Raw genomic sequence first — 72,089 nt, forward strand, 5'->3', positions numbered from 1 at the left:
AACAACACATGTGTGGCATGAATGTTATTTTACGTGAAATATATTATGATTTAAAAGGTTTTACGAACGAAGCATGTTTTCAAGTATTATGAAACGATGAATTATATTGGGATGGTTTTGACGATTATATAATGAACGATGTATTTTCAGAATGTATATACCTGAAACGATTTTGGCACGAGGTCACATGTATGTTATCGGCACGAGGCCGTATTTATATTTTGGCGCGAGGTCATACTTATATTATCAGCGGAGGCCGTATTTATTAGGTTATCGGCGCGAGGCTGTATTTTCTATGTTATCGGCGCAAGACCGTATATACTATGATTTTGGCACGAGGCCATATGTATGATTTCAGCACGAGGCTGTATCTATGTTTTTGGAATGAGGCCGTGATGATGTTATGTATGTTTATGTATTATATGTTATTACAGTTAGGATGTTAGTTTAGTTCAGTTCAGGGCTCGGTACCGTAGCTATATGTGTAGAACAGATATCTACTTCAGATTAGTGCTAACCATCCCATGAGGGGATGGGAGATGGATAGTCGATGTGGCTTTCAGTAGAGTGTGGACGTTCACCTGGCAATCCGGACCAAGGTGTGGCGAGCCCATCATACTTACAGACATATTTGATTCGGCAGTGGTCGGCCAGCCATTATCGGGTCCCGCCTTTGGGCTGCATAACCCGTCATGGGGGGTAATACATGATATTAGCCAGCTATTCATCCTGAGCATATTTTCAGTACTACAGTTACAAAAGATGTTTTTATGTATGTTATTATAGTTATAACAGATGCTTATGTATGTTATGATTTATTAACGAATATGAAAATACATGATTGTCCAGTATGATATTCTGATTATTTCTAGAGTTATGAAATGTATTGTATATGTATAAGCACCTTAAATGTTCATGTTGTCATACAGATGTATTTAGTTTATTTTTCCTTACTAAGAAGTGTCTCACCCCCAACATTAATATATTTTTCAGGAAACCTGGAGAAACCAGCGGGTCAAGGCCGCCCTTGAGTGAGTGGAGCTTCCCTACTAGAAGGGTAAGCGTTGAGCTAGGATTAGGAGATTTTTGTTGCATAGTCCTAGTATCATTTTGACTTTTTGGATATTGTATATATAAACAGTATATTGATGTTAATAGAAAGCTTTGGTATTATTTTTTATGATTGAATATTGAGATTTATGTTTACTGCTGCTAGGTTTTTATGCTGTGTTTGATAGATGTCCCCGCTACCCACGGGTTCGGGTTGATCATTTCATTTATTATGTGATATTTTATATTAAGAAATTGAGGAACATTACATTTGGTATCAGAGCCTAGGATACTAGGTTCTGCAGACTCTAGAGTGTAGTAGTAATAATACCAGAGTATAGGATAAGGGAATTTGAGGTCTGGTTTTGTAGTCTAGATGCAGGACTTCCGTGGTGGTTTGTATGATTTTCCTGGGGTGACGACTTCAGGAAATTCATTGTAAACTATCGTCGAGTTGGGTATCTAGATTGCAGGATTGAACCTTGAATTAAGATTAGGAGAGATGAATCAATTACGAGAAAATAGCATGTGAGTTGAGTGATATGTTTAGAGAAGAAGGTCTTGAGTTAAGTTATCTGTTTTTCAGGATGGACCCTGGTGGTAATAGTGCCCACGCCAGTGGGAGTGAGGGTGCTGGACCCTCAGGCACTGCGGGTAGTGATTCAGATGTCGTTCTACGCAGCGTAGCACAGCAAGTTATGGCAGAAATTGCCAGGAGTTCGACGGAATAGGGTGGTCCATCGGCAGGCCACGGTAGTTCTATAGAGAAGTTCATTAAGATGAGTCCTCCAGCTTTCTTAGGTGGGACGGATCCTGCAGTCGCTGAAAACTGGGTGCAGGAGATGGAGAAAATATTTGCAATGCTGCAGTGTTCTGAGGAGCAGAATGTGTTGTTTGCCACCTATAGACTGACTGGGGAGGTCAAAAGATGGTGGTCGGTCGAGAGACTTTTAGAGCAGCAGAGGACCATACCTGTGGAGATAACGTGGGAACGGTTCAAGGAGATTTTCTTTGACAGATATTTTCCAGCCTCTTATAGGGAGGCTAAGATTGTAGAGTTCCTGAATCTGAAGCAGGGATAGCTGCCAGTACAGCAATACGCGGCGAGGTTCATCGAGCTATATCGCTTCACCCCGTACATCATTCCAAATGAGGCGAAGAAAATAAGGCAGTTTGAAAGAGGTTTGAAAAGGGAAACATACAGGCAGGTATCAATTTTGAAGTTGCAGGATTTTGCTGAGCTAGTGGATAGAGCCACTATAGCCGAGATTGGTGATCGGTTGGAGGCTGAGGAGTAGAGGCAGAAGAAGAGGTCCACACCTTCTGGTTCCTAGCAAGGGGTTGGACGTGGTACGTGGAAGAGAGGTGGCTATTATAGAGATCGGAGACAAGAGACCGGGCATCGCAGTTTTCAGGGTGCACAGCCATCTCCAGCTTGCCCATCTTGTGGGAAGAGACACCTGGGGGAGTGTCGTTCTGGGCAAGGTGTCTGCTATAGGTGTGAGGAGCCAGGGCATATGATGAGGGAGTGTCCGACACAGGCTGTTATGGCTCCTACTTCTAGACATGCACGAGGAGGTTACCAGGCACCACGGGTAGGCTAGTAGATGAATACGACCCCAGCCAGAATTTTTGCTTTGACACCGGGCGATGCTGAGGCGGCCAACGACGTGGTGACAGGTACTGTTAGTATGTTTTCATTTAAAGTTATTGCACTTTTTGATTCTAGTGCCACATATTCTTTTGTGTCCTTGGAGTGCGTAAAATTATGTGGAGCAGAAATGCAATCATTAGATGTAGAGCTATTAGTAGCTACACCGACTGGGTCAGTGGTGAGATGTAGCAGAGTACTCTGTGGTTGCCCAATTGATGTTCAGAGGAAGATTTTATCTGCTGATTTGGTGGTGCTGGATATACACGGGTTTGATAATATTTTTGGCATGGATTGGCTAGCGGCTAATTCTGCTATTATAGATTGCCGTGCTAGAGAAATGATATTTAGACCTCGAGGGAAACCAGAATTTAGATTTACAGGGTCACGAATGCAATCCTTACCTCAGATGGTCTCCGCTGTTCAGGCGAGGAGACTGCTTCAGAATGACTGTCTGGGATTTGTGGCTTTTGTAAAGGAAATGTCAAAAATGAATTGAAGCTTATCAATATGCCTGTAGTAAGAGAATTTACAAACGTGTTTCCAGATGAATTATCAGGTTTGCTGCCTGATCGTGAAGTAGATTTTTCCATTGATCTACTTCCAAGTATGGCACCGATCTCTAAAGCATCGTACTGAATGGCACCGGCAGAGTTGGCGAAATTGAAAGACCAGTTGCAGGATTTGCTTGATAAGGGTTTCATACGACCTAGTGGATCTCCATGTGGAGCTCTAGTGCTGTTTGTGAAGAAGAAAGACGGGTCTATGAGGATGTGCATAGATTACAGAGAGATTAACAAGGTGACCATCAAGAATAAGTATCCTCTACCCCGTATAGATGACCTGTTTGATCAGCTCCAGGGTACACGGGTGTATTCGAAGATCGATCTCAAATCAGGTTACCATCAGGTGAAAGTGAGAGTAGAAGATGTATCGAAGACAGCTTTCAGGACCAGGTATGGGCATTACGAGTTTCTTGTTATGCCATTTGGTCTGACGAATGCTCCTGCGGTATTTATGGACTTGATGAATAGAGTCTTCCACCAATACCTAGACCAGTTCGTGGTTGTTTTTATTGATGATGTACTGATCTATTCGAGGAGCTATGAGGAGCAAGAGATGCATTTGAGGCAGGTTTTACAGGTGCTTGGGGAGAAGAAATTATATGCCAAGTTCAGCAAATGTGACCTCTAGCTCGAGAAAGTTATGTTTTTGGGGCCTGTCATTTCAGGAGCCGGAATTTCTGTAGATCCCAATAAGATTAAGGCGGTGGTGAACTGGGCTAGACCAAGGAATGTCCAGGAGATCAAGAGTTTCTTGGGGTTAGCCAGTTATTATCGTCGTTTTCGTCGAGGGGTTCTCAGCTTTATCAGGGCCTCTGACACGACTGACGAAGAAGAATGCCAGATTTGAGTGGGATGATAGCTGTGAATAGAGTTTTCAGGAGTTGAAGGGGAGATTAGTCATAGCACCAGTGTTGATCATCTCGTCTGGGGGTGAGGGTTATACCATATACAGTGATGCGTCCTTAAAGGGACTTGGCTGCGTGTTGATGCAGCATGGTAGGGTAGTGGCATATGCATCCAGATAGTTGAAAGAGTACAAAAAGAACTACCCTACGCACAATCTTAAGTTGGCTGCAGTGGTACACGCACTGAAAATTTGGAGGCATTATCTATACGGCGAGCAGTGTGAGATTTTCTCTGACCACAAAAGTTTGAAATATTTCTTCACCCAGAAGGAACTGAATATGAGACAAAGAAGGTGGTTAGAGTTGATTAAAGATTTTGATTGTACCATCAGCTATCACCCAAGGAAAGCAAATGTCATAGTTGATGCATTGAGCAGGAAAACCGCGAGTCCAGTGTTAGCAGTTATGGAGATCCAACATTCGATTATGATGGATCTGGAGAGACTCGGCATAGAGTTGATGAAGAGTAATACCCCAGTATGTATCGCCAGTTTAGTGGTACAGCCTACTCTGCAGGAAAGAATTAAAGCCTCCCAGAAAAAGGATCCAGAATTAGTAGAGGTGATGGACAGAGTGCAAAGTGGTCAGGGGGAGGATTTCAGTATAGCAGATGCTGACATTAGGAGGACCATTTTGGAGGAGGCTCACAGATCCTTGTATACGGTTCATCCCGGCAGCACAAAGATGTACAGGGATCTGCGAGAATTTTACTAGTGGAGTGGTATGAAGAGGGAGATTGCCGAGTATGTAGCCCAGTGCTTGATGTGCCAGCAGGTAAAGGCTGAGCACCAGAGGCCAGCAAGTCAGTTGCAGCCGTTATTTATTCCAGAGTGGAAGTGGGATCATATTTCTATGGACTTTGTTTCAGGGCTGCCGTCAACATCGCATGGCTAGAATGTGATCTGGGTGATAGTGGATCGATTGACCAAGTCTGCCCATTTTCTCCCTATCAAGATCAGCTATTCCCTCAACTGATTGGCAGAGATTTATATTCAGGAGATAGTTCGTTCTCATGGGGTGCCTGTATCCATTGTTTCAGACCGAGACCCACGATTCACGTCACGATTTTGCAGAAGCTTGCAGGAGGCTCTGGGGTCTCAGTTATCATTTAGTACGACATTTCATCCTCAATCAGACGGTCAGACAGAGAGGACAATACAGATACTAGAAGATATGTTCCGTGCATGTGTACTAGACTTTGGGGGGTAGCTGGACTCAGTTTATGCCGCTGGTAGAGTTTGCATATAATAACAATTACCAGTCCAGTATTGGCATGTCACCATTTGAGGCACTGTACGGTAGGAGATGTCGATCTCCTTTATTTTGGGATGAAGTGGGTGAGCGGCGAGTTGTGGGACCAGAGTTGGTACAACAGGCATATGATAAGGTTTGGCTTATCAGGGAAAGAATTAGCGCAGTTAAGAGCCGACAAAAGAGTTATGCCGACAATCGCCGCAGGAATTTGGAGTTTGACGTGGGTGATCACGTATTTCTGAAGATAGCTCCATTGAAAGGAGTTATGAAATTTGGCAGGAAGGGCAAACTTAGCCCTAGGTTCATCGGTCCGTTTGAAATTTTAGAGAAAGTGGGGCCGGTGGCTTACAGGCTAACTTTGCCACCTACACTATCCAGGATACATGACGTATTCCATGTTGCTATGTTGAGGAAATACGTTCCAGATCCTTCTCATATCATCAGTTATGATGAGTTGGAGTTTAGTGAATCACTAGTGTATGAGGAGGTACCAGTACAGATTCTGGATAGGAAAGTACAGGAGCTACGTAACAAGAAGATTCCTCAGGTAAAAGTTTTGTGGAGGAATCATGCGGTAGAAGAAGCTTCTTGGGAGTCCGAGGAGCAGATGAAAGAGAAATATCCACAATTATTTCAAGTTTAAATGTAATTAGAAATGTGAGTAAATATGTAATATTTCCTAACAGGTACATGTATGGTTTTAGTAGTGTAGAATTTTAGTTTTGGGAGAAGTTTTCTTTTGGTATATGTAATCTCCCAAGACTTGAGTTGTAACCACAGTATTCCTCCGCCATAAGTGAGGGTAAGTAATAAAATAAGTAGACCATTTTGCCTAAGGGATGATAAACTATGTGAATAGTAAATTTCGAGGACAAAATTTTTATAAGGAGGGGAGGATGTAACGACCCTAATTTTTAAATGAAATTTATATAATAAAGAGAGAGGGAAATAGAAACAAAAACAATTGGTTATTACGAATGGAATGTATGATTGGGAAGATACTGTTATAATAATTAAAATGTATATGTATGTATGAGATAATACAAAAGCACGACTTTAGAATATGAAGTATGATTTGTAACAACACATGTATGGCATGAATGTTATTTTACGTGAAATGTATTATGATTTTAAAGGTTTTACGAACGAAGCATGTTTTCAGGTATTATGAAACGATGAATTATATTGTGATGGTTTTGATGATTATATAATGAATGATGTATTTTCAGAATGTATATACCTGAAACGATTTTGGCGCGAGGCCACATGTATGTTATTGGCACGAGGCCGTATTTATATTTTGGCGCGAGGTCATACTTATATTATCGGCGCAAGGCCGTATTTATTAGGTTATCAGCGTGAGGCCGTATTTACTATGATTTTGGCATGAGGCCATATGTATGATTTCGGCATGAGGCCGTATCTATGTTTTTGGCACGAGGCCGTGATGATGTTATGTATGTTCATGTATTATATGTTATTACAGTCAGGATGTTAGTTTAGTTCCGTTCAGGGCTCGGTACCATAACTATATGTGTAGATCAAATATCTACTTCAGATTAGTGCTAACCATCCCATGAGGGGATGGGAGATGGATAGTCGATGTGACTTTCAGTAGAGTGTGGACGTCCACCTAGCAGTCCAGACTAGGGTGTGGCGGGCCCATCGTACTTAAAGACATATTTGATTCGGTAGTGGTCAGCCAGCCATTGTCGGTTCCCGCCTTCGGGCTGTATAACCCGTCATGGGGGGTAATACATGACATTAGCTAGCTATTCATCCTAGGCATATTTTCAGTACTACAGTTACAACAGATGTTTTTATGTATGTTATTACAGTTATAACAGATGCTTATGTATGTTATGATTTATTAACGAATATGAAAATACATGATTATCAAGTATGATATTCTGATTATTTCTAAAGTTATGAAATGTATTGTATATGTGTAAGCTCCTTAACTGTTCATGTTGTCACACAACTGTATTTAGTTTATTTTCCCTTACTGAGAAGTGTCTCACCCCCAACATTAATATATTTTTCAGGAAACCCGGAGAAACCGACGGGTCAAGGCCGCCGTTGAGTGAGTGGAGCTTTCCTACTAGAAGGGTAAGCATTGAGTTAGGACTAGGAGATTTTTGTTGCATAGTCCTAGTGTCATTTTGACTTTTTGAAGATTGTATATATGAACAGTATATTGATGTTAATAGAAAGCTTTGGTATTATGTTTTATGATTGGATGTTGAGATTTATGTTTACTGCTGCTAGGTTTTTCCGCTGTGTTTGATAGATGTCCCCGCTACCCTCGGGTTCGGGTTGACCATTTTATTGATTATGTGATATTTTATATTAAGAAATTGAGGGACGTTACAAGCAAGGATAGGCTTGGCTCTTTTTGGCTCGTAAGCAACTCGATTAGGCTCAGTAATAAGTTCGATTTCAATTTGAAGCCCACTAGTTTTTGGTTACTACTCATCTACTTAAATTCTTACTTTAGCCATTTCTTAATTTTTCAAATCAACAATAATATGTTTACATTATATTACTAAATTTTAAGTACTGTCTTATCTATAATTTCCTTTCTATATTTAAATTTTTGCACTACTAATTTACAATTCTTATTAATATTAATAATTATTTATTTATTAAATTTATAATTACAAGTGAAGTAACAATAAGGGAGGGGAAAGGGGTGATATTTTATAGGCTCCCTTAAGAAATTTCAGTGTGGGACAAAATGCTCGAGGCATGTTGCAACTAGCAACAACTAGCACTCTTCATCCCATACTTGTCCCACACTGGAAATCTTTCAACATTGAGCCTCTCCTTTTCCTATAAATCCAAGATTCTCCATGTCGCAATGTTCTTGGCGAAGCGCATGGATGGTGAAAAATAATAATATTATGAGTTTGATAGAGTCACTACTAGCCTATTATTTACCTAAGTGTGATTAGTTGGAACATTACTACTCATTTGATTGGTCACTAGACTAATCCTAAACTAAGGAACCAGTAGTCTCAGTCTATTTTTACCAGAGTTGGGATTGAGAGTTTAGTTATGCGAGAGAAAGGTATCAGCACCCCCTTATGCACCCGTTCTACGAACAGTATCTAATTAATTATGAATTATCCCTTAATTGAATTTAATAGTCTTTAATTAACTCCTTTTAATAAAATGAACAAAAGAATAAAAGAATTTAAAAGGGAAATGCAAATTAAAGTGTGATTTAGGAATGTCTAATAATTCCTCCAAAGAGAGGATCTTGTTAGATAAACTCCCTTCATAGTTTATACAAGTGAGGTTTGAAATACTTTTTTACCTTTTTTTAAAATCATTCGGACGCACCCAGACAAAAATCGGGAAAAGTGTTCAACTTTGAGCAAAAGAGTCTTTAAAAATATCTCCAAATTTTTCCAAAATTTATAAAACTTTTCTAAGATTTATCCAAGTATTTCAAAAAAAAAAATTCATGATTTTTGAAAACATGTCCTCATTTATTTTGGCTCAAAACAATTCAAAAATAGTTTTCTTATTTTTTCTGAATTTCAAAATATTTTTCTAGATTTCTCTTGATTTCTCTCTAATTTTTCCCCATTTTTAAAATTGAAAATCAAATTAAAATTAAATATTAAATAATAAATAATAAAAAAATCATTAAGAAAAATTGGACAGATTGAACTGATCTGGATCGGGTTTGGCTCGATTGGGCTTGGTGGGCCATGTGTACACCCACAGTGGGGACATACATGTGGCGCCCTTTATTTTTCTATTTTTTTTAAAAAAAATTATTGTAGCAGGGTGACGTTAACATGACGTCAATGATTTTAATCCTCATTTAGTGCTGTCTTTTGAATGTGAAATGTTTGTGTTAAATATGTGGAAAAAGAAATTTTCTTTTGAGCGTATTATTTCTATCAAGTTCTATTATGATAATTCGATCTCTAAGATTAAAGTTACAAAAACTTTATAATTACCTTGAACTAACAAACCTTAATAGCTTTAAAAGTATCGTACATATATAAAAAGATAAGAAAAAAAAATAAAATAGCACACTGCATCAAACATATTTAAAATTTATATTTAAATTTTATATAAATTTAGATAAAATAAAATATTAAATTATATTAAATTTCTTCCTTATTTACATAAATATAATTTTTAGTACTCACAAATGAGATTGAAAAGTACCCTCTGAATCACGTAGAGATAATAAAATATCTTGCCCCATTGTCCGTCTGTGTCTTGATTATTTCAAGGTAGTTTTCACGTGCCCCAGCCAAATGCACTCGTGGCTATAAAATATCATGCATTATTATTTTGTTTGGCATGTGCCAGGATAAGTTCTGAGTGTTTGCCTGTAGTCCCCCCTCAAATGAATGCATGCCTCGTCCAACTCATCTATTCATAAATTAATCCATGCATTGCTTTCTTTCCTTTTTTGTTGGTAGCTGCGTGTATATGTCAATATACTTTTCTTGTTGCCCCCACTCACATGCAAAATCTAACAATAATGTATGTATATATATATATATATATATATATATATATATATATATGTATCTATGTTTATTGGGGGAAAGTATAGGTGTCGTTTCCGAAAAGAAAGTATACGTAATCTATCCATCGAAGAATGTCGTCGGATAAAACCCCAGTTTACTATGAATTCGAGCTGGAGATCCCCGACGAGTTCCCCGACGGCGACTGGGAAGCTTACCGTAATTTAATTAATCACATACGCGAGGTACTGGCGGTGAGGAGGGTGCACTCTATTCCCATGCTTGCTAACGAAGAAGACAGGCCCTCTACATGGATCGACATCAAATTGCGAACATCAGATGATTATGCTGTCTGGTTCAGGACACGAGCCGACAACCTCTACCTCGTCGGCTACCGCCTCCACGACCAGCAGCAGTGGTTCGAGTTTTCCGACGAAAACGAAAAGCCTCAGGACCTAATCGGCGGATCCAAAAGCCTAGGCCACAGCGGCAGCTACGACGCCTTGATGGGCCGCCGCGCCGGTAACTGGGAGTGGGAACATGTGAATGTGGGTCTGTTTTCCCTCCGCCAGGCTGTAGAAAGTCTCCAATACGCAAACCGCCAGCAGAGGGCGCGGTCGCTGCAACTCGTGATTATGATGATCAATGAAGCGATTAGACTCAACGATATACGGGACTTCTTCACTGTGCATACCGAGGAGAACGTATTCCCTAGTGAGTTTATTAATCAGATGCGCGGCTGGGGAAATGTCTCTGCTCGGGTGAGAAACCTCGAGGAGAATGCCGATCCCAACATGGAATTAATCATTCCGGAAAATAGTATGGGTTTACGAACGATTCTGCAGGCAATTGCTCTGCTTGGCATCATAAAGGATTGCCATGTTCGTCACCTCCGTGGAAATCGTATGCTTCTCAGTTCTATAGCATACAGGAGTACTACTCCGCAAGGACAACAACTGGTGGAGCTGTTCTCCGTCACCCTCAACGGTACCAGCGGTGAGATCTACCTATACGGCACCATCACCGTCACCGATGGGTTGCTTTCCCAGTACATTTACAATCGGAACAGGAACAATCCTGAAGCCATTTATGCTAATGACACTCTTTTGTTGAGCGGTCCGCCTCGATCCATCTCAGCCCTAGACAGCTTCACTATCGATGTGGATCTATTAGCTTCCAACGAAGAAATCAGCTACGGGCAAGGCTCGTGGAATGTTTACTTGACGGCCACAAATGAGTACGACAAGCCCTTATCGACGGATATTGAAGGCAGGAATGGTTCGGTGAGATTGAGCTATATAGTTTTCAGTAATGCTGTGCAAGCCACTGTAGAAGTCACGCTAGTAAATGCGGATGGAAAAAATACTGCTGATGTTTTTGGAATAATTACAGCTCGTAGTGATAAAGTTTCCAATGAAAGTATGCTCTTTTGGAAGACGTCGAACGAGAACAATTTACAAGTAAGCCTTAATCGGCCCGTTTCCTTATTGAGATCTGCAGTAGCTGTGCCGCTAGACTCCTCGCTCAGAATTAGGGCTCAATTATTTGATCGTGATAGAGAGTCTAATTCTAATAAAGAGATTGCTCATGATACTGTAGCGTTTCCTCCTTATCTCTCAGGTACACATACTAGAAATATTTCTGGGAGGCATGGGCAAGTCCAAGTAAAAGTTACCTGGAAAAATATTTAATTTAGTGCTTAAATCTTGTGTGTAGGGCTTTAGTAAGCCCGTTAAATATATATATATTTTTTGGAATACGTACCAGGTATCTACCCGTCCGTTTTACGTTCCACGTGACTAATCCTGCCCCTTGAAGTTGATCCCACAACTCCAAAGGGAGGGTAAATTCAGGAGTTCAGGGACGGAAATGAGTTCGGGAGGGTTTGAACACCTGATCTCATGAAAGGCACTCCCGTAACTCGCACTACCACCTGAACCACACCCTGGGGTTACCCGTTAAATATATTTGATAGTATTGAAGGTGGTTATTTTAGATATCTATGTTTTTGGTATCTTCTCTGTATCACTTAGCAATAAGCCTACATTGTAGGACTTGGTGGAAATAAAAATATATTAATTAATTAAACTTGATGTATATTTATTCTCTTCTGCTCCAGTATTTGAAAAAATTTTTAAATTGAGAGTTGTATCTATAGGACTCATGTAAATATATAAATAGATTATAATAAATGTGCTATATTATGGATTTGTGTACTAGGTTAGTTTTAAGTGAAGATTCTGAATAGTACCAACTGGAATAAAAATTATCACAGTGTTTGTTTACTCACTTCTTTCCACCTAGTTTGTATCCTCTATTTCCAACGAAGTAGTATTAAAGTTATTGTATTTCAAGTTCATATCATCAATGTCTCCTTCTAACCAAAGATAATTTTGTCCAGGTTAACTTTAAGCCCTAAATTTGAGTTTGTTTGTGTATATTTTTTTATAAATACCTTTTGAGCTTTAACTTGCAAGAGGGCGTGCTCTCTTTCTCATTCTTGTGATTTTTCAAAGTACGAGTGGTTAATAAGAAATACCCCGATTCATATTATTTATTGGCCTAAAAAATCTTACATGTTCATTTATTTAAGGCCAATTAGTAACTAAGAGACCATGAAATTTTAAACAAAAAATCATAGGATTATGTTTGGGTTTGAATCATTTGACTGTGTGAAATTATAATTTAAGTTCAAAGCAAAAATTAATTTGTCTGTTTGATTTTTTTTTTTTTAAATTCCACCTTATCCTTGAGCTCACGATCATTTAAAAAAATTCAAATTCAAATTTTGAACCTAAAATTCGCAAACCCACGAATTTAATTCAATATTCATGTCCCTTATCTACTTGAGGTAATCGATTTCGAAAATTTTGAATATTTTTTTTAGTTTGGAACCGATTATCTTAATTGACAACTTGAAATTATTGGCCAAAATTAGTTTTAATTGACCTTATTTATTACAAAAATAATAATTAGAACCCGAATCAGATGCCGACACGAGGCAAGGTCCGAAATAAAACTCAGATTTGAACCCGAGTCCGAACCCCTAATAATCCCCATGCCCAATTCCATATCCATGCGCTAGCCCAAGCCCATGTTCATCTTGATTTCTTTCACCAGAAAAAAACTAAAAAGTAAACCAGCCTCAATTTTTGGATTACAAGAAAATCTGCAAAAGTCTCCTTTTCAAATTGATCTTCCAATTAAACAAGGGCAGCCACACTGTCAATTAATGCGCCTCACTTGCCAACCAATCCTTAGCCGAATCTTTTCCGACAAGGCATCACCACCGCCAATCTACTTAATCAGATATCCGGCGATGGCACCTCATCTCCCTCGCAGAGGAGGAGGAGGAGGCCGGGAGAGAACGGGTCCAAAAGCAGAGACCTCAAAGGAGCATCCACACACTTCCACAAGGAGACTCGTAGTTTTTGTTTCTCCTCTTCAAAAATTTTTGGGTGAAATCTATAACACTTTGAAGTTTTTTAAAAATAGCATTTCATCCTTATGTTTTTAAAAATTAACAAAAATTTAAATTTTGTGACAAGATACATTTTTTACTGGTTGATCGTTAGTCGATTATTAAATGATATAGAAAAAATAAAAGAAAAGACTGAGTTGTTTTTTATCCATTGTTCGTTTATCTTCTTCCTCCTCCTTCCTGTCTTTCCGTACGATTTCGTCTTCTTGTCCCTCACCTCTATTTTCTTCTTACTCATTTATTCACTTGTAAAATTAAGGGGGGAAAATGTCAAATGAATGGAGAAAGAAAAAAAAACACTTCTATCTATATACGAAACTAAAATTTTTTTTTTAGATATTACAAAGTTAATAAATATCGTGAAATTAAACTTATGAGTCATACGATAAATCATTGAAAAAAGGTAATTGATAAAGATTAAGGTTAGAAGCGAAATGTTCGCAAAATATCAACTTGGTTTCTTTGCCCTGAAAGATCTACCACAAACGTTATTATCTTTTAAGGAAGATATGGAACAATTTAGGAAAAAAAAAGCGGGGACTTGCATTATAATGTTTATTGACCTTGAGCAAGCATATGATAGGATACCTAAGAAAGTTCTATGGTGGGGTTGAGGGAAAAAAAAAAAAAGTTATTGTAGTAGGTTATTTATACCGATGTCAGTAAGGATATGATAATGACGTAATGACTCGTGTACGGCTTATGGAGGCAGAGAAACGGAAGGAAGAAAGGAAAACTAGAGAATCTTCCATTTACTATAGGTGTACATCCACAATATTGCTTGAGTCCTTATCTTTTTGTTTTTAGTGATGAACCAATTGAATAAGAGTATTCAAAAAAGGATCCTAGTAATGTTGTTTGCAGATGAATGTATTAATTGACGGAAACTTAGGGACGGAAACAAAATAGAGGCTTGATGAATTGATTATGGAAAGAAGTTGTGGATCTAGAGGCTTTATGAAACAGAAATAAAACAAAATATCTGAAATGTAAATGTGTAGTAATGATAGGAGGAATATTGGGACCAAGTTAGTTAACTTGATGATTTGAAGAAAATAATAACACTCGTAGGATGTCGATTTTACCTTGGATCTATTAGGCAAGCTTGAAAAAGAGAAATGAAAATTGATTTTTGCTAAGGTCACTAGAGTTTAAAACAGTTGTTGAATAAAAAATGAGGGAAGTGCTTCAAGTGTGATCTATGATCATTGATTACCGTTAAAATTAAAATGAAAGTTTATGATACTATAAGACCAAGTAAAGCTGCTATATGGGATTCGGGAATGTTAGGCAAAAAACAAACATACAATACAAAAGTAGTGAAAAATTGTTGCAGATGAGAATGCTTAGAATGGTATTTGAGTGGTTACTAACATTTAAAAGATAAATTAAAGGAATGAACATATTCGTAGTAAGTTAGGTATAGTTCCTATAGAAGATAAGATATGGGATAGACGACTCAGATGGGATAGACGACTAGATGGTATAGACATTTACAATGTACGCCACATAGTGCAAGTGAGAGGATAGAAAGGACAGAAGTGAGTAGTTTTACGGGTGGGGGTCCCCCCTTGCTTTTTTTTTCTTGGCCTCTTTCCATTTTCCTTCCTTTTGTTTCTTTTTGGTTGTTTCCTTTTTTTTTTTTTTTTTTTTTTTTTTTTGGTGCGTTCCATTTTTTTTGCGAAATAAAAGGGTTCTTGGGCATTTTTTATTAGTGGTTTCAGATTACTCTCTTTTCCTATTGTCTATTTTAAAAATAAATTGGTTTGAGGGAGTATTTTGCTCGTGGCAGCTAAAGGATTTAATATTTTTCTGTAACCTTTCCCTTTTCCATCTTTTTTTTATCAAAAGAAATTGTCCTTTCCCCCCCCCCCCTCTGATCGCATTAAATTGACGAACAAAAAATGATTTCATTATAACCGACCACACCATAGTGGGGACCTAAGACTTGGTTTTTGTGTGTTTTTTGTTGTGTTGTGTTAGATAGTTAAAATTATAACATTAAATTACTAAATAAAGTCAAAAAACTTATTCAGTTAAAACTACAATAAAGTTTTCGGAAATTGAACTGAAATAAATTAGACAACTAGTGAGGCAATGTGCTATCGAGGTACAATGAGAAGTCTCATTCATATAAAAAAAAAAAAATGAAGGTTGAGTATTCAAAACCTTCATTTAATTGACATCATTTGGTTTTTCACTCTGGTTTTTGTTTATGTTTGATTGTTTGGTTTTGATTCCATATAGGCTTGCTGAGATGGTTTATTTGGATTATGTACTTGTATTTATTAACTTGGATTGTCTAAGGTTGGTTTTATAGTTTATATATGTAAAATACCTTGTTGTCCTAATTGTAACCACAATTTGAGGTCCACCATAAGTAATAGCTATCCAATTAAAAATTGGGGTTATGTTTTAAAAAAAAAACAACCCGTTGCTTGGTTGGGTAACCTGTGCGCGTAAAAGAGGGGGACAAAAGAGGCGGTGGGAGGGAATAAGAGTAAAAATAAAATCATTCACCTGTCAACCAAAACTGTGATACCAGAGATCGTATATAACGACTGCAGTGGGGGTCGGGAAAGGGCGTCAATCTAAGAATAACAGGACAATGATACCACCCTAATCAGCGGAATCCGGGAACCGTTCTTTTCACCTCGCGTCAATTATACACCATCCCCAAAGACAAATACCAAAGTTCAATACCATCCATATAACCAGTCACCATAAACATGCAAAAAAAGTCGCACAAAAGTAGCCAGGGGATTACACAAAAACATCCCCACCAAAACACTTACCCTGACTAACAGCCCGCCGGTACCAGATCCCCTCTATCTCGATTACTCTCTCTACTCGACGTGTCCCTGTATTACCTGATTTTAATGTTTAAATTTCTCGGGAAGACACCTCTTGAATAAGACGGAATAAATAAATTATTAACAGTGGATTGAACCAATATATGAGTTTAATTATACCAGTACAACACTTTCCATTTTAACTAATCCCTATCATCATGGCTGTTTCCTGGAATAAAAAATATATTACAAATATGGACTAATATATCACCTAAGTCACTACAAACAGAACGTCACTAAGCTCAGTAAGGGAAAAACTACAAGTTAACCTGTCAGGTTGGCCAGCATGCATCTTTTAGAGTACAGTTGCTAGAAAATAACCAGGTCACTAAGTAGATAACATCATTCATTCGAAACCATTCTTACTTACAATCACACGCACAATAGCCCCCAAGGAAGGAATAGGGAAGATTACCTGCCCATTACAAGTAGCTTCCCTCTGCTCTATCCATTACTGCTACCAGGGGGGGAACTCACCTTTCTCAGTAAGCCCGCGAGAGTATATTATTAATTAAACCGTATTCAAATAATAAATTAACAGAATGCATAAGACCTCCTTGTGACAAACGTCGTCATTTACCCTCCCCCCTCCCATGCGCATAGGGTTGTGTCAGCGGAATGAAGGCTCGACTAATGCGTCCTCCGTGGGGGATACCCCGACAGTAATTCATCTCTACTCTCCGCTAACCTACTCCGCGAGAGAGTACAACGCGCTCCAAACTGTTGTCTGATTGCCCTCACCCAAGGGTGCTTTCCTACGTAGGCCAAATAGAAAGGCCATCCTACCACCTCTCAGCAACAGTGTCCGGGTGCACAACGGCCACATTACAAATCTCTAACAACAATACCGGGCTCACAATACATGGTCCCCAGGTTCCGACAGCACACTAATATACAAGAAATAAATAATATATATATATAGATTATTATATATATATATAATATATATATGCACTGTGTGTTTTTATATATGCAGTGAGCGTGCGTAGTTTTCAGTCTGTGTGTTGTTCAATGGTGGGGCAAGGGAACGAATAGAGGTAGACGCTAGCCGTGATGTGGCTGTGTGTTGACCTAGCTGGTGGTGTGAAAGACAAGAGCTTGGGCTGCAAGGCACTAGCTGGCTGTGGCTGGAGCCGGTTGTTACGGAGCTACATGCTGCCGGTATCTAGGGGTACTGGCAAGGGCTGTCAAGATGACGGCGGCGGCGGAGTTCCCCAACGGATCCTCTGCAGCAGTAGTGTACGACCACGCCTTTTTCACATATATATGTTTTTTAAATAAATTATCATCACATTATGCATCCAGCTCAATTCAGGTTACAATCACCTGGACGCCGTGGCACCAGGTTATAACAACACCATACATAAGAAGCCTACTCAAACAGAAGTATAAAACATATACATCTTCATCATAAGGTATAACACATACCAGAGTCACTACAATTACTATCTCACAGTGTATACATCTCAAATGAAAATCTAGGGACCTCCCCACAAACCTACTGTCCCTACCAAAACTTACCCTTCTAAAGATGGTAACACTGATCTATATCATCTTGGCTTTTCCTGCTCTCCTATCAGGGGCTCCTGAAAAATGATAAGATTAGGGTGAAGACACCTCTCAGTACGGGAAATAAACCTAATACCAGTGTGTGGTCACATGATAATTATGTGGTCGACATATACCATACATAACATATTCCATTCTGTTTATCAAATCTGGGAAAACTACATATATAATCAACACATAGCAGAATATACTACTTTTCATAAACATTCTCATCTCATACAATAATAATAACATAAAATAATCCTGGTAACGTTACTGGCTGTTGTCTGTATTACCCACACATGACTGGGTTGTGTGGCCTAAAGGAGGACCTGCCTGGTTGGCCGCCCACTACCACGTCAACTATAAGTCTGTAGGTCCGATGGGTCCTACCCAGACTGGTCCGTACACTTAGGGCGAAACAGCACACGTCTTAAAATAACCACATCGACCTCCAATCTCACATCCACTCCTTACAGCGCTTAACACAAATATCATGATCACGAGGACCATGGACACATAGCAACGGTTCCCTGCAAGTGCTAGCCTAGACCAAGCCAACCAGGTTCTATCTCATATACATATACTAAAATCGTGTAACATGGAATATCTCATATCAAAATTATCAAATCATCTATCCTTTTCACTATACTATTTCATGAAGAGCATTGCCTATACGCCGGAATTCACACATTTTATCATAGCTCGGCCTGTATGACCCGGCATCACATCGCACAGCCCGTACGCTGGCAAATCACAAAACTCGGCCCGTACGCCAGCACATCACGTAGCACAGCCCTACTCTGGCAAAATCTCATCCATATAGCATAGCCCGTACGCCGGCAAACATATCCATATATCAGGCACAAAATTTTACTCCGAAAAATCACATATATTATATATATATACTCGGCCCGTACGCCGTTTTCATCATCGAAATCGCATATCGTCCCCATTCCATAAAAATAAGTATTTCACAACACTTTTATACTCAGGCCCACTAAACAAATTTTTCTACATATTCACATCTCATCATTTAACGTATTTTCCAATATAAATCTATATAAATCTATTATTTTTTCACTGAACCCGATGCTACTAGATATACATGCATTTTCTCAAAACAAAACAGCTTGTTTAATCCCTTTGCTATTCTGAAAAGCCCCTAAAAAATTTTTCCTACCCAAATGTTTCTCAACTCAATACCCTGAAATGAAAACTCGCAAATTAAAGTTAGTATTTTCGTACGTACAACCTTTTCTTAACTCCCACTAAGTCATATTCGACTAAAAAAATCTTTACCTCAACTTAGGGTGATCCCAACGTTCCCATCACACCCTGAAACTAAAAATTTCTAGTTTAAATTTAATATTTTAACCGCATATATCATTTCTTCAACTGTCAAAAATCCAAATATTTAAATATAAAGTCTTACCTTGGATTGGATGAACTCAACTTCGTTTCCCTGACGATTCCTCCCGGCAGATTATAGAGAGCCTCGGCCATGAGCGTCGTGGTGGCTCGATTTGTCGATCCGCGTAAACAGCTCGGAATCGACCAAGAGAGAGATATAGATAGAGATAGAGAGAGAGAGAGAGAGAGAGAGAGCACTTCCAAAATCTAAAGCAGCTTCTGAAGACGCTAGTTATATTTTATATATCGTAATCAGTAATTAAAGTAAAGCTTTCTTCACACTTTCTATATATATATAGATATATATATACCTTTAACCTATATATTATGCATATCATAATAACTTATATATAGACACACACACACACACACACCCACACACACACACACACACACACATATATATATATATATACATGCTTCAATATTTATATATATATATATATATTTTTTCCTTATCATACTATTCATTTTACTTGTTAATTTAATTAATTAATTTTATTTTATTATTTTATTATGTATTTTTTTAAATTTTATTTTTTCCCGGTTACTACAAGTAGACTGCTGTGAGAGAATGGTAGAGTGAACGGAGCAGGGGGAAGAAGACTTCCCCGGCAGCGTGAGTGTGATGGAGCTGCGGCGGGTCGCCGAAGCTGCTGGGTTCGGTTTGGCAGTTGTGTTCTCGGAGCAGGTGAGTGCGGTGAGGTTCGTGGTTGGCTGCCGGAGATGGGAGAACCGTGAGGACTGTGGGATGCGAAGTTGGTAATGCTGTGGGAGGTGAGTGTGTTTAGGACCCTGTGAGAATCCAGATCAAAGTGACACCAAGAAATTTACGTGGTTCGGTCCAATAATGACCTACGTTCATGGAGCACACAGCAACTATTCATAACCTCGCCGGATATGTTACAATTCTCTCTCTCTCACTCCTCTCTCTCTCTCTCCCCTTCTTTCCTCTCAGCTCTCTCTGCACTCTCTGTGCTCTCTCTGCACTGTGCTGTGCTGTGCCTGCACTACTGTGCTATTGTAATTCATTTTCCACAGCTCTTCTTTATATAGGCTTAGAAGTTTAAATGATAATCAATACAATCAATACAAATTGGAAGTTTAAAATCAAGAGATAAATGGAGAATAAATTCCACACATTTTCCTGACTCAACTCAACGCGTCTCCAGCTGTGTTTCTGGCTCCATCTCTAACAGAGTGAGAGTGAGGGTGGCTAGTGCGGGCTTCTGTGAAGTGAAGGTGGTTGTGGGGTGATGCAAAGATGGAGAGGGACCAGGGAGGAGAAATGTGTGAGAGAATGGAAGGATGAACGGAGAGAGATGGAGAAGGGGCATGGAGCTTGCCAGCATCGGGTCTTCCAGCCGCTGGGGAGGCGTGGGTGAACGAGAGATGAAGAGGGAGATGGCTTGTGACTGTGGGGAGGAGCAGGCCGGAGTTGGGTGGCTGTGTGTGCTGGGATTAGAGAGAGGATGCAGGGTGTAAAAACTAATACTCTCTCTATTTTTATTGAATGAATCAAGAAGTAAACAAAATACTACAATCATGCTTGACTGAATAAATACCAGCTATTTTTATATACAAGAGTTGGTAAAATAAAATAGAAAGCAAAAACAAATTTCCACTCTTTTGGAGGGAAAAATAGTTACAAGTTTATTTTAGAGCTACTCATGGTTACAAGAACTATATCACAGCCTCATCTCCTCAAGCCACGTGTTAGCAAAAACTTCATCACTGATATTCTATTCTTGGATTATATTCTTGCCTTTCAGTGCACTAATATCTCCAGCATTAGTTTTTAACTTGTCAAATTTAACACCCCCCCACCTCAAGAGCAAAGCTCTTACTGCTGGATCATCCATGATATACTCTAGATATGCAATTTGATGAGTAAAAATATTAATCAATCCCAACTTCTTAACCATTCCAACATAGTTGTCTACACCAAGTGCTTTAGTAAAAATATCTACTAATTGATTCTTGGATGCAACATAAAAGGTCTTAATTGTACTATCTAAAACTCTGTTTCTAACAATGTGACAATCTGCTTTTATGTGCTTTGATCTCTCATGAAACACTGGATTTGCAGCAATGTGCAATGTTGCTTGGTTATCACAGTAAAGCAAAACTGATTTCTCATGCTTCACTTGCAAATTTTTTAATAAAAATAAAATCCAAGTTACTTCACAAGTAGTGCTTACCATGGATCTATATTCAGCTTCAGATGAAGATCTTGACACCATTGATTGTTTCTTTGATCTCCATGGTATCAAGACATTTCCAAGAAAAACAGAATATCCAATAAGTGATCTTCTTGTATCTGGACATCCTGCCCAATCAGCATCACAATATGCTTTTAATTATAAATCTGAATCACTAAGGAAAAAAATCCCTTGTCCAGGTGTTCCTTTAATTTATTGCAAGATTCTTGTTGCAGCTTGCATATGAGGAACTCTTGGCTTGGCTAAAAATTGACTTAGCTTGTTCATGGCATATGTGATATCAGGTCTGTTGAGTGTGAAATACATCAATTTACCTATAAGCCTTCTATACTTGCTTGAATCTGATAGAAGTTCACCGCTGTCCTTTGATAGCTTCAATTGTTGTTCCATTGGAGATTTTCCAGGCTTACAACCCATCATGCCCTTTTCCTTTAAAATTTCTAAAGCAAACTTTCTTTGGTTTAAGCTTACTCGGCCTTCTTGCTTCTAGCAATTTCAAGTCCTAAGAAGAACTTGAGTGAGCCAAGATCCTTAATTCCAAATTTAGCATCCAAAATAGATTTCAAATTTGCTACACAAGTGGGATCATTTCCTGTGATGACCATATCATCCACATAGACCAATAAAGCTGTAAACAAAGAACCTTTAGCATGAATAAAGAGAGAATTATCAGCGGTAGACTGCACAAAACCAAGTTGCTGAATAGTGTTTGATAGTTTCGTATACCATTGCCTTGAAGCTTGTCTCAAACCATAAAGAGATTTAAGTAGCTTACAAACAACAAGAGGAGCTAAATGTGAGGAAGAAGAAGCAACTGAAGTCCCCCCCTTGCTGTGAAAACCAGGAGGCAATGACATGTACACTTCTTCATCTAAATCCCCATGTAAAAATGCATTATTAATGTCTAATTGGTGAATAGGCCAACATCTAGCAGCTGCCAAAGCAAGAAGAACTCGAACAATGACTGTCTTAGCAATAGGAGAGAATGTCTCAAGAAAATCAATGCCTTCCCTTTGTGTGTACCCCTTAGCCACAAGTCTTGCCTTATATCTATCTACTGTTCCATCAGCATTCAATTTAATTTTATACACCCACTTACACCCAATAGGAGTTTTACCAGGAGGTAAAGTGGTCAACTCCCAAGTATGATTATGTTCAAGAGCTTGAATTTTTGTCCCTTGCAACTCTCTAAAGAGGATCTTTAACAGCTTGAAAGAATGATTGTGGCTCTTGAGGTGATGTGCTGACTGTCAACAAATATGACTGATAACAAGGCTCCAGGAGTGAATAAATGAGCCCATCAGCCACATCATAAGGTGTATCAGAAGGATGAGAAATAGCATGAGTAGTAGCACAAGCATAATCCTATAAGTAAATTGGTTTAGTGGATTACCGAGATGATCTTCTAAGAGGTGCTGATGGTAATTCATGAGCTGATGGAGAAGCAGATTCAAATGTGACTGAAGTAGGACCTGTAGGAATAGTAGGATCAGAAATTGTAGGAAATGAATCTGAGTGGAGAAGAGAAACCTGAACTGGAATAGGATCATGAACAAAATCTGAACAAGCAATAAACTCATCTTGTATATTAAGAGGAGTGATAAAAAATCCATTACCCGAGTTGGAAGATGCAAGAGCATCAACTTCAGGAATTGAAGTAAATGGGTCTGAAATTGGGGCTTTACCATCAACAAAAGGAAATATGTGTTCATGAAAAACCACATTTCTAGATATGAAAACTGCATTTGTACATAAGTCTAAAACCTTGTAACCTTTTATGCCAAAAGAATAACCTAGAAAGACACACCTCCTTGCTCTTGCTGCAAATTTGGATCTATTATGTGCAAGAGTAGATACATAACAAAGACAGCCAAAAATTCTTAAATGATCATAGGAAGGAAGACTGCCATAAAGAATCTCATAAGGGGTTTTGTGAGAAAGAGGTGTACTAGGAATTCTATTAATCAAATATACAACAGTTAACACACAATGTCCCCAAAGATGTAAAGGTAAATGGGAATGAAACAAGAGTGACCTTGCTACATTTAAAATATGTTAATGTTTCCTTTCTATAATTGCATTTTTCCGAGGGGTTTCAACACAGTTTAAATGATGTAAACTTCCCTTTTTAGAAAAAAAAAATCACTCATGATGAATTCAGTTCCATGATCAGTTCTAATGATTTTTACTTTCCTAGAAAATTGAGTTTCAACTATAGTACAAAATTGTTCTAATATGGACTGAGTTTGTGATTTGTGTTTCAACAAATAAACCCATGTACATCTAGAGCAACATCCACTATAGTGAGAAAATATTTGCAAAAGTCAATGGTAGATACAGAAAATGGACCCCACAAATCACAATGGATCAATCAAAACAATTCTTGGAAATATGTAAACTTTCATTAAATGGTAATCTTTTCTGTTTGGCAAGAGGACAAACATCACAAAAGAAATCTTCATTTGAATCACCAATCTGTACATTATTTGACTTGAGTAAATTCAGCTTAGCATTTGATGGATGCCCCAACCTCAAATGCCATATGTGTGGCTGAATTTTATTAGCAGAAGAAACAGCTGAAACAAAAAAAGAGACTGACTTGCTATCTTCCAGCAGGTATAGACCATTGCTCTCTTTACCCAGACCAAGTGTGCTCCAATGAGCAAGGTCCTAGATGAAACACAAGTTACCAAAGAAAATAAGGCAACACTGAATAGATTTAGCAAGTTGACTAACTGATATGAGATTAAAACTAAACGATGGAACACAAAGAATATTATATAAGGTGAGGTTTTCATTAATTTTAACAGTCCCAACATGTGTAACTAAGGCTACCTCACCATTTGGCAAATTCACATGAGAATTCAATGTAGCAATTATGGTGATGAAACAAGACACAAAATGTACCATATGATCAGTAGCACCTATGTAACGACCCGGCCCTTTACACGGACTCAGGTGTCACTCACATACATCAAATACCTATACCTGTTCATGATATGGAAACAACCCGCCCTAAACAGGGACATACAGGTGTAAAACATACATAATCATGATGTAAATGTCGCGGAAAAACATAAACATCCATTGGGATTACTACTAGCCTTATACCAGAGTTCACTAATACATCCATAATTTACATACATTCGGACTTAGAGTAATCGTCATATTACAACCCTCCAAAAAGGACTTTCATCAAGTTTAGTACAAAAATTTAGATGCTTACGTAAGCTAACCAAAATAACCTCCCTAGTCCTTTTATCTACTAGGACCGACGCACGGATGGACCTGAAAACAAAGGTTGTAAGATAGGGTGAGACACCTCTCAGTAAGGAAGAAGGAGTTACAACAGTGTGTGACTGCATACATGCATATTTTCATTCAACATCTGGAATATAAATCAAATATTTTCAATACAGTAATGCATCAGGTATATCATTATTCAGATTACAAAATTCCCACATCTGTCTTTCGACTATTTAATGATTTATCAGATGACCAACAGCAAAATATCCCTATAACCAGTTTTACCCCGTGGCTCGGGTTGTGCACTGGTACTCGTCCAATGCCCTGTTCGTGCAGACACTGCCGAGTACCTACATACGATCCGACTGCCTCCATTGGCCCAATATCAGCCAATGGTTTCACCCTGCTAGCCGACCATCTTGGTACCCACATCGTTTAGTACGTGTGGTTGCACGTGTACATCTAGCTACGATATCGTGCCGTATCATATAACAGTAGTTTATTTCAACTCTGCAAAGAAAGTATTTTTCAACCCTCCCGGGACTCTCAAGCTGTGGTTCTGTGTATCATAAATTCAATTTATACAAATATGATTTTATCTCCCATAATCTATATCAATAGTATAGAAATAATTCCAGCGGGTTCAAATCGGCGTCTTTGCACCTGGTTTACCCCTCTTTGTTTACTGATGCGGCTCGGTGTATCACCAGCCTCTGTTTATCACATTGTCAGTATAACAAATTGGAATTTCATTCCCATATTCTATATCAGTAGTATAGAAAATACATTCATTTCCATTTCAACATATATCACACAAGTTTAATACAAAAACCCGCTAAATGATAGAAATTCAATATACATAGTTTAACTAAATAAATAAAGGAATCGAGCCTCTCCTACTATAGTATAAACACAAATAACGATGTTTGTAAAATTTGGAGATCACACGTCGAAATCCTCGTTTTTACCAAAAACCGTAAAATCGTCAAACCGGCATTTCTACTCGGTAGAATTTCACAAATAAGCAGTTAAATCATACATAATAACGTAAACTAGCTTTTTAGCGGTTTAGTTTTCCAAAATAAATGTTGTAATCAAATTCCCCTTACCTTATATTCAAAATGAAACTTCGTACGAAAACGGTCCAAAACGACAACTCAAGATCCCGAAAACCTAAAACCACAGAACATAACCTTACTATGTTTTCTACTGCTATCCGAATATCCAATCAAAATTAGGATCAGATTCCTACCTCGATTCTTGGGAAAACCCGAAACTCTCCGAAACGACGATCCGATCCACTAAAAGTGTAGAGTTTTCTCTTCTGATCCACGCAATACCCTCCGTTTTTGGAAACGGATGACGAACGGCGAAGGATCTTAGAGAGAGAGAGAGAGAAAATGAGAGAGAGAGAGAGAGAGAGAGAGAGAGAGAATGAAAGAGAATAAGAGAATTTATAGAATAAATCCTTGAGAGAGAGAGAGAGAGAGAGAGAGAGAGAGAATGAGAGAATGAGAGAATGAAAGAGGATAAGAGAATTTATAGAATAAATCTTTACTTAGCCCTTAAGTAATCTAAATAAATATCTCCTCCAAGATATTTATATATAAATATCTCAAAATATCTTCTCCAAAATATCCTTTTTTTTTTTTTTTTTTTTTTTTTGGGTCGGGTTACTACAACCTATGTCTAGAACCCACTTAGCATATTCAAAACAGGTTATATTAACCAGTTTGGCTGAAAAAATGGAATGAGTTAAATTTGAACTGAAAGGAAGATTAGAAACAATACCAGACATGTTTTCAAGGTAATTGTTAGGAGTTTGAGGATAAGATGTAATGGCTAATGCATCAGCATTAGCAGTAACACCAGCAGATGAACACATATCAGTAGCTCCAAAAACCAAACTAGTCAATCCATTACCAGTACTCACATTGGCTGCAATATTTTTTTTACCAGAGTTACATCCAACATTGAGGAATGTCAATAATTTCTCACACTGAGCTTTAGAAATAGGACATTGAATCGAAACATTCTCAGGTGCTGTTCTAGAATTGTAGATAACTTGATTAGCACTTGGTCTTCCTTTAGGTTTATATCCTGGTGGATAACCATGTAATTTGTAACATTTATCAATCGTATGTCCAAGCATATTGTAGTGAGTGCATAAAATTCTCTCCCTTTTATTATTTCCTTTGTTCCAAGTAGAATTACCAGAGTTACTTCCCTTCGAATTTGCATACATTGCCACTGAATCAGGCTTTGCAATGTAAAACCCTCCATGTACTACATTCTTGTGAGACTCTTCTTGAAGAACCAAGGCATAAATCTTGCTAATCGAAGGAAAAGGCTCCTGCATCAGAATTTGAGTCCTTATATTCTCAAAATTCTCATTCAAACCCATAAAAAATCTCATAGCATAAGTCTTGTTGTGAGAAACATTTAAAGCTTTGATGGCTCCACATGTACACTCTGGTAATGGCTCTAAATTTAGCAACTGATCCCATAGTTTCTTGAATCTTGTATAATACTCAGTAACTGTAACAACCCGAATTTTTAAATGAAATTTAAATGATAAAAGAAAAGGGAATTGGAAACAAAATAGAAGAAGGAAGCTGCCAAGCTTCGTCGATGAACACAGGGTTTCGTCGACGAAGGCTTAAAGGATTTCGTCGACGAACACAGGGTTTCGTCGACGAAGGCTTAAAGGATTTCGTCGACGAACACAGGGTTTCGTCGACGAAGAAATACTGAGAAGGGTTCGGAGCTGACTGAATTTCGACGACGAGGAGTGGATTTCGTCGACGAAATTTGTGAAGAACTTGTCGATGAAAGTCGGGCTCGTCGACTAGTTCCGCCACCTATAAATATGAAAAATCCGATTTTAATTTCATTTTTAATTTTCCTCTCTCTCTCTCTCTCTCTCTCTCTCTCTCTCTCTCTCTCTCTCTCTCTCTCTCTCTCTCTCTCTCTCTCTCTCTCTCTCATCTTCGGCTCTCTCACTCTCTCTCTCTTCGATTTTGGGCTACTTTTATGCCGGATCGAAGATTTGAGGCTACCACGACGTTCCTGGCGAAGTTCTCCATAAGTTTGCAGAAGCGGATCGTCGGGAAAACAAAATTGGAAATCATCCCTGGGTTGAGATAAGGCTTTTTAAGCTAAATTAGACTTTGTGATAGTTATAGAAATTGATACACGCATGAAAATACTGATGATTAATACTGGGAGTTTTGAGTTTCAGGATATTGAGTAGGAAATCCTACGGGGGGTCAGGCTAGGGAATTGTAGGCGCTTTCACAGTAGCCAGGTAAGGGAGTAAACTAAAGGAGTACTTTTCCATGCAAACTATTATTGATTATGAGAAGATTTATTTTCAGAAAAAGCATATGATATATTTTTTTATTATGAATGTAATGTACGATTTGGAAAATACTGCTATGATGCTTAAAGTGCATATATGTATGTATGAGATGTTAGGGAAATCATGATTTTAAAACATAAAGTATGACTTTTAATAGAGCATGTGTGGCATGAATATTATTTTTACGTGAAACGAGATATGATATGAATGCTTATTCAAGTAAAACACATTTTTAGGTATTTTGGAAAGATGGGTTATGTTATGATGATTTTGACGAATATATGATAAATGAGTTATTTTCAAAATGTAAATACCTTAAATGTTATGATGATTTTGACGAATATATGATAAATGAGTTATTTTCAAAATGTAAATACCTTAAATGTATTTGACGCGAGGCCATATTTATGTTATCAGTACGAGGGCATATTTATATGTTTTTGGCACGAGGCCATGTATTATGTTATCGGCACGAGGTCGTATTTATATGATTTTGGCACGAGGTCATGTATTTATGTTATCGGCACGAGGCCGTATTGATGTATTGGCGCGAGGCCATATTTTCTATGATTTTGGCACGAGGCCATACGTATGATTTACGGCGCAAGGCCGTATCTATGTTTCCGGCACTAGGCCGCGATGATGTTATATATGTTCATGTATTATATGTTATTACAACCAGGATGTTAGTTTAGTTCAGACCGGGAGTTCGGTACCGTAGCTATGGGTTGATTTTGGCATGAGGCCTTATTAATGCTACCGTCCCACTAGGGGATGGGAGATGGATAGTCGATGTGGCTTTTAGTAGAGTGTGGTCGTCCACCTAGCAGTCCGGACAAGGGTGTGGCGGGCCCATCGTACTTACAGACGTAGTTGATTCGGCAGTGATCGGTCAACCATTGTTAGGTCCCGCCTTCGGGCTGCACAACCCGTCATGGGGGGTAATACATGACATTAATTAGCTATTCATCCTGGATTGATTTTCAGTATTACGAGTTATAAGAGATGTTTATGCATGTTATGATTTATTAACGAATATGAAAGTACATGATTATCTAGTATGATATTATGATTATTTCCAGAGTTATGAAATGTACTGTATATGTATAAGCACTTTAAATATTCATGTTGCCACACAGCTGTGTTTAGTTTACTTTCCCTTACTGAGAAGTGTCTCTCCCCCATCATTATTAAACTTTTCAGGAGCCCCTGAGAGACCGGCGGGTCAAAGCTGCCGTTGAGTTAGAAAGATTACCCCGTCAGGAGGGTAAGATTTTTGTACTAGGGTTAGAGTTATTTTGTGTGACCCTAGAGATATTTTGATGTATATAGATATGTACAAGAGTACAGTATTATAATGTTACAAAAGCTCTGGTATTATGTTTTATGGATGAATGTATATATTTTTATGTTTACTACTGCGTAGGTTTTCCGTTGTGTATGACAGGTGTCCCCGCTGCCTACGGATTCGGGTTGATCATTTGATGTATTTTGTTATATTTTATTGAGGGACGTTACAGTAACTGTCATCGGGTTTTGAGAAATAGCAGAAATCTCCTTCTGAAGATTGTAAATCTTGGGACCACTACCCTGTGAGAAAAGTTTTTGCAATTCAAGCCACATTTCTCTAGCAGTTTGACAGTACATTATGCTATTCGAGACATCAACATGCATGGAATTGATCATCCATGAAATCACCATTTTGTTGCAACTTAACCAATCTTCATAAAGAGGAGATTCTGGACTTGGCTCAACAATTTTGTCATTAGTGAAACCTATCTTCCTCTTTGCAGTGAGAGCTAATATCATAGCCCTTGACCAAGAGTGATAATTCTTCATTCCAAGCAGTGGTTGTGTAACCAAGATATTACCTGGATTTTCATTTGAATTGAGAAAATATAGATTTGGAGAACTGGTCTCAGTGGTCGGTGGAGTAATACGATTTGTTTGATCATTTGATTCGGAGGATGCCATGAATGATGCTCCAGAACTTGATTAAAAATTCAAGTAGAAAAATGAAAAGAAATTGGGTAGGAAATCATTGATTCTAAGCTAGCCCAAGCTCTGAACCGAAGCTCTGATACCATGTAAAAACTTAATACTCTCTCTGATTTTATTGAATGAATCAAAAAGTGAACAAAATACTACAATCATGCTTGACTGAATACATACCAGCTATTTTATATACAAGAGTTGGTAAAATAAAATAGAAAACAAAAACAAATTCCCCCTCTTTTGGTGGGAAAAATAGTTACAAGTTTATTTTACAGCTACTCATGGTTACAAGAATTATATCACAGCCTCATCTTCAAAAGCCACGTGTTAGCAAAACCTTCATCACCGATATTCTATTCTTGGATTATATTCTTGGATTATATTCTTGCCTTTCACTACACTGATATCTCCGGCATTAGTTTTTAACTTGTCAAATTTAACACAGGGGCTACCAGTGATGGTGTTGTGATGATGGAGATGTGGAGAGTTTGAGGCTCGCCGAGAGATAGATGAGGGAGGAAAGAGATGAAAGAGATGATGGAGGATGAGCGTGCAAGGTTAAGGTTTTTTTTGAATCGTCCGCCCCCCTAAACCTTGCTGCCGTGCATGCCTTTTATAGGCCACAAACACCCCCAGGAAACCTAGTGTGCATGTGTGCGTTGAGTGGATGGCAGCTTGTCTTTCGTGGGCCACTCATGGCCCATGCAAACCATTTAATATGCCCAGTTTTATTTAAAAGAAAAGCTCGAAAAGATGGCTTAATTCCCAAAAAAGAGGACCGGACTCAAGTTAAAATAAAAAACTACTCAATAAAATACCTAATTGAAAGACCTCAACTTTAAAATTTAAAAGACGCAGTTTAAAATTAAAAAACTCAGTTTAAAAATTCATTTTTAAAAATTAAAAGACTCAAATTTAAAAATCAAAAGGACTCAATTAAGAAAATTAAAAATACCAAGACTCAGTTTAAAATACCCAAGGCTTAATTAAAAATATTCAGACTTCTTAATTTTGAAAATAACTCAATTAAAAACAACCAGGACTCAAATTTGAAATAACCGAGAATCAAATTTTAAAATAATCGGAACTCAATTTTATTCAAAATAGCCTAGACTTAAATTTTTAACATACCGGAACTCATTTCTTAAAACACCCGTGACTCGAAATGAAGAATAATCGAGACTCAATTTTGAAATAAGATGACTCAGTTTTGAAATAAAATGGGACTCAATTGGATCCTCCCATTCTCGCGATTCAAGGTCGACTTCTTATGATGCCAGGTTTTCTCAAAAGGCTTGGTTAAAAGTCGGGTGTCTACAAAGGAAATAACATGGTGGCCTCCTTATATATGCTTTTTTTTTTCTTCTTTTTATAAAAAATGTTATGGCTTTTATTTTGCCTCCTAGGAATTACGGTTGCAAACCAACTAAACTGCCGTCGAGTGATTTTGGAGTTCAGTTATTAAGTGCACGTTCAAGTTCATTTATTATACTAATGAGCGATTAGCCAAGCTTGTTCATTGAACGAGTCAAGCATGAGCAAGGATAGGCTTGGCTCATTTTGGTTCGTGAACAACTCGATTAGGATCAGTAATAAGTTCGATTTCAATTTGAAGCCCATTAATTTTTGCTTACTACTCATCTATTTAAATTCTTAATATTAATAATTATTTATTTATTAAAATTATAATTACAAGTGAAGTGACAATAAGGGAGGGGAAAGGGGTGATATTTTACTGGCTCCCTTAAGAAATTTCAGTGTGGGACAAAATGCTCAAGGCATGTTGCAACTAGCAACAACTAGCAGTCTTCATCCCATACTTGTCCCACATTGGAAATCTTTCAACATTGAGCCTCTCCTTTTCCTATAAATCCAAGATTCTCCATGTTGCGATGTTCTTGGCGAAGGGCACGGATGGTGAAAAATAATAATATTATGAGTTTGATGGAGTCACTACTAGCTTATTATTTACCTAAGTGTGAGTAGTTAGGACACCAAATTACTACTCATTTGATTGGTCACTAGATTAATCCTAAGCTAAAGAACCAATAGTCTCGATCTATTTTTACTAGAGTTGGGATTAAGAGTTTAGTTATGCAAGAGAAAAAGGTATTAGCACGAACAGTATCTAATTAATTAAGAATTATCCCTTAATTGAATTTAATGGTCTTTAATTAACTCATTTTAATAAAATGAACAAAAGAATAAAAGAATTTAAAAAGGAAAATGCAAATTAAAGTGTGATTTAGGAATATCTAATAATTCCTCCAAACGAGGAGATCTTGTTAGATAAACTCCCGTCAGAGTTAATACAGGTGAGGTTTGAAATATTTTTTTTTTCTTTTTTAAAATCATTCGGATGCACACAGACAAAAGTTGGGAAAATTGTTCAACTTTGAACAAAAGAGTCTTTAGAAATATCGCCAAATTTTTCCAAAATTTATAAAACTTTTCTAAGATTTTTCCAAGTATTTCAAAAAAAAAAAATTTCAGGATTTTTGAAAACATTTCCTTATCTACTTCGGCTCAAAACAACTCAAAAATAGTTTTCTTATTTTTTTTTCTAAATTTCAAAATATTTTTCCAAATTTCTCTTGATTTCTCTCTAATTTTTCCCCATTTTTAAAATTGAAAATCAAATTAAAATTAAAATTAAATAATAAATAAATAAAATCATTTAGAAAAATTGGACAAATTGAACTTATTTGAACCAAGTTTGGCTCGATTGGGCTTGGTGGGCTGCGTGTACACCCATAGTGGGGACGTACATGTGACGCTGTTTATTTATTTATTTTTTTTAAATTTATTGTAGCAGAGTGACGTTAACATGACATCAATGATTTTAATCCTCATTTAGTATTGTCAATGTGAAATGTTTGTGTTAAATATGTAGAAAGTTTTTAAAGAAATTTTCTTTTGAGCATATTATTTCTATCAAGTTCTATTATAATAATCCGATCTCTAAAATTAAAATTACAAAAACTTTATAATTACCCTCAACTAACAAACCTTAATAGTATTAAAAAGATGAAAAAAAAACAATAGTACACTGCATCAAACATATTTAAAATTTATATTTAAATTTTATATAAATTTAGATAAAATAAAATATTAAATTATATTAAATTTCTTCCTTATTTGAATCACGTTGAGATAATAAAATACCTTGCATTATCAGGATTATTTCAAAGTAGTTTTCACGTGCCCCAGCCAAATGCACGCGTGGCATGCATTATTATTTTGTTTGGTATGTGTCAGGATAAGTTTTGAGAGTTTGTCAGTAGTCCCCACTCAAATGAATGCATGCCTCACCCAACTCACCTATTCATAAATTAATCCATGAATTACGTTCAAATCACACATCGCTTCTGTCCTTTTTTGTTGGCCCCACTCACATGCAAAATTTAACAATCACGTGGGAATATATATATATATATATATATATATATATATACATATATGTTTTTTGGGGTGAAAGTATAGGTGTCGTTTCCGATTCAAAAAGAAAGTATACGTAATCTATCCATCGAAGAATGTCGTCAAATAACAACCCAGTTTACATTGAATTCGAGCTGGAGATCCCCGACGAGATCCCCGACGGCGACTGGGAAGCTTACCGGGATTTAATCGACCGCATACGCGAGGCGGTGGCGGTGAGGACGGTGCAGTCCATTCCCGTGCTTGCTAACGAAGAACGGACGCCCTCTACATGGATCGACATCAATTTGCGACTAGCAAATGATTCACGTGGTTCTTCTGTCTGGTTCAGGACGCGAGCCGACAACCTCTACCTCGTTGGCTACCGCCTCCACAACCAGCAGCAGTGGTTCGAGTTTTCCGACGAAAACGGAAAAGCTCAGAACCTAATCGACAGATCCACAAACCTAGGCTTCAGCGGCAGCTACGGCTCCTTGATGAACAGGCGCGCCGGTAACTGGGAATGGGAAGACGTGATGGTGGGTCTGTTTCCCCTACGCCGGGCCATAGAAAATATCTATAACACAGAGCGCCGGGACAGGGCGCGGTCGCTGCAAGTCGTGATTTTGATGATCAATGAAGCGATTAGACTCAATAATATACGGAACTTCTTCACTGAGAATACCTACGAGATCGCATTCCCTAGTGAGTTTGTTAATCATGTGCACGGCTGGGGAAACATCTCTGAGCGGGTGCGAGACGTCGACGAGAATGCTGATCCCAACATGGAATTAAACATTCCTGAAAATAGTATGGGCATTCAAACTCTTGCGCAGGCAATTGTTCTACTTGGCATCATAAAGGATAGTGCCCTCGGTGGAAAACGTATGCTTCTCAGTTCTGTAGTACACAGGAGTACTACTCCGCAAGGACAACAACTGGTGGAGCTGTTCTCAGTCACCCTCAACGGTACCAGCGGTGAGATCTACCTATACGGCACCATCACCGTCACCGATGGGTTGCTTTCCCAGTACATTTACAATCGGAACAGGAACAATCCTGAAGCCATTTATGCTAATGACACTCTTTTGTTGAGCGGTCCGCCTCGATCCATCTCAGCCCTAGACAGCTTCACTATCGATGTGGATCTCTTAGCTTCCAACGACGAAATCAGCTACGGGCAAGGCTCGTGGAATGTTTACTTGACGGCCACAAATGAGTACGACAAGCCCTTATCGACGGATATTGAAGGCAAGAATGGTTCGGTGAGATTGAGCTATATAGTTTTCAGTAATGCCGTGCAAGCCACTGTGGAAGTCACGCTAGTAAATGCGGATGGAAAAAATACTGCTGACGTTTTTGGAATAATTACAGCTCGTAGTGACAAAGTTTCCAACGAAAGTATGCTCTTTTGGAAGACGTCGAATGAGAACAATTTACAAGTAAGCCTTAATCGGCCCGTTTTCTTATTGAGATCTACAGTAGCTGTGCCCCTAGACTCCTCGCTCAGAATTAGGGCTCAATTATTTGATCGCGATAGAGAAACTAATTCTAATAAAGAGATTGCTCATGACACTGTAGCGTTTCCTCCTTATCTCTCAGGTACACATACTAGAAATATTTCTGGCAGGCATGGGCAAGTCCAAGTAAAAGTTACGTGGAAAAATATTTAATTTAGTGCTTAAATCTTGTGTATAGGGCTTTAGTAAGCCCGTTAAATAAATTTGATAGTATTGAAAGTGGTTATTTTAGATCTCTCTGTTTTTGGTTTCTTCTCAGCATCACTTAGCAATGAGCCTACATTGTAAGACTTGGTGGAAATAAAAATAGATTAATTAATTAAACTTGATGTATATTTATTCTCTTTCTGTATCTATAGGTATATTATGGATTTATGTACTAGGTTAGTTTTAAGTGAAGCTTCGGAATAGTACCAACTGGAATAAAATTCCAAGAAATTTTAAACAAAAAATCATAGGACTATGTTTGGATTTGAATTATTTGACCATGTGAAATTCTAATTAAAGTTCAAAGCAACAATAAATTTGTCTGCTTGATTTTTTTTAAAAAAATTCCACCTTATCCTTGAGCTCACGATCATTTTGAAAAATTAAAATTCAAATTTTGAACCTAAATTTGCAAACCCATGAATTTAATTCGATTTTGAAAATTCTGAAAACATATTTTTTTAGTTTGGAACCGATTATCTTAATTGACAACTTGAAATTATGGGCCAAAATTAGTTTTAATTGACCTTATTTATTACAAAAATAATAATTAGAACCCAAATCAGACGTCGACACGAGGCAAGGTTCGAAATAAAACCCAGATTTGAACCCGAGTCCAAACCCCTAATAATGCCCATGCCCAATTCCATATCCATGCGCTAGCCCAAGCCCATGTTCATCTTGATTTCCTTCACCAGAAAAAAACTAAAAAGTAAACCAGCCTCAATTTTTGGATTACAAGATTCTGCAAAAGTCTCCTTTTCAAATTGATCTTCCAATTAAACAAGGGCAGCCACACTGTCAATCAAAGGGCCTCAATTGCCAACCAGTCCTTAGCCGAATCTTTACCGACAAGGCATCACCACCGCCAATCTACTCAATCAGATAGCCGGCGATGGTACCTCATCTCCCTCGCAGAGGAGGAGGAGGCTGGGAGAGAACGGATCCAAAAGCAGAGACCTCAAAGGAGCATCCACACACTTCCACAAAGAGAGGGAAGACATAACCAAAAAACCTCAGCAGACTCGTAGTTTTTGTTTCTCCTCTTCAAAAATTTTTGGGTGAAATATATAACACTTTGAAGTTTTTTAAAAATAGCATTTCATCCTTATGTTTTTAAAAATTAACAAAAATTTAAATTTTGTGACAAGATACATTTTTTACTAGTTGATCGTTAGTCGATTATTAAATATATATGAAAAAATAAATAAAATGTTAATTTAACACTTTAATATCTATATACAAAAATAAAGCAGATATTTAAAATTATAATAACTATCGTGAAATTAAACTTATGAGTCATACGATAAAACTATGGAAAAAGGTAGTTGAGCAAAGATTAAAGTTAGAGACGAAGGTCTCAAAAGATCAACTTGGTTTTTTGCGTGAAAGATCTACCACAGAAGTTATTTATCTTTTAAGAAGATTAATGGAACAATTTAGGAAAAAGAAAAGGGACTTACATATGATATTTATTGACCTTGAGAAAGCATATGATAGGATATCTAAGAAAGTTCTATGGTCGGTTTTAGGGAAAAAAAAAAAAGTGTATGTAGTAGGTATACCGACGTCATTAAGGATATGTATAATGACGTAATGACTAGTGTAAGGATTATGGATGGAGAAACTAGAGAATTTCCATTTACTATAGGTGTACATCAAAGATTTGCTTTGAGTCCTTATCTTTTTGTTTTAGTGATGAACCAATTGACTAAGAGTATTCAAAAAAAGGTTCCATAGTATATGTTGTTTGCAGATGATATGTATTAATTGACGAAACTAGGGACGGAATAGAGGCTGAATTAGAATTATGGAAAGAAGTTTTGGAATCTAGAGGCTTTATGATAACTAGAAATAAAACAAAATATATGAAATGTAATTTTAGTAATGATAGGAGGAATATTGGAGACAAAGTTAAACTTGATGATGAAGAAATAAATAACACTCGTAGATTTCGATACCTTGGATCTATTATGCAAGTTGAAAGAGAAATTGAAAATGATGTAATGCATAGAGTTAAAACAGGTTGAATAAAATTGAGAAGTGCTTCAAGTGTGCTCTATGATCATTGAATACCCTTAAAATTAAAATGAAAGTTTTATAGGATAATTATAAGACCAAGTATGCTATATGGATCGGAATGTTAGGCAACAAACAAACATAATATCCAAAAAGTAAAAATTGTTGAGATGAGAATGCTTAGATGGATGAGTGGTATAACATTCAAAGATAAATTAAGGAATTAACATATTCGTAGTAAGTTAGGTATAGCTCCTATAGAAGATAAGATATGGGATAGACGACTCAGATGGGATAGACGACTCAGATGGTATAGACATTTACAATGTACGCCACATAGTGCACTTGAGAGGAAGAATGACTTAGTTACGGTGGGGGGGGGGGGGAATAAAAGGGATAGGGGTAGACCTAAAATAACTTGGGAGGAGATGGTGAGTAAGGATTTAATATTTTTGAATCTATCAAAAGAAATTGTCCATGATCGCATAAATTGACGAAAAAATGATTCATATAACCGACCCCACCTAGTGGGACTAAGACTTGGTTTTGTTGTTTTTTGTTGTTGTTGTGATTAGATAGTTTAAAATATAACATTAAATTACTAAATAAAGTCAAAAAAATTATTCAGTTAACTACAATAAGTTTTGGAAATTGAACTTGTAAATAAATTAGACAACTAGTGAGGCAATGTGCTATCGAGTAAAATGAGATGTCTCATTCATATAAATAAGTTGAGTATTCCAAACCTTCATTTTAATTGACATCATTTGGTTTTCCTCTGGTTTTTGTTTATGTTTGATTTGTTTGGTTTTGATTCCATATAGGCTTGCTTAGATTGGTTTATTTGGATTATTGTACTTGTATTTTTATTAACTTTGATGTCTAAGGTGGTTTTTATAGTTTATATGTAAATCCCTTGTGTCCTAATTGTAACCACAATTTTCTTCCACCATAAGTAATAGCTATCAATAAAATTGGGGTTCTGTTTAAAAAAAAAAAAACCCGTTGATTGGTTGGGTCAACCTGTGACGCCCCGATTTTTCCTACCATTTTTTTTCTAATAAATAGTAAATAATAAATCATCACCTGTCAACCAACTTTGATACCATATATCGTATATAACCCGACCTGCAGTGGGTACCGGGTAATCAATCTATACCATATAAATATACCTAACAGCGGAAGTCAATATACACCATCCCAAATACAAATACCAAAGTTCTAACCATCCATATATACACATGTCTATAAACATCTCCAAAAAAATTCACAAAATTATCCAGGGGATTACACAAAACACATCCCCAACACAAAACACTTACCCTGACTAACAGGGTACCAGCTCCCCTCTATCTCGATACTCTCTCTACTCGACGGTCTTGATTACCTGAAATGTTTAAATTTCTAGGTGAGACACCTCTCAATAAGACGGAATAAATTATTCACAGTGTCTGACCATATGAGTTTAATTATACCATTACACATTCCATTTTAATAACTATATCAGGTGGGAAAAATATATACAAATATGTACTCATACTCACATAAGTCACTACAAAAAATAAGTCACTACAGCTCAGTAAGGGAAAAACTAAGTTAATGTCAGTGTATGGCCAGCATGCATTTAGTGTACAGAAAATAACCAGTTCACTAAGTAGATAAACATATTCATGAAAACATTCTTATTTTACACTCACACGCACAATTAGCCAAGGATAGGGAAGATTACCTGCCCATACAAGTAGCTTCCCTCTGCTCTAGTACCATTACTGCTACCAGGGAACTCACCTTTCTCAGTAAGCCCTCGAAGTTATCTTATTAATTAACCGTATTCACATAAATTAACAGATATGCATATAAGACACTCCCTGTGACAAACGCGTCATTTACCCTCCCATGGCAAGGGTTGTGCGGCCTGAAGGCTCGACTAATGCCCTGGGGGATCCACCCAGACAGTAGTCATCTATACTCTCCGCTAACATACTCCGCGAGTACACGCAGCTCCAACTGTTGGTCTGATTGCCCTCACCCAAGGGTGCTTTCACCTTACGTAGGCAAATAGGACAAGGCCATCCTACACCTCTCAGCACAAGTGTGGGTGCACACGGCCACATTACAAATCTCTAACAACAATACCGGGCTCACAATACACTGGTCCCCAGGGTTCCTAAAGCATATCATGCAATTTAGATAATAAAAATCACCATTTAAAACATTAATTCACATATATTTCCTGTTATTCCAAAAACTTGGCCCCCGACCAAAAATACAATCTGGCATATAACCATCAATTAAAATTTGGCCCTTGGCCATCAAATAATAATCCTAACCCTCGGCTAACCAAACAATACCCGGCCAATGACCGTTAGTTCAAACCCTTGCATTTTATCAATAGTTCCAGTATTTTCACAAACATTTCTAGTATTTTGCACAACAATCCCAGTATTTCTCAAACAATTTGGTATTTCAAAATCCTAAATCCAAATACCAAGTAATCCATACAAATTAAATCATCCACCACACAATTTTCCTCATTTTAACATATTCATATAAATAAACAAACTTTTCACCATTCATTTTATTCAAAAATTTCATACCATATATCATAAGTTTGTAAAATTCATTTCGAACGGTTGGTTTTCAAAATAACCTTCAAATTCTTAAATAAATATATTAATTAAATCATTTCAAATTAAATAAAATTCCCAACTTAACTTAATCTCTCTTACCTGATTCCTGAAAAAGTTCGATAACACCCCGCCTTACGCCCCAGATGTTCAAAAACCCTTGAGCCCTGAAATTCAAATTTTACCATATTATTCGTTACAATTCCTAGAGTAATTTTTCCTAAAATTCCCCTACGTTCTGAATACCCTAAATAGCCTAATAAAAGCCTAAATTATCAAACTTATCCCCGATTTAGGATTGGTACCCTGGAGCTCCAATTCGAAAACCCGTTTTAGCTAGATTGTAGAGAATCTCCCCACGAGTCTCCTGACAATTTCCGTTCATTAATGGGGCTTGTAGTTTAAGAGAAATTGAAGTAAGTTTAAGATTTGACCTTACTGTAGGAGATATGCCTACGCCACCCCCATGACAGATCCGCTCTAATAGAAATGTCAGTGGCGGTGAGGAGAGCCCAATAGCATTTTCTTATTTTTGATCGGCCGAATAACAGAAACGAAATGGAGGAGAGTGGGAGAGAGGGAACGAGGAACTGAAGATGCCCCTCTGTCTGTTGTGCGTGAATCCTGAAGGATCAAAGATCCTTAAGGAAGGTTTACTCTCTCTATATATATTATATCTTTATATTATTATTATTATTATTATTATTATTATTATTATTTAATTAATAATAATTATTAATTAATTAATTTTATTTTTTAAAAAATTTTAATTTTAATTTTTTAATAATAAATTTTTTATTTTTTATTTTTTATATTATTTTTTATTTTATTATTTTATTTTTTTAGGATCACTACAATGGTAGCTTGTGTTTCATGGGCCACTCATGGCCCATGCAAACCATTTAACATGCCCATTTTTATTTAGAAGAAAAGCTCGAAAAGATGACTTAATTCTCGGAAAAGAGGACTGGACTCAAGTTAAAATAAAAAACTACTCCATAAAATACCTAATTGAAAGACCTCAACTTTAAAATTTAAAAGACGTAGTTTAAAATTTAAAAACTCAGTTTAAAGACTCATTTTTAAAAATTTAAAAACTCAAATTTAAAAATCGAAAGGACTCAATTAAAAAAATTAAAAATACCAAGACTCATTTTAAAATACCTAATTCTCAATTAAAAATATTCGGACTTCTTAATTTTGAAAATAACTCAATTAAAAACAACCAGGACTCAAATTTGTAATAACCAAGAATCAAATTTTAAAATGACTGAGGCTCAAATTTTAAAATAACCAGAACTCAATTTTATTCAAAATAGCATAGACTTAAATTTTTAACATGATTGGAACTCATTTCTTAAAACAACCGTGACTCAAAATTAAGAATAACCGAGACTCAATTTTGAAATAAGATGACTCGATTTTGAAATAAAGTGGGACTCGATTGGATCCTCCCATTCCTGGGATTCAAGGTCAACTTCTTATGACACCGAGTCTTCTCAAAAGGTCTGGTTAAAATTCGGGTGTCTACAAAGGAAATAATATGGTGACCTCCTTATATATGGTTTTTTTTTCTTCTTTTTAGAAAAATGTTATGGATTTTATTTTGCCTCTGAGGAATTAGGGCTGCAAACCAACTAAACTGCCGATGAGCGGTTTGGGAGTTCAGTTATTAAGTGCACATTCAAGTTCATTTATTATACTAATTAGCGATTTGCCAAGCTTGTTCATTGAACGAGTCGAACATGAGCAATGATAGGCTTGGCTCATTTTGGCTCTTGAACAACTTGATTAGGCTCAGTAATAAGTTCAATTTCAATTTGAAGCCCATTAATTTTTGGTTACTACATCTATTTAAATTCTTAATTTAGCCATTTCTTCATTTTCAAATCAATAATAATATGTTGACATTATACTACTAAATTTTAAGTATTGTCCTATCTATAATTTCCTTTCTATATTTAAATTTTTGCACTACTAATTTACAATTCTTATTAATATTAATAATTATTTATTTATTAAAATTATAATTACAAGTGAAGTGACAATAAGGGAGTGTAGGACGAAATACTCAAGGCATGTTGCAACTAGCAACAACTAGCAGTCTTCATCCCGTACTTGCCCCACATTGGAAATCTTTCAACATTGAGCCTCTCCTTTTCCTATAAATCCAAGATTCTCCATGCCGCGATGTTTTTGGCGAAGGGCACGGATGGTGTAAAATAATAATATTATGAGTTTGATGTAATCACCACTAGCCTATTATTTACCTAAGTGTGAGTAGTTAGGACACCAAATTACTACTCATTTGTTTGATCACTAAACTAATCCTAAGCTAAGGAACCAGTAGTCTCGATCTATTTTTACAAGAGTTGGGATTGGGAGTTTAGTTATGCGAGAGAAAGGTATCAGCACCCCTTTATGCACCCGTTCTACGAACAGTATCTAATTAATTATGAATTATTGCTTAATTGAATTTAATGGTCTTTAATTAACTCCTTTTAATAAAATGAACAAAACAATAAAAGAATTTAAAAGGGAAATGCAAATTAAAGTGTGATTTAGGAATGTCTAATAATTCCTCCAAACGAGAGGATCTTCTTAGATAAACTCCATTCAGAGTTAATACAAGTGAGGTTTGAAATAATTTTTTACCTTTTTTTAAATCATTCGAACGCACCCAGACAAAAGTCGGGAAAATTGTTCAACTTTGAGCAAAAGAGTCGTTAGAAATATCCCCAAATTTTTCCAAAAAAATTATAAAACTTTTCTAATATTTTTTCAAGTATTTCAAAAAAAAAAAAAATTCAGGATTTTTGAAAACATTTCCTTATTTATTTCTACTCAAAACAACTCAAAAATAGTTTTCTTATTTTTTTTTTTCTGAATTTCAAAATTGAAAATCAAATTAAAAATAAAATAAAATAATAAATAATAAATAAATCTTTTAGAAAAATTGGACAGATTGAACTGATCTGGACCGGGTTTGGGTCGATTGGGCTTGGTGGGCCTCATGTACACCCACAGTGGGGACGTACATGTGGCGCCCTTTATTTTTTAATTTTTTTAAAAAATTTACTGTAGCTGAGTGACGTTAACATGATGTCAATGAAATAAATCCTCAGTTAGTGTTGTCTTTTGAATGTGAAATATTTGTGTATATGTAGAAAGTTTTTAAAGAAATTTTAATTTGAACGTATTATTTCTATCAAGTTTTATTATGATAATCCGATCTCTAAGATTAAAGTTACAAAAACTTTACAATTACCCTGAACTAACAAACCTTAATAGTTTTAAAAATATCGTACAAATATAAAAAGATAAAAAAAAATGCAATAGCACACTGCATCAAACATATTTAAAATTTATATTTAAATTTTATATAAATTTAGATAAAATAAAATATTAAATTATATTAAATTTCTTCCTTATTTACATAAATATAATTTTTAGTACTCGTCAGGATTATTTCAAAGTAGTTTTCACGTGCCCCAGCCAGATGCACGCGTGGCTATAAAATATCATGCATTATTATTTTGTTTGGCATGTGTCGGGTAATATATGTTTATGGGGTTGAAAGAATAGGTGTCGTTTCCGTTTCAGAAAAGAAAGTATACGTAATCTATCCATCGAAGAATGTCGTCAAATAACAAGGCAGTTTACATTGAATTCGAGCTGGAGATCCCCGACGAGATCACCAACGGCGACTGGGAAGCTTACCGGGATTTAATCGACCGCATACCCGAGGCGGTGGCGGCGAGGACGGTGCACTCCATTCCCGTGCTTGCTAACGAAGAACGGACGCCCTCTACATGGATCGACATCAATTTGCGACTAGCAGATGATTCACCTGGTTATTCTGTCTGGTTCAGGACGCAAGCCGACAACCTTTACAATACCCCTCGGCTTCTTCTCGTTGACGAGCCCTAAATTTTGTCGCACTTTACAATACCTCTCGGCTTCTCCTCGTCAATAAACACCTCCTCCTCGCCGACGAGAAATATGAGGCCTTCGTAGACAAACTCTGACTTCGCCGACGAAGCCTATTTAATTACATTTTTACCCCTCTCTTCAGTAATTACACCATTTATCATGATTCAGGTTTTTACAACGTATATTGAAATTCCATCTCAAATTTTTAATTGAGATGACATAAGTGTTGAATTATGGCTCATTCTAGAAGCCTACCATTGCTATTGAAATCTTCAATGGTGGGCTATTTTTTCAAAGGTAGGTGATTAGTGGTTGTAATAGTAGTATTTCCTAACCTATATAAACCCATCACCTCCATTTGTAATCTCATCCCCAAATTTGCCTACTTATCTCTTAGGCACATTCTCTCTTCTCTCTCTCTCATTTTGTAATATTTCTATAATAGAAAAATATTGATTGATAGTGTCCGAGGACATAGGCACAATTAGCCGAACCTCGTTAAATTCTGGTGTTCTTCATTTCATCTATTCAGTAGTTAGCTTTTGTTGGATATAGTTGTAGTAATATATTGTGTGAATTACATGTCTAAGGAAAATTCTGTCTAGGAAAGAGGGATTTAAGTGGTCCGTTGTGACCCCCCACTTCCCTAGGAATTTACCTGGTGTAATTTTGCACAATTATTCACTCTCTATTTACCTGTGCAATATTAAACTGTGGTAAAGTTAGGTGGAACAATCTCAAGTTTCGTAACAATTGGTATCAGAGCCAAGGTTATTCTTAGTATGCTCTGTGGTTGCAGCTTAGTCTGATCTTCCACATCAGAAAAGTTTTCCTTGGGCTATTGGCATTCCGCATCGGCAGCTATGGAATAGAATTTATGGCAGAAATGGCAGATAGTGCAAAAGCATCCACATCAAACTCGTCTATTTTGGCAAGAACTACTGTGACAAATGCCAGATTTGCAGTGGAGATTTTTTACGGCACCGGTCATTTTGGTATGTGGCAAGGTGAGGTTCTAGACGCTCTCTTTCAGCAAGGTCTAGACATTGCCATTGAAGAAGAGAAACTAGAAGATATTGAGAAGAAGAATGGGGAACCATCAATCGATTAGCATGTGGTACAATTCGATCGTGTCTTTCAAGAGAGCAGAAGTATGCATTCTGTAAGGAAACTTCTGCAAACAAGTTGTGGAAGGCACTGGAGGAAAAGTTTTTGAAGAAAATCTCTCAGAACAAACTCCATATGAAGAAGAGACTATTTCGCTTCACTTATGTTTCGGGTACCACTATGGATGATCATATCACCAACTTTAATAGGTTAGTTACTGATCTAGTTAATCTGGATGAGACTTTTAAAGATGAAGACCTGGCTTTGATGTTGTTGGGATCCCTTCCTAAGGAGTTTGAGTTTCTTGAAACTACTTTGCTCCATAGAAAGGATAAAGTGTCTCTTGACGAGGTTTGTGCTGCTTTGTACAGCTATGAATTGAGGAAGAAGGATAAGCTTGAAAGCACAAGTGGAGCCAATGAGGCTCTAGTAGTTCGAGGCCGTTCACAAATCTAGAATAGTAGACAGAAAGAGAGATCCAAGTCAAGGTCCAGACCAAACAAAGATGAATGTGCCTTTTGTCGGGAAAAGGGGCACTGAAAGAAAGACTGTCTGAAGCTAAAGAATAAAGGCAAACCTGATAAAGGAAATGCCATCTCAAATGTGGTTGAGTACGAAGATGGAAGCTCAAATCTTTCGCTTGCTGCTACGCCATCAACTAGTTCTTCGAGTATATGGCTACTAGATTCTAGGTGTAGCCATCATATATGTCCCAATCGGGATTGGTTCTTTGATTTTAAAGAACTAGAAGGTGGAATCGTCTACACAGCAAATGATGTCCCTCTTACCACACATGGGATTGGTTCAGTCCGCTTGAGGAATCAAGATGGATCAATCAAAATATTGACTGACATTAGATATGTACCAAGTTTGATGAAGAATCTTATTTTTGTGGGAACCCTAGAATCAAAGGGATTCAAAGTAACAGTAGAAAATGGAGTCATGAAGATCATCTCTGGTGCACTCATGGTAATCAAGGGAATTCGAAAGAACAATAACTTGTATCACTATCAAGGTCGTACAATTATTAGGATGGCAGCAACAGTTTCTTCTAATGATAAAGAAATAGAAGCAACTAGGTTATGGCATATACGCTTGGGGCATGCAGGTGAAAAATCCTTGGGACTTCTTACAAATCAAGGATTATTAAAGGGAGCAAAGACCTGCAAGCTAGATTTCTGTGAACATAGCATCAAAGGGAAGCAAACAAGAGTGAAATTTGGTACTGCAATCCATAATACCAAGGGTATTTTGGATTATGTTCACTCTGATGTGTGGGGACCTTCCAAGACAACTTCACTGGGAGGAAAACACTACTATGTGACCTTTATTGATGATTTTTCTCGAAGAGTATGGGTGTATACTATGAAAACTAAGGATGAAGTGTTAGGAGTCTTCTTCAAATGGAAAAATATGGTAGAAACTCAAACAAGCAGAAGGATCAAGTGCCTCCGTACAGATAATGGTGGAGAATATAGAAGTGATCCATTTCTTAAAGTCTACAAAGATGAAGGTATTATACGACACTTCATAGTGAGAAGTACACCACAATAGAATGGAGTGGCAGAGCGTATGAATCGAACATTGTTGGAGAAGGTTCGGTGTATGTTGTCCAATGCTGGGTTAGGTAGAGAATTTTGGGCAGAGGCTGTAACATATGCCTGCCACCTCATCAACTGCCTACCATCTACTGCTATTTGTGGTAAAACACCATTGGAGAAATGGTTTGGAAATCCTGCTACAGATTATGATTCCTTACATGTATTCGGTTCCATTGCCTACTAATATGTCAAGAAATCAAAGCTGGATCCGAGGGCTAAGAATGCAATCTTTATGGGAATCACCTCTAGAGTAAAGGGATATCGTCTTTGGTGTCCAGAGACAAAGAAAATAATCTTCAGCAGGGATGTTACCTTTAATGAATCTACTTTTTTAAGAAAGGTGACAACAGAAAGTGTTGAGCAAAAAGATGGTGCTCCAAAACAGGTGGAGTTTGATAGAAGAATTGTTTACCCAGAAAATGAAGACTCTCCTATGGTAGAAGAAGAGTCGCTTGTAGAAGAGGTTTCAACCCAAGAACCTCCACAGCAACATGAATCTATTGCATTGAGTAAGCCAAAGAGAAAAATTAGAAAGCCTGCTCGCTTTGTTGACATGGTGGCTTATGCATCTCCAATTGCAAACGATGATACTCCTGTTACTTAAAATGAAGCAATCCAAAGTTCGGAAGAAGAAAAGTGGAGGGAATCCATGAATGAAGAAATGCAGTCCCTTCATAAGAATCGAACATAGAAGCTTGTTAGTCTTCCGAAGGGAAAGAAGGCAATTGGGTGTAAATGGGTATATACAAAGAAAGATGGATTTCCTGACAAGAATAGTGTTCGCTACAAAGCAAGGTTGATGGCTAAAGGCTATGCACAAACGGAGGGAATTGATTACAATGAGGTATTTTCTCCAGTTGTAAAACATTCCTCCATTAGAATCTTATTGGCTTTGGTAGCAAAATTGGATATGGAACTAGTTCAATTAGATGTAAAAACTGCATTTTTACATGGAGACTTGGAAGAGGAAATCTATATGACTCAGCCAGGAGGTTTCAAAGTTGCTGGAAAAGAAAATATGGTGTGCAAACTTGAAAAATCGTTGTATGGATTAAAGCAATCCCCAAGGCAGTGCTACAAACGATTTGACAAGTTTATGATGGGACAAAAGTACAAAAGAAGCAAATATGATCACTATGTGTATTTTTGCAAGTTACAAGATAGATCTTTCATATATCTTCTTATTTATGTTGATGATATATTGATAGCCTCCAAAAGTCAGACAGAAATTGACAAATTGAAGACTCAGTTGAATAGGGAGTTTGAGATGAAGGATCTAGGCGAAGCAAATAAAATTCTCGGTATGGAGATAAGTAGAGATAAGAAATTGGGGAGGCTTTGTTTGACTCAAAAACAATATTTGAGGAAAGTACTGAAGCGTTTTGGTATGGATGAGAAGTCAAAACCTGTTAGTACTCCGCTTGCTGCTCATTTCAAGCTAAATGCATCTATGTCTCCAAAAACTGAAACGGAATGAGAATACATATCAAAAGTATCGTATTCAAGTGCTGTTGGTAGCTTGATGTATGCCATGGTGTGTACAAGGCCCAATATTTCACAAGCCGTTAGAGTTGTGAGCAAGTATATGCATGATCCTGGAAAGGAACATTGGCAAGTTGTGAAATGGATTCTATGATACATTTTGTGTACAATAGATGTTGGACTGAAATTTGAGCAAGATAAGCAAGATGATCATAGTATTGTTAGATACTATGATTACGACTACGCTGGTGATTTGGATAAGCGTCGGTCAACTACTGGCTATGTTTTTACTCTTGCAAAAGCGCCAGTTAGTTGGAGGTCTACTTTACAGTCAACAGTTGCTTTGTCCACTACAGAGGCAGAGTATATGGCCGTCACAGAGGCTGTGAAGGAGGCAATTTGGCTTCAAGGATTGATGAAAGATTTGGAAATTGAACAGAAGCACATCAAAGTGCATTGTGATAGCCAAAGTGCTATTCATCTAGCAAAAAACCAAGTCTACCATTCAAGGACAAAACACATCGATGTTCGATATCACTTTGTTCGAGAAATTCTGGAAGAAGGTGGAGTAGTAAACGAAAAGATTAGAACCACTGAGAATCCTACTGATATGATGACAAAAGTGGTAATTGTGGTCAAGTTTCAACATTGCTTGAACTTGATCGACATTGTTAAAAATTTAAAGATTTGCGCTACGAGCGCATTTAAAGACATTATGGAATCCATGAGAGATGTTAAGAGATGGAAATTCGCCAAGGTATTGATTTGTTGAATTATGGCTTATTCTAGAAGCCTACCATTGCCATTGATGTCTTCAATGGTGGACTATTTTTTCAAAGGTAGGTGATTAGTGGTTGTAATAGTGGTATTTCCTAACCTATATAAACCCATCACCTTCATTTGTAATCTCATCCCCAAATTTGTCTACTTCTCTCTTAGGCACATTCTCTCTTCTCTCTCTCATTTTGTAATATTTCTACAATAGAGAAATATTGATTGATAGTGTCCGAGGACATAGGCACAATTAGCCGAACCTCGTTAAATTCTGGTGTTTTTCATTTCATCTATTCAGTAGTTAGCTTTTGTCGGGTATAGTTGTAGTAATATATTGTGTGAATTACATGTCTAAGGAAAATTCTATCTAAAAAAGAGGGATTTAAGCGGTTCGTTGTGACCCCCCACTTTCTTGAGAATTTACCTGGTGTAATTTCGCATAATTATTCACTCTCTATTTATCTGTACAATAGTAAACTGTGGTAAAGTTAGGTGGAACAATCTCAAGTTTCACAACAATAAGTGGTGAGACAAAATTTAAATTATTTATGGAATTTGTAAGACTAATGGTAGAATAATTGAATTTTGAAAGTTGAGTATCCAAATGAATGAGGATCATAGCTTGAGGACTATTTATGACAGTCAACAATTAAAAGAAAATTTAAAATTTAACATAACAATAATTATTGTTGGTTTAAATTCACACACATATATATATATATATATATATGTATATATATATATGATAGTTGACAATTAAAAGAAAATTTAAAATTTATATTCACAAAGACATAACAATAATGGTTGTTGGTTTAAATTCATATATAGTCTTTCTAAAAATTTGTGTTCTACAAGCTGGTACAAATTATTATTATTATGTAATTCATGAAAGGCTTATTATTGAACTTTAAGAAGGGTTTATTATTATTATTATTATTATTATTATTATTATTATTATATAAATTAAAGTTGCTAAATAGCTTGGTATGATACAAACAATCTTCAAAATCATTGTTTCCTTTTAACCGCAAATTCAGTTGTAATTAAATAAGTGGGTGCATTAGATTGTTTGAATGATTTTTCGAAAGCCATCTAAGTTCCAAAATGATGTGTTTATGCCGAAACTTATACTAATTTGTGCACTTGTCAAAATTTACTTATTTGAATTTATATGCAAGTTATAAACTTTAATCACTGTAATGTCTTTCAAAAAATTTTAATATTTATTTTTTAGAATAATATCATTATTCACAAACTTAGGAGCATCATAGTCCCACATGACAATATATAGAAGAATGAAGGATGCATGAATCTTCGAATCCTCTTATCTATTAATGTAACTAGCTAATCTCAATTAAGCAAGTGAGGACACATATTTTCCATATTTCTAATGTTTATAAAAAACTACCTCCATCTAACTCTCAGCTAACAATACTCATGAAGATTTCTTTTGTATTTTTCACGAAAACTCTAATTTTATCTATAGCCCTCACTTATGGTAGAGAAATACCATGATTATAAACAGGACACATGAAAATTATAATTAAACTATCAAAACCATCTCAGGCATCAAAACCAATACTAACAAAATTAGAACCATTATCCAATTAAAATAATCTAAACATGCCTAAATGTAATCAAAACCCAACAAAACAAGCATAAACAAATAACCTACAAAATGATGTCAATTACCTGCAAACATAAATCAGAGGAAAACGGGGAAAATCAAATGATGACAATTAAAAACGAAGGTTTGTAATACTCATCTTATTTATACGAATGAGGTTTCTCATTTTACTCAGTTACACATCACTTACAAAATATCTCATCGTATTCTCTCTCTCTCTCTCTCTCTCTCTCTCTCTCTCTCTCTCTCTCTCTCTCTCTCTCTCTCTCTCTCTCTCTCTCTCTCTCATGTAAGATAATGAAAGATCATGCATTATTATTTTCTTTTTGTCAATATGTGTGGATATATAGTTCAGTATGCTTTTCTGGTTGTCCCCACTCAATGCATGCCTCCTCCAACTCTTCTCTACTCATAAATGTAAATGTTGAGATATTATTGCAATATCATGCATTGCTCCTTTCTGTTTTTTTGTTGGTACGCAAGTGTGGGGATACAAAGTACAATATACTTTTTTCTTCTGGTCGTCTCTCCCCCCCCCCCCCCTCTTCAAATGCGTGGATGTATGCCTCGACCTCCATCCAATTCTTATTATCAGAAATTAATTACTTTATGAATCGATCCCAAATTAATTACTCTATGAATCGATCACATATACGTTGCTTGTTTTTTATTTGTTGATTGGTATGTGTGAAGATAAGTTCAATATGCTTTAATTTCCTAGTTGCCCCCACTCGAATGCATGCCTCATCCAACTTGATTCTCTGGTCGCCACTTACTCAGAAATGGTGTACGTCGTTCCATCTCAAATTTTCGATTGAAAGGATAAGTGGCGAGACGAAATTTAAATTATTTAAGGAGTTTGTGAGACTAATGGTAGAATGATTGAATTTTGAAAATTGAGTATAGAAAGAGTTTGAGGTCTATTAATGATAGTTGATAATTAAAATCAAAATTAAAATTTATACTTGTAAAGACATAGCAATAATGATTGTTGGTTTAATTTCATATATATATATATATATATATATATATATATATACATACAATTAAAAGCAAATTTAAAATTTAAAATTTATACTCACAAAGACATAACAATAATAGTTGTTGGTTTAGATTCATATATAGTCTTTTCTATAAATTTGTGTTCTACAAGTTGGTACAAATTATTATCATGTAAGTCATGAAATACTATTAAAAATGAAAACTTATTATAATATGTTTCTAAAAATATAAAAAAAAAAATATCAAATGTTAATCGTGTATACAATAATATTTTATTCGTTTATTTGATATTTTTTAAAAGGAGTTGCATGCCATGGCCGAGTATTGTCTCCTCCACACTAAAATGGTGCCATTTAAAAAGTTAGACCCACACAAGCATACCTGACACAATTTTAATAAAGGGGGTATAGTACTCCTATGATAACTATTCCTTTTTTACTGTCACGCTCCGATTTTCCTAACATTTTTTTTTTTATGATAATAAACAATCATCTATCATATATCCATAACAAGTATCTCTGATACCACATATAACATAGCCCGTCCCAAAGTGGGGTAGCAAGTGATCAGTCTATCACATATTAACATACCTAACAGCGAAAGTCAAAATATATACACCATCTCAAATACAAGTACAAGAGTACTACCCATCCATACATACACATATCTAAATACATCTCCAAAATCCACAAAATACTCTAAGGAAAACCCATTTCCCAACTCAAAACACTTACCTTGACTATCGAGGTACTAGCTCTCCTCTATCTCGGCGCTCTCTCTGCTCATTTGTCCAGATTACCTGAAATGTTTAAATTCTAGGTGAGACACTTCTCAATAAGACAATAAATTATTCATAATGTGTGACAATATGAGTTCTATTATATACTAACACATACATTAAAATATTTATATCAACTGGGAAAATATATATACAGCTATGTACTCATATTCATATATATGTGTGTGTGTGCGTAAAAAACATATTTTCATAAGCTTTCATATCATTTCTCGTATTCAAATAACAACATGTTTTCATAAGCTTCCACTTCTCATATTCATATTTCAATAGCTTTCATAGACTTTCATTTCTGTGTAGTCATATATCAATGTCTTTTCATAAATTTTCATTTCCCATAGTCATATCCTAGCTCATGAGTATCCACCTGCATATAGCACAACATGTCTGTAACTCATGGTTGTTCATCACCACTAAGATATACTATTATCTTTCATTTCACTTTTCATAAACAAGCCCAAGCTCATCAGCATTCACTAATATAAAATACGACATGTCTTTAGCTCATGGCTGTTTATCATATCTGTATCCCAATTATCATGTTTGTAATGAGTAACCATTTTGAGGATATTCTAATTTCATCATCATGTATTCACCCCACATAACCGGATTGTGCGGCCCAAAGGCTGGACCTAACCGTGGTTGGCCTACTTGGTTAGATCAAAATAAGGAACGTGTCTGTAGTACGAATGGCCTGCCCAATCTTGGTCCGGACCATAGGGGGTAACACAACCCTTCACAAGACCATCTTGCCACACTCTGTATCAGACGTGTGGTTGCACTAACACCACGCTAGCAATAGTACCATGCTCTCTAAACAACTGTGGTCCATCAGGATTCTCATTTCCACATTTTTGTGTTCACATTTCATCATTTCTGTAATCACATTTCATTACGTTTGTATATCTCATCATATCTGTATTATTCTCATCATTTCTGTATCATTTTCATCATATCTATATTCATTTCATTTCATATATGTATCTCAATTCAACAATTCTGTATAAAACATCTTTCTGCATATCATGTATATCATCATTTCAGTAAAAACATATATGTATCTCACATTTTATCATATCTCTATAAAAACATATTTGTATATCATATTGCATCATTTTTCTGAAAAACATATATGTATATCACATATATTATCATTTCTCAGTAAAACATATATGTGTTTCTCATATCAACATTTCTGTATAAAACATATAAGTATATCTCATGTTATCATTACTTAGTGCAAATTAGAGTTTTCAGTATAACTCACATTCCTAGTATAAGATTATTATTTAATATTCCTCATAACACACAAGTTTAATTGATAATCATAATATAATGATCATAGGGAAAATATCTATATCATTGTTTTTCAAAACTAAATACCACATTCTCATTTTCATATTCTTACTCAACAATTAATTTTCCCAAAATACCTCTTATAATTTATTCCACTTACCTGCTTACTAAGAGGCCTACTAAAATTCCTAAATCCATGCCCGCGGCATTTGCAATTCAAAACCTTGAAATCACATTTTCCCTAGTTCAATCAACATCAACCCTAGAATCGTATTCATATAAATAGTTCTAGGCCCAAATACTTCATTTAATCAATTTAATTTCAACATTTAACACCCTTACCTCAGCTTTGGAGTGGTGCCTAGAAACCCCAAACCAAAAATCTACTCCGATTAACTTGTTTAGTGTCATGCCTCGAACCCGGAAATAAGACCTAGGGGTGAAATAGTAATCTAGCCTGTAGTGACCCGAAAAAATAATAGTATTTAAATAATAAGAGGGAGAGATATAGAAATAGAAACAGAAGGAGGCTGTAGATTTCGTCGACGAAGGTCTGAAGGATTTCGTCGACGAACAGACGATTTCGTTGATGAGGAAATAAAGAGAGACAATTCAGGCTACTCTGAATTTCGTTGACAAATACAGGATTTCGTCGACAAATTTAGTGAAGGATTCATCGATGAATCTAACCCTATAAATAGCTAAAAATCGGATTTTTATCACTTAACAATGAAACTCTCTCTCTCCTCTCTCTCCCTATGTCACTCTCTCCCTTCTCTCTTCGATTTTGGTCCCGCCAGTCGCCGGATCGAAGATTTGAGGCTACCACAATGCTCCTAACGAAGTTCTCTGCAAGTCTGTTGGAGCTGATCGTAGGAAAAACGAAGTTAGATTTCATCCCAAATTCAGGGTAAGGTCTTTTAGTCTCTTATTGGCCTTATGACAGTTATAGGAAATGATATAGGCAGAAAAATACTGATATTATGTTCTGGCAAATATTGTTTTTAGGTGTTTTGTCAGAGGCCTTGTGGGTGTTAGGCTAGTATCCCATAAGGGTTTTCTAGTAGTCAGGTAAGGGAAATATGCTATGTTAGGTATTTTTAAAATGTTATACAGTTTATTGAATGATGAAAATTATGTATTACAATATCGTGTGGCTTTTGAATATGAATATAGTACAAATGTATGTTTTATGATATTTCAGTATTTTGATTTTACGATATTTCAGTACCATGATTTTATGAATCTTATTACCATGATTACATGAATATCAGTATTATGATTATGTAGTTTCAGTACCATGATTATGCAGCTTCAGTGTTATGATTGTACAGTTCTCATTATTACGACATATGAATTACAGTACAGTTATGCATCATCATGGTTATTATGATTATTTCAGAATCATGGTAATTCAGATAGTTGTATATAGAAATACATTATATAGTATCAGACCCTGTTTGACTTACAACTACAGAGCACGGTACCGTTGCTACAAACATTATGTTACTTTATGAGTGCAACCACCTATTTAGATAATATGTGGTAAGGTCGTTCACCTAGGCCCTTGAAGAGGTTAGGTTCCCCATCTAGATATGGGTTGAGGTGGGCAGATCGACCGATGGAGTATAGTGATTTATTCCTGATTGACCAGCCATGGTAAATCCAGCCTACGAGCCGCACAACCCTGTCATGAGGGGGTAAGTCATGACACACAGATAGCCACAAGGAACAATTTCAGTTATTATTATGTATGTATAGATTTACAGAAACAGGGAACATACTTACTTATACTAAAAGTATTTTGAATAATAAACTCCAATACTGTCATGTTAAGTAATAAGGACAAGGGTGGTGGATTTTGTCACTAATACTTTGTTTATATATTCAGTTATACATGTTTATTTGAAAATAGATTTCATGATATAGTAGCTCATTTGCCACACACTAGTAATAGCATATTTCGTCTTACTGAGCGTTGGCTCATCCTAGTGTTGAAATATTTTTCAGATAATCCAAGTAGGCGAGTAGACCAGACTCGCAGATAGAAGGGCTTCAGTAGTGCCCTGTCAGAGAGTGAGTATATTTTGGGAGTGTTTTTGTATATCCCAGAATGGGTTGAGTATTTTGGGAAAACAGTGATATGTGTATATTTTGGGGAATATGTAGTACTCTGGTATTGGTTTTGTGTTGTATATATTTACATATGGATATGTTTATTCAGTTTCTGCTTCTTGTTGCTTAGGTTAATGTTTGGGTTTACCCTCCCCCCCTCCCAGCATGGCATCAGAGCATGTAGAATATTATTGTATAAAAAAAAAATCAGTTAATTAAGCAGGTCGTTACATAGCCTGTACCAGTATCATACAAATCACCAAAGATACAGTACGATGAATAAAGGTCCGACTCCTTGGGGTTTCTAGACACCCTATACATATTCATGTACAACCATATACACAGTGGAAAAATGTTTTTCTATATATACATACAATACCATACCAGAGTCCACACAATAGGAGTCTAAGCTCCCTAGCACAAAACATAAACCCGGTTATCAACGATACCCCAAAATGACAACCCGAGAACAAAAGTCCTAGTACTTACCCAAGCACTATCCGCGGTATACCGGCCACTATGCCTCTACACCAAGAAGTTAGCTCCGGTTACCCGAAGGACTTGAAAATATATGCGTACAGCAGGGGTGAGACACCTCTCAGTAAGGAAGAATACAGGTTATATTGGTGTGTGGCATTTGAGTCTTATCATGATACACAACACATACATAGTTAAATGCATTTCCAATACTAATTTTACAGCAATGCATACAAGCACACACACACATGATCAAGCAACCCGGTGCTGTCACACCCTTCGGCTCGAAGCCAACCCATGATACCCGGCGTCAACCCATAACCGACCCACGATACATGGCCCCACCGACACATGGCGTAGCCCCAGGTTCCCATGGCATCGTACCGGCGCAAACTAGTGGATCCACACCCTTCGATGATCAACCGGTAAGGCTTATGTAGCAACCCTCCATTTATAAACATAAAATATCACATAGTAACTGAATGATTGACCCGAACCCGTGGGTAACGGGGACACTTGTTATACATAGCGGAAAACCTAGCAGCAGTAAACATAAAAATCCATACATCCATCCTTAAAACATAATACCAGAGCTTTCTATTAACATCAATATGCTGTTCATATGTACAATCTCCAAAAAATCAAAATAATACTAAGACTATGCAACAAAAATCTCTTAGTCCTAGTTCAGGGCTTACCTTTCTAGTAGGGAAGCACCAATCACTCAACGGCGGCCCTGACCTGCCGGTTTCTCTGGGTTTCCTGAAAAATATATTAATATTGGGGGTGAGACACTTCTCAGTAAGGAAAAGCAAACTAAATACAGTTGTGTGGCAATATGAATATTTGAAGTGCTTATACATGTACAGTACATTTCATAACTCTGGAAATAGTCATAATATCATGCTGGATAATCATGTATTTTCATATTCGTTAATAAATCATAACATACATAAACATGTGTTATAACTCGTAATACTGAAAATAAACCCAGGATGAATAGCTAACTAATGTCATGTATTACCCCCCATAACGGGTTGTGCAGCCCGAAGGCGGGACCCGACAATGGCTGGCCGACCACTGTCGAATCAAATATGTCTGTAAGTACGATGGGCCCGCCACACCCTGGTCCGAACTGCCAGGTGGACGTCTACACTCTACTGAAAGCCACATCGACTATCCATCTCCCATCCCCTCATAGGACCGTTAGTTCTAATACGGCCTCGTGCCAAATATGATTTATCCATAGCTACGGTACCGAGCTCCTGGTCTGAACTAAACTAACATCCTGGTTGTGATAACATATAATACATGATCATACATAACATTATTACGGCCTCGTGCCGAAAACATAGATACGGCCTTGCGCCAAAATCATACGTATGGCCTCGTGCCAAAATCATAGTAAATATGGCCTCGCGCCAATAATATCAATATAACCTCGTGCCGATAGCATAAATACATGGCCTCGTGCCAAAATCATATAAATACGGCCTCGTGCCGATAACATAAATATGGCCTCGTGTCAAATACATTTCAGGTATTTACATTTGAAAATAACTCATTTATCATATATATTCGTCAACTCAATAAATATAACCCATCTTTCCAAAATACCTGAAAATGTATTTTACTCGTAAAAGCATTCATATCATATCTCATTTTACGTAAACTAATATTCATGCCACACATACTTTATTAAAAAAATCATACTTCATATTTTAAAATCATGATTTTCAGACATCTCATACATACATATACTTTTTAAGCATCATAGCAGTATTTTCCCACTACGCCTCTACACCAAGAACCTAAACTAAGGAACCAGTAGTCTCGGTCTATTTTTACCAGAGATGGGATTGTGAGTTTAGTTATGCGAGAGAAAGGTATCAGCACTCCCTTATGCACCCGTTCTACGAACAGTATCTAATTAATTATGAATTATCCCTTAATTGAATTTAATGGTCTTTAATTAACTCCTTTTAATAAAATGAACAAAAGAATAAAAGAATTTAAAAGGGAAATGCAAATTAAAGTAGTATTTAGGAATGTCTAATAATTCCTCCAAACGAGGGAATCTTGTTAGATAAACTCCCTTCAGAGTTAATACAGATGAGGTTTGAAATACTTTTTTACCTTTTTAAAAATCATTCGGATGCATCTAGACAAAAATCGGGAAAAGTGTTCAACTTTGAGCAAAAGAGTCTTTGAAATATCTCCAAATTTTTCCAAAATTTATAAAACTTTTCTAAGATTTTTCCAAGTATTTCACAAAAAAAATTTTAGGATTTTTGAAAACATTTCCTCATTTATTTTGGCTCAAAACAATTCAAAAATAGTTTTCTTATTTTTTCTAAATTTTAAAATATTTTTCTTGATTTCTCTCTAATTTTTCCCCATTTTTAAAATTGAAAATCAAATTAAAATTAAAATTAAATAAAAAATAATAAAAAAATTATTTAGAAAAATTGGATAGATTGAATTGATCTGGACCGGGTTTGACTCGATCGGACTTGGTGGGCCATGTGTACACCCAAAGTGGCGACGTACATGTGGCGCCCTTTATTTATTTTATTTATTTTAAAATTTATTGTAACAGGATGACGTTAACATGACGTCAATGATTTTAATTCTCATTTAGTGTTGTCTTTTGAATGGGAAATGTTTGTATTAAATATATAGAAAGTTTTTAAAGAAATTTTCTTTTGAGCGTATTATTTCTATCAAGTTCTATTATAATAATCCGAACTCTAAGATTAAAGTTATAAAAACTTTATAATTACCTGAAATAACAAAACTTAATAGCTTTAAAAGTATCGTACAAATATAAAAAGATAAGAAAAAAAATACAATAGCACACTGCATCAAAATATTTAAAATTTATATTTAAATTTTATATAAATTTAGATAAAATAAAATATGAAATTATATTAAATTTCTTCCTTATTTACATAAATATAATTTTTAGTACTCGTCAGGATTATTTCAAAGTAGTTTTCACGTGCCCCAGCCAAATGCACGCGTGGCATGCATTATTATTTTGTTTGGTATGTGTCAGGATAAGTTTTGAGAGTTTGTCAGTAGTCCCCACTCAAATGAATGCATGCCTCACCCAACTCACCTATTCATAAATTAATCCATGAATTACGTTCAAATCACACATCGCTTCTGTCCTTTTTTGTTGGCCCCACTCACATGCAAAATTTAACAATCACGTGGGAATATATATATATATATATATATATATATACATATATGTTTTTTGGGGTGAAAGTATAGGTGTCGTTTCCGATTCAAAAAGAAAGTATACGTAATCTATCCATCGAAGAATGTCGTCAAATAACAACCCAGTTTACATTGAATTCGAGCTGGAGATCCCCGACGAGATCCCCGACGGCGACTGGGAAGCTTACCGGGATTTAATCGACCGCATACGCGAGGCGGTGGCGGTGAGGACGGTGCAGTCCATTCCCGTGCTTGCTAACGAAGAACGGACGCCCTCTACATGGATCGACATCAATTTGCGACTAGCAAATGATTCACGTGGTTCTTCTGTCTGGTTCAGGACGCGAGCCGACAACCTCTACCTCGTTGGCTACCGCCTCCACAACCAGCAGCAGTGGTTCGAGTTTTCCGACGAAAACGGAAAAGCTCAGAACCTAATCGACAGATCCACAAACCTAGGCTTCAGCGGCAGCTACGGCTCCTTGATGAACAGGCGCGCCGGTAACTGGGAATGGGAAGACGTGATGGTGGGTCTGTTTCCCCTACGCCGGGCCATAGAAAATATCTATAACACAGAGCGCCGGGACAGGGCGCGGTCGCTGCAAGTCGTGATTTTGATGATCAATGAAGCGATTAGACTCAATAATATACGGAACTTCTTCACTGAGAATACCTACGAGATCGCATTCCCTAGTGAGTTTGTTAATCATGTGCACGGCTGGGGAAACATCTCTGAGCGGGTGCGAGACGTCGACGAGAATGCTGATCCCAACATGGAATTAAACATTCCTGAAAATAGTATGGGCATTCAAACTCTTGCGCAGGCAATTGTTCTACTTGGCATCATAAAGGATAGTGCCCTCGGTGGAAAACGTATGCTTCTCAGTTCTGTAGTACACAGGAGTACTACTCCGCAAGGACAACAACTGGTGGAGCTGTTCTCAGTCACCCTCAACGGTACCAGCGGTGAGATCTACCTATACGGCACCATCACCGTCACCGATGGGTTGCTTTCCCAGTACATTTACAATCGGAACAGGAACAATCCTGAAGCCATTTATGCTAATGACACTCTTTTGTTGAGCGGTCCGCCTCGATCCATCTCAGCCCTAGACAGCTTCACTATCGATGTGGATCTCTTAGCTTCCAACGACGAAATCAGCTACGGGCAAGGCTCGTGGAATGTTTACTTGACGGCCACAAATGAGTACGACAAGCCCTTATCGACGGATATTGAAGGCAGGAATGGTTCCGTGAGATTGAGCTACATAGTTTTCAGTAATGCTGTGCAAGCCACTGTGGAAGTCACGCTAGTAAATGCGGATGGAAAAAATACTGCTGATGTTTTTGGAATAATTACAGCTCGCAGTGACAAAGTTTCCAATGAAAGTATGCTCTTTTGGAAGACGTCGAATGAGAACAATTTACAAGTAAGCCTTAATCGGCCCGTTTCCTTATTGAGATCTGCAGTAGCCGTGCCGCTAGATTCCTCGCTCAGAATTAGGGCTCAATTACTTGATCGTGATAGACAGTCTAATTCTAATAAAGAGATTGCTCATGATACTGTAGCGTTTCCTCCTTCTCTCTCAGGTACACTTACCAGAAATATTTCTGGGAGGCACGGGCAAGTCCAAGTAAAAGTTACCTGGAAAAATATTTAATTTAGTGCTTAAATCTTGTGTGTAGGGCTTTAGTAAGCCCGTTAAATAAATTCGATAGTATTGAAGGTGGTTATTTTAGATCTCTCTGTTTTTGGTATCTTCTCTGTATCATTAGCAATGAGCCTACATTGTAAGACTTGGTGGAAATAAAAATAGATTAATTAATTAAACTTGATGTATATTTATTCTCTTTCGCTCCAGTATCTAAAAAAAATTTTAAATTGAGAGTTGTCTCTATAGGATTGATGTAACTATATAAATAGATTATAATAAATGTGCTATATTATGGATTTATGTACTAGGTTAGTTTTAAGTGAAGCTTCTGAATACTAGCAACTGGAATAAAAAATTATTAAAGTGTTTGTTTATTCACTTCTTTCCACCTAGTTCGTATCCTCTATTTCCAACGAAGTAGTATTAAAGCTATAATATTTCAAGTTCATTTCATCATTGTTTCCTTCTAACCAAAGATAATTTTGTCCAGGTTAACTTTAAGCCCTAAATTTGAGTTTGTTCGTGTACATTTTTTATAAATACTTTTTGAACTTTAACTTGCAATAGGGCGTGCTCTCTTTCTCATTCTTGTGATTTTTCAAAGTAAAAAGGATAATAAGAAATACCCCGATTCATATTATTTATTGGCCTAAAAAATCTTACATGTTCATTTATTTAAGGCCAATTAGTAACTAAGAGACCATGAAATTTTATACAAAAAATCACAGGATTATGTTTGGGTTTGGATTATTTGACCGTGTGAAATTCTAATTTAAGTTCAAAGCAACAATTAATTTGTTTGCTTGATTTTTTTTTTTTTTAAATTCCACCTTATCCTTGAGCTCACAATCATTTTGAAAAATTCAAATTCAAATTTTGAACCTAAAATTTGCAAACCCATGAATTTAATTCAATATTCATATCCCTTATCTAGTTGAGGTAATCGATTTTGAAAATTTTGAAAACGTATTTTTTTAGTTTGGAACTGATTATCTTAATTGACAACTTGAAATTATGGGCCAAAAATAGTTTTAATTGACCTTATTTATTACAAAAATAATAATTAGAACCCGAATCAGATGTCGACACGAGGCAAGGTCCGAAATAAAACCCAGATTTGAGCCCGAGTGCAAACCCCTAATAATGCCCATGCCCAATTCCATATCCATGCGCTAGCCCAAGCCCACGTTCATCTTGATTTCTTTCACCAACAAAAAAAAAGAGGTAACCAGCCTCAATTTTTGGATTACAAGAAAATCTGCAAAAGTCTCCTTTTCAAATTGATCTTCCAATTAAACAAGGGCAGCCGCTCTGTCAATCAAAGCGCCTCACTTGCCAACCAATCCTTAGCCGAATCTTTTCCGACAAGGTGGTGCTGAATCTTTTCCGACAAGGCATCACCACCGCCAATCTACCCAATCAGATAGCCGGCGATGGCACCTCATCTCCCTCGCAGAGGAGGACCCCGGGAGAGAACGGATCCAAAAGCAGAGACCTCAAAGGAGCATCCACACCACTTCCACAAGGAGGGCGAAGGCATAACAAAAAAACCTCAGCAGACTCGTAGTTTTTGTTTCTCCTCTTCAAAAATTTTAGGGTGAAATCTAGTAACACTATGAAGTTTTTTAAAAATAGCATTTCATCTTTATGTTTTTAAAAATTAACAAAATTTTAAATTTTGTGACAAGATGAAAAAATAAATAAAATATTAATGTTTTTTTATTCACTTGTAAAAACTAAGAAAATGTTAGATAAATGGAGAAAAAATACTTTAATACATATATACAAAAAGAGAAGAGATATTCAAAATTATAATAACTATCGTGGAAATAAATTTATGAATCATACGATGAAACTATTAGAAAAGATAGTTGAACAAAGATTAAGGTTAGAAATGAAAGTTTCAAAAAATCAATTTGGTTTTATGCCTGAGAGATCTACCACAGAAGTTATTTTTCTTTTAAGAAAATTAATGGAAAAATTTAAGAAAAAGAAGAGGGACTTGCATATGATATTTAATGACCTTGAGAAAGCATATGATAGGACTGATGGGTGGAGAGGTACACTCAGTCACTAGATGTGACTGAAACTCAGTGAGGATAAATTCAAGAACAATAAATTTCAATTAGAAACAATACAGAGGAAACAATTCTTTCTCTCACGCTCACTGGCTTTCCACTCTCAACACACCACATTTTACATTGCACACACACTCACCTATTTATAGCAATTACAGAAAACAAATAATCAACAATGGTAGGAATTTAAACTTCAACGGAGGTGGGCTGGTAGGTGGAGTAGGTTGCCTGCCAATCTCCAATGTCAACAGCAGTGGGCTGCTGGCCATCTCCAGATTCAGTCAAGGTTATTGTTTTCAACATCCCCCCTTAAACTTGACTCTCTTAACTTTGTCATTCCGAGCATTGTCTTTAGTCTTACAAAAATATCATGCCTAAGTGGTTTTGTGTAAATGTTAGTAATCTGATCATACGTTCTGCAAGATATCAATTCCACTTCTTTATTCTTGACATGCTCCTTGATAAAATGATACCGAGTATCAATATGTTTGCTTCTTTCATGGTAAACTGGATTTTTCGCAAGTGCAATCGCTGATCAGTTGTCGATGTAAACTTCTATGGGGTTATCTTGAAGAAATCCCAGATACTTCAGTACATTCCTAATCCATATACCATGACAAACAGTCGAGCTGGCAGCAACATACTCAGCTTCACATGATGACAACGTTACGATGGGTTGCTTCTTTGAAGACCATGTAAACGTTGTATCTCCCATGAAAAATGTGAATCCCTTCGTGCTTTTTCTTTCATCAAGATCTCTTCCCCAATCGTTATCTGAATAGCCGATAAGTTTGCAACCACCTCTTGATGAATAGAACATACCATCGGTGATGGTACCCTTGACATATCTGAGTATCCTTTTTGTTGCATTCAGGTGGGACTGGTCAGGAGTCTCCATGTACCTACTGACAAGTCCAACTCCATAGAGTATATCTGGTTTGGTGCATGTCAAATATCTCAAGCTTCCAACCAGACTCTTGAAATATGTGGGGTCAACATCTCCTTGCTCATTCTTTCTCAACTCCAATCCCGTTTCAATCGGAGTTGTTACAGGGTTGCATTTGTCCATCCCAAACTTCTTAAGTACCTCTTTTGCATAGTGGCTCTGGGAGATGAAGATTTTCTTATCGCTTTGCACGACTTCTATGCCAAGGAAGTGAGCCATCTGGCCAATATCCGTCATTTCGAATTCTTTGACCATGCTCCTTTTGAAAGCGGCAAACATCTTTGGATTGTTTCCGGTGAAGATCAGATCATCAACATATAGGCAAGCTATCAGCATGCTTCCATCTGTCTCGATCTTTATATATAGCGCATGCTCGTAGGGACACTTCTCAAATCCATTCTTCCGGAAGTAGTCATCAATCCTCATGTTCCACGCACGAGGTGCCTGCTTCAAGTCATAGAGTGCTTTCTTCAATTTGTACACTCTATCTTCTTTGCCCTTCTTTACATATCCAGGTGGTTGATCGATATAAATCTCTTCTTCCAGAAAACCGTTCAGAAATGCTGATTTCACGTCCAGCTGGTAAATCTTCCATCCATTTTGTGCTGAAAGTGAAATTAGTAATCTGATGGTTTCAAACCTGGCAATCAGGGCAAAGATTTCTCCATAATCAATCCCTTCTTTTTGCTTGTAGCCTTTGGCGACAAGTCTTACTTTGTATCTCTGATCTTCTCCTTGAGCATTCTTCTTGGTCTTGTAAACCCATTTCACACCAATGGTTTTGCGGCCCTTCGGGAGATTTGTCAACTCCCAAGTCTTGTTCTTCTTGATGGATTGAATCTCTTCATCCATCGCTTTTCTCCATTTTTCTTCTTCGTTAGTTTCCTCAAAGCTAACCGGGTCGTTGGTCAACAACAGACAATATAGAGTAACATACTCTTCTATTAGTTCTGTAATTTCATACAGGTCAGCTAGATTTCGAGCTCCTCTAGGTCTCATGTCTGAGATTTCACGCTCTATTGGTAATAGAGCTTCATTCCTTTGTGGTGAACCATGTGGAGGTGTCTGCAGCTCAGGAACTTGTGGCTCGATAGTCACTTCTCTTGTCTGTGTAGGTTCTTCTCCTTCAAATGTCAATTCTGCATCTTTGGAACATTCAACCTAGTCCCATTTCCAGGATTGATTTTCTTCAAAGATGACATCCCGACTGTGAAAGACTTTCTTGTTGATGGGATTGTAGATTCGATATTCCATGGTTCTATCACTGTATCCAACAAGGATACACTTCTCTCCTTTATCTTCCAGCTTTGTCCTTCTTGCTTCTAGGATCTTGGCGTAGGCTATGGAGCCAAACACCCTCAGATGACTCACACTGGGCTTGTGAGTACTCTAGGCTTCATATGGTGTCTTTGTGTCAAGGCTCTTCGTAGGACTTCGATTGAGCAGATAAACTGCATATAACACTGCTTCTGCCCAAAAACTCTTGGGCACATTTTTATCCTTTAACATGCTTCTAGCCATGTTAAGGATTGTGCGATTCTTCCTTTCGGCTACACCATTCAACTGGGGAGTGTATGATGGTGTGAACTGTTTCTGAATCCCTTGTTGTCTAAGGAATTCCAGGAAAGCTTTGTCTTTGTACTCTCCTCCTTGATCTGACCGGAGTGACTTGATGCGGAAGCCACTCTGTTTCTTTACAAAAGCTTTGAACTTTTTGAACTTATCGAACACCTCTGACTTCCTTTTTAGGAAGTAGACCCAGGTCTTCCTGCTGTAGTCGTCGATGAAGGTGAGAAAGTATCGATTTTGTCCATTCCAAAATGGTCTTAGTGGACCACACACGTCCGGGTGTATTAGCTGGAGCGGCATGGTTGATCTCCAATCGGCTTGCTTTCCAAAGCTGTTTCTGTGTTGCTTGCTCAAAATACAGCTTTCACATATCACATTTGGATGATGGATATTGGGTAAGCCCTTCACCATCTTCTTGCTTCCCAATTGTTTCAAACTTTCAAAGTTTAGATGCCTATACCTTAGATGTCATAGCCAGTCTTTGTCGCTAATGATAGCACTCAAACACCTTGGCGTATAATGTTGGATGGCGAGCAGAAACATTCGATTCTTTGCCATTTGAACTCGAGTAACAAGCTTTCCTCGAGCATCTATTATCACCATTTTCTTATCACTGAGGCTAATTCGATAGCCTCTCTCCACGAGCTGTCCAAGACTAAGTATATTAGTCTTCATAGCTTGCACATAATAGATGTTGGAGATGTAAGCATGATCTCCGGACTTTTGTTTGATCAAAACATCTCCTCTCCCTCGGATTGGGATTTTAGAATTATCGCCGGAAGAGATCTCCCCCGGAACTTTCTCATCAAGTTCAAAAAATAAGTTCTTTATGTCAGTCATATGGTTGTTGGCTCCAGAATCAAGGTACCAAACACTATGGTCCTGAGGAGTTGCATTGTGTGCCATCAGCATCAACGACTCTCCATCTGCATGATCAGTTTCGGCAAGGTTGGCCTCCTCGCTAACCTTTTCTTGTTGTCGCCCCCAACATTCATTGCTATAGTGTCCATACTTGTGACAATTGTAGCATTGAATGTTTTTTTTGTCTACATTCGAGCGATTATTGTATCCTCCTCTTCTTCCTTGTCCTCTGCCTCATGGGACATAGTTCTGTTGATTGTGTCCTTCTCTAGTGGGACCTCTTCTGCCTTTGCCACCTTCTTTAGAGTTAAAATTTCCAGAGTTTCTTCCACGAGATCCTCGGTCTCGTCCTTTTCCTTGTTATGACGTCCCCCCTTTGTCGTATCTATCTGTAGTGAGGGACAACTTCATTTGGAGAGCTTGCTCCAATGCTTTATCATTACTTCTTCTATTGACTTTTTGCCCATGGGCTTGGAGTGAGCCCACAAGTTCTTCTACAGACATTGTTTCCAAGTCTTTTGTTTCTTCTAGGGTCAGCTATATAATCATATTTTGGATCTAAAGATCGCAAAATTTTCTCACAAATTCTCTCGTCATTGAGAGTCTCTCCATTTCTTCTCATTTGATTTGATACTACCATTACTCGTGTATAGTAGTCTGCAATGGATTCAGTAGACTTCATTTTGAGAGATTCGAACTCACCTCGCAATGTCTGAAGACGAATCTTTTTTACTTTATCTGCACCTTTGTGTGTGTGATGGAGAGAGTCCTAGACTCATTTGAATGTCTTCGCAGAGGCGATGATTTCGAATGTGGCCTCATCAAGGCCTTGATAGATTATGGATTTTGCCTTGCAATCTTTCTTTCGATCGGCTCGCAAGGTCGTTCTTTGAGCATCCGACATATCTGCTTCGGCTTCTTTTGATGGGCTTTCTCTGTACCCATCTTCAACGATGTCCATGACATCCTGAGCACCTAGAAGGGCTCTCATTTGAATCGATCAGTTGTCATAATTCTCTCGGGTCAATTTTGGAATGACCGATTGGGTAGTACTGTTAGCCATCGAATTCAATATATAAAAACAAAAAGATGGGGGCTGATTTTGATAAATCTAATGCCACCAATAAATTCAGAAGATTGAAAAACCTTAGGAACCGGTTTTGGTTTGCAAAGAACCGGTCCAAAAATTATTGAACTGGCTACAGGAAATTCTGGTGAATTTTTAAACTAACCAGTTTAACTTAACGGCCGTTTAACGACGTTAATGATCCCGTTACACCACGTGGCGTGCGCCGCGTGTCCGCGTCTGGGAGGCGGGTCAAATCTCGAGTATGGATCTGGGTTTCTGGTCGTGGATCTGGGTCGCAAGTCGCCAATTGGGCGAAGAAGACGCGTGCAGGCGCGTGAGACGCGTGTCCCCGTCTGTCGGAGTCTTCGTCGGCGTGTGGGAAGAGCGCTGTCTTCGTGGGAGGCACGTGGAAGAACGTGTAGACTCTCGCGGTGTCCGTTTGAGACGTAGTTTCCACCGTTGGAATCGTCTCGAGTCGAATTGCACAATGGTAGGCTCAATTTGGGATTTGGAGCAACTTCAAAACTGAGAAGAAAATTGAATTTCTCCTCTGTTCACCTCTGTTTGGTGAATTCCAGCATACCTGGACGCTCTGATACCACTGATGGGTGGAGAGGTACACTCAGTCATTGGATGTGACTGAAACTCAGTGAGGATAAATTCAAGAACAATAAATTTCAATTAGAAACAATACAGAGGAAACAATTCTTTCTCTCACGCTCACTAGCTTTCCACTCTCAACACACCACATTTTACATTACACACACACTCACCTATTTATAGCAATTATAGAAAACAAATAATCAACAATGGTAGGAATTTAAACTTCAACGGAGGTGGGCTGGTAGGTGGAGTAGGTTGCCTGCCAATCTCCAATGTCAACAGCAGTGGACTGCCGGCCATCTCCAGATTCAGTCAAGGTTACTGTTTTCAACAAGGACACCTAAAGAAGTTCTATGGTGGATTTTAGAAGAAAAAAAAAGAGATGTAGTCGGTATATCGATGTCAGTAAGGATATGTACGATGGAGTAATGACCAGTGTAAGAACTATAAATAGAGAAACTAAAGAATTTTCAATCACCATAGGTGTACATCAAGGATCTGCTTTAAGTCCTTATCTTTTTACTTTAGTGATAGACCAATTGACTAAAGGTATTCAAAAGGAGATTACATGGTGTATGTTGTTTGCAAATGATATTGTATTATTTGACGAAACTAGGAACGGAGCAAAAGTTGTGTTAGAATTATGGAGAGAAACTTTGGAATCTAGAGACTTTAGGATAAATAGAAATAAGATAGAATATATGAAATGTAATTTCAGTAATGATAGGAGGAATTGAAACCTAAGGTGTAGTCCTAAAAGTGGGGGTGAATTGGGTTATTTAAAATTCTAGATAGTCTTTTTAATTATAAGTTCTTTATTTTTAATAATCTTTTAAAAACTTCTTATATTCTTGCTGATTAGGCAATCCACACAAACACTTACTTCAACTATTCAATCCGCAACCACAACATACACAACCAATTGAATAACTATTCAAGTCAAACAAACACCATACAAGTAATTAATATTAGCTTTGCAATATTCAGCAACCCTGTTTATGAATGTGCAAGTCCTGTAATTGGCCTTTGAACTAAAAATTAAAATAACATGCAACCTCTTTTTCAAAATCAGAATTTAAATAAACGTTCAACTAATAGGTCTTGGGTCGTTAACCAATCAACGTACTCTCTAACGGTTTCAGCAAAAAACTAATTAACCAACATATTCCCTTTCGGTTTCCACAAGCCCGAAAACAAATTAGGCTTTTGTTTATTTAACTTTCTATTTGTATTGTTTTTATGATTGAAAGAATTACAACATCCACGTAGTTTATATTTTGCTGAAATTTAAAGAGAGTAAAGGAAAGACAGTGACACCGCTGTTTTTACGAAGTTTGGCTTACCCTAGCCTACATCCTCACCTTAGATCAACCACCTAAGGATTTCACTATATCATGTTCCTTTCGGGTGGAATAAAAACCTTTACATTAACCAACCTCTTTTTCAGGAAGGGAAACCTCTCCAAGCAACAACCTATACTTGGTCCAACGATTCAACAATATCTTAAACCGTCAAAGATCTAGTAGATAAAAATGGATATCTGCGTACAAAAACACTTTCAAATATAGAACAAATTGTACAAGTTAAATCTCAAATCGTACTTTAAAATCAAAACTAAATAGAAAATATGAAGCTTAAGGTTTAGAAGTCACCAAAGTTTCTTTCTTATTTATATAAGAACTTTAGATGCAACTCAGAATTAGAACCCCTTTTTAATCCAACAAATTCGTAGAGTTTTCCCCCAACAAAGGTGTGATAAAAAATTAGTTTTAGAAGAGTTTTAGTATAGAAATCATGTATTGCTTGAATGTATTCTTCATTTTGTAAGAAAGGTATTTATAGACCTTTTTAAAGGAAAAGTTTCCTCATTTAACATGAAGCATTTAGAATCCCCTAAAGAGGTTTTTATGTAATTATCATCTTGATACTAGGAAACATCAAAGTGACCGAGGAGACATACTTCCTTATTTGGCATACGAATAAACTACTAGTAGAAAATAACCATATACTAATATTTACATGATGGAAATTCATCCCAAGTACACGAGACAAGTGATCACAAGCAAGCATAATGCTCTGAACAAAGCTTAACTCGTGACATAACGCCTACACTAGTAATATAATCGTATCTCTTAGGATACAATAGTTGGAACTTCAAATGCCATTTGAGATTTAAATTTAGATGACAGGTGAGAAAGAGCATGAAAGGAAAGAAGAAATACTTCTCATGCACTACGCGAGTCGTGTGGCGTGCACGGCGGCCAAACAAGTTGCTAATTTCTAATTTTTAATTAAGATTTTAATTTGTATTAATTTTATACATGCTAACCAAACAAGATGCTGATTTCTAATTTTTAGTTTCTGTTACTAATTTTTTGTTTTTGTTTTTGTTTTTTGTATTTTTTTTAATCTTGCTTTTTAAATTTCTTCAATATTTTTTGGAAAAGGAGTATACCTAGCTCTTTAAAAATAATATTCTTTGTATTAACATAATTTTATCAATTTCACTATTCTTTTCCATTGAATTTTACGAGATATGCTATAGCTTGCATGTAAGACCCCAACCCCGAAGCATCTAGGATATTTACTTTTACTATTGATTTACAGCGGAAGTAAATAAACTCAATTATTATTAAATCAGAGCGCTAATTATCCATATTACAATCCTTTATTTTAAAAGAAGAAAAATTACACAAACATAAATATCTGAAATCATACTAATATTTCTAATCAATCTTTATTTTTCTAATCCCCACCCACATGCTTGCTAAGCCTGATTTTTGACATGCCCCTTAGAGTTATCTGAAATAAAAATATGATTGGAGTGAGACGACGCTCAGTAAGTAAATAAGATTATTATTAGTGTATAGCCAAAATGAGTTTTTAAAAAAAAAATTGTAAAATAATATTTAATACTATAAATTCAAAACTGCTTTTAGAATAAATATAAATTTAAAAATTACTACATAAAACTTTTACCATCAATTACAATAGTAAAATTTTATAATCATATACTATAACTATTAAATTAAACTTTTAACTTTAAAACTATAAAAATATTTAATGATAAACATACATATACTTTTTCTTATACGTTTTTCTTAGATCGTCATTTAAGCACCAAAATAATCATTTTCATGTAAACTTATATTTTTCCTTCAAATCATCAGTAACTTTGTACATATAATTAAATATGTATAAACATATATTGTAAAAATCACCCTTAAACCTATTTGCCATAAGTCATGTTTACCCCCATGATTGGGTTGTGCGGTCTGAAGACTGAACTTAACTAATTGGCCGACCAAACTAAATCAATGTACATAAACTTTAAGTGAGATTTTCCTTATTAAGTTCTAGTCCGGAACCAGGTGTGCACTCAGGAGGAATCCACTAACATAAATAATCACTTTGTAAATAGTGTGGGTGTACTCTGATCCATTTAAACTTTAAGCTGCGGTACCGAGTATTTGTAACTTTAAACTTTCATTGCCATAAGGGGTTTTAAAATCATCTTATTTGTAACTTATGCAAATTTAAAATAATAGCGTGAAAATCTCATATTTACTTATATTTTCATAAATACATGCAAACGTAGAAATAAACTCATGCCACATAATTTTTGTGTTAAAAATATTTATTTATTGATTTTTGAATAGAAAGAAATGCTGAAAATTACCCGAGTGGATTAGAATATTTCTTAACCCAAAAATAAATGTAAGAATATTAAAATTAAAACTGGTATAATTAAATATGCATAAAAATAAACTTAGGGGAATTTTACGAAACTAAGTAACATAAACAAAATTTACTTACAAATAAACTCGAGTATAAATTTTAAATAAAAATCTAACATAATTTAATTTACTTACCTTCTTCTTTTACCTTGTGCTACGAATACAATAACTATCTCTAAGAAATAAGATCGGAAAGAGTGGGTGAGTGAGAACTTACTCAAAAATTCTCTCCACCACAAATTCTTTCACTCACTAATCCTTCTCTTCCTTGGAAAAATTGTTGTGAAAAATGAAGGTTGAGAGCTT

At 36.6% G+C, this 72,089-nt stretch overlaps 4 protein-coding genes across 4 annotated transcripts; 3 read left to right on the top strand and 1 right to left on the bottom strand.

The window, feature by feature from the left end:
- Nucleotides 1-10,056: 10,056 nt before the first annotated feature.
- On the top strand, nt 10,057-11,613 carry LOC131151494 (uncharacterized). The gene has a single exon (XM_058102734.1). It carries the CDS (start codon nt 10,057-10,059, stop codon nt 11,611-11,613), a length of 1,557 nt encoding a protein of 518 aa, XP_057958717.1.
- A 14,754-nt stretch (nt 11,614-26,367) lies between these two features.
- Nucleotides 26,368-30,019, bottom strand: LOC131151495 (uncharacterized). The gene is made up of 4 exons (XM_058102735.1): nt 29,635-30,019; nt 26,899-27,222; nt 26,471-26,784; nt 26,368-26,373 (listed from the first exon to the last, which is right to left on the bottom strand). The coding sequence occupies exons 1-4, from the start codon at nt 30,017-30,019 to the stop codon at nt 26,368-26,370; spliced, it is 1,029 nt and encodes a 342-aa protein (XP_057958718.1).
- Nucleotides 30,020-33,573: 3,554 nt separating this feature from the next.
- LOC131151496 (uncharacterized) lies at nt 33,574-35,130 on the top strand. The gene has a single exon (XM_058102737.1). The coding sequence runs from the start codon at nt 33,574-33,576 to the stop codon at nt 35,128-35,130; it is 1,557 nt and encodes a 518-aa protein (XP_057958720.1).
- Nucleotides 35,131-59,369: 24,239 nt separating this feature from the next.
- On the top strand, nt 59,370-60,926 carry LOC131151497 (uncharacterized). Its single transcript, XM_058102738.1, has one exon. It carries the CDS (start codon nt 59,370-59,372, stop codon nt 60,924-60,926), a length of 1,557 nt encoding a protein of 518 aa, XP_057958721.1.
- The last annotated feature ends 11,163 nt before the right edge of the window (nt 60,927-72,089 follow it).

This window comes from Malania oleifera, chromosome 3 (assembly GCF_029873635.1).
Source record: "Malania oleifera isolate guangnan ecotype guangnan chromosome 3, ASM2987363v1, whole genome shotgun sequence".
Classification (NCBI taxonomy): Eukaryota; Viridiplantae; Streptophyta; class Magnoliopsida; order Santalales; family Ximeniaceae; genus Malania; species Malania oleifera.

What these genes read in the sequence shown, in the direction of transcription:
- LOC131151494 (XM_058102734.1), top strand. Translation starts at nt 10,057, where the DNA reads ATGTCGTCGGATAAAACCCCAGTTTACTATGAATTCGAGCTGGAGATC.
- LOC131151496 (XM_058102737.1), top strand. Translation starts at nt 33,574, where the DNA reads ATGTCGTCAAATAACAACCCAGTTTACATTGAATTCGAGCTGGAGATC.
- LOC131151497 (XM_058102738.1), top strand. Translation starts at nt 59,370, where the DNA reads ATGTCGTCAAATAACAACCCAGTTTACATTGAATTCGAGCTGGAGATC.
- LOC131151495 (XM_058102735.1), bottom strand. Translation starts at nt 30,019, where the DNA reads ATGGCATCCTCCGAATCAAATGATCAAACAAATCGTATTACTCCACCG. An exon ending in GCAAAAACTTTTCTCACAGG is followed by an intron (nt 27,223 to 29,634) that starts GTAGTGGTCCCA and finishes GGGTTGTTACAG; the next exon opens with TTACTGAGTATTATACAAGA. An exon ending in TTCGAAGGGAAGTAACTCTG is followed by an intron (nt 26,785 to 26,898) that starts GTAATTCTACTT and finishes GTTATCCACCAG; the next exon opens with GATATAAACCTAAAGGAAGA.